Here is a 72089-nt window from a genome sequence, read left to right on the forward strand (position 1 = left end):
GAATGTCCGGGGCCAAGGGCACACTCAGTTTGAGTTTGTGAAGCAACAGAAAAAGATGGAGTCAGACTACATGGGATGGAAGGTATTGCAATCTAGATATACTGATAGAGGTGAGGAAGATTCCTTAGGGCTAGGAAAGCCAAACAGAGGGACATGCCACCTATGCCGATAACCAGGGCTGAAGTTGTATCTGGTACCTGTGAGAAAGATGACAACCCATTGGGCCTTATCCTTCGTATCTGCTTGTAAATATTGAAAAGACTGCCATTCACACAGTGAAATTTTGCTTTTATGAACCACATGTCGCCTGGATTCTTTGCTGCCTTGGTTTCAGAAGAAAGATTCCTGGATTGAAAAGAGGCCTGCAGGTCAGAAGTAAGTGGGAAGCTCCACATACACAGTAGCACACCAGGACTGAGAAACACCTTGTCTGTAGGATGCCAGAGTGAGTGGGGACTAAAGCTCGCCCACGACTACCTCGTTTGGGCATCTTACACACATACATCAAACCAATACTGCGGCCTATTGCCGCTCCTGTAATTTAGAATTTAGCTAGCATTCCTTGGTCGTTTACTTTGTCCAAAGTGGGAATTATGTTTAAAAAATGCAAAGGATAAGTAAAAAACCCAAACATTTAACTTTGTAATTTCATCCTAGGAACAGTCATCTTGGGTGTGGAAGTTTGACTATTGCCAGGTCACAGATCTTTTTCAGCATGCAGGCTCTGCAGTAGGCACTATGGCTCTCCATCAGCATGTGAAGTGACCTCACCTGCTCACAGGGGCAAAGTAAGTTGGCCAATAATATGTCCAATGCTCAAGCTTTAAACCTTTCTCTTGTGATTGTCTTTCTAGTAGCCAGGCTGCATCCTTAAGTTGTAACTGGTTATTGGCATAATCATCTACTGCTTTGCATACTCTGACTAATACTCCTCCATCTTCATTCCAGCATCAGATATCCACGCCTGATTGTGTGGCCAAATAACAAAAATGCATACCCAGTCATCCGCTCTTATGCCTTTCAAGGATAAATAGTGTGTATGCTGGCTCACTTGAAGATACCCAGTCAACATAATAATAATAATCTTAATAATAATCTTTATTTATATAGCGCCAACATATTCCGCAGCGCTTTACAGTTTAACAGTTTCAAAACACAAGTCATAAGTAGCAACGTTAACAATACAGTAATTAAAGTAAAATAAGACGACCCTGCTCGTGAGAGCTTACAATCTACAATGAGGTGGGGGAGATACAAAGTACAGGTGTGTATTTACAATGGTGTATTTATATTGATGGTCCAGCCATCTTGAGAAGATGGGGAACAGAGATAGTGAATGGGCTACACACTCACACTTGCACATAAAATGACTGATTAGTGAACGTGATAGGCTGCTCTGAATAGATGTGTTTTGAGAGAGCGCCTAAAACTGTGCAAAGTGTGGATAGTCCTAATTTCCTGTGGTGGTAGAGCCACATTATTTTTCACCAAAAGAGGTACCCAGTGTGTCCTCACATAAGCAGGAGAATAAGGTTGATATCTAAGTTGTCATTAAGCTCAAAAGTGCATTACACCATCGACACATGGAGCAGCAATTATGAACAAGGATAGTACGCCTGTCATGACCCAGTCGCTGAATGTTTTAAGTGACAACAATGTACCACTACGAGGAAAGGTCAAAAATTAATAAACTACTCCTTCTACCCAAAAATAGTTTCAACAAATAGTAATTGCTAAAATAATAATAACAATCCAATGCTTTTTCATGAGCCTTACTGTCTGGGTCTGGTTGCTTCCCATTGTTTCTTCATTGGCCATTCAGTCTTGGCCCAGGTGCTTCCCCTTTGCCTATTTCACGCTTTGACATAATGTGTCAATAATACAATCTTATATAGACCCAGTGAGCATATTTAATTCCCATAAATGTGCATTCTGATATTGAAACTCCCCAATTCATGAACTAGGGGGTCATGTACTGTGAATTTATCCATACATCTCTCCAGCCTGGCAATGACACATATCTACAGATTTACCTTTAAAGCTTTTATGAACTATTCATGAAAATCGGAGCCTTATTTTATGAGCGATGTAATTTATGGGATATTCATGATGGATCTAATTAACTGAATGTTCAAGTTGAGGGATTCATAAACATTTATGACTTATTCATTAAATGTCATGACTACAGTATTTTAGGACTAGTAAGGGAGGCATTTTCTAAATGTACTTTGATCAGTAACACAATGTTCCTTGACTTCTATGCAACTCCAAATTTCTGCTGCTAGGATGATCAGTTTTAATCTCTGTATGCATGGTGCTGCTCATTTTTTTTCTATGTAGAGTATTGTTAGAAGTAAAAAGGACGGAGGAATTACGGCAGATTTAAACATACACTAAAACAACAAGTATAACAAATATGATCATACAATATGACACAGCTTTACCTTAAGCTTTGCTGACATGCTCTGTAGAGATAAGACTCTGAGACAGACAAAGCTCTCAAAGATAAATTTGAAGCAGTTTCTATACATTTTTTTTTTTACCTAAACCAGGAATGAAAGCTAAGCAGCAGAAAGCACAAAGAAAGAAGTTGTGGCCTTATGTTTCACGCATGGATGCTCAGTGACTCTGCTCCACTTAAGCAGTTTTAATGTAGCACAGACAAGTGGCTCTGGTGCAACAAGGCAATCTAATTGTAACAATGGTAGCAGATGTGGAGGAACTGGAACAATGGTGGCTAGCAGAGCTGGTACAATGATGCAGCAGAGTTGACTCCGTAATGAAGACCATTTTAAAGGAGAAAACCAGGCGAGCTGAGGCTGGGTTCTCATTGTGTTATGGTAGTCCGTTAGACGGACTGCGTTACACCGCAGCATGCACTAGCGATGTGCCGTCATTCAGTGACAGAGCCTCGGGCGCAGGCTGCTGTGTTTGAGACTCTGTCACCGCTAGCACAGATGAAGCATCTGCACTAGCGGTATAGCATAACGCACATCGTGTTATGCTATAGCGTTAACGCAGCCCATCAACGCTATGTGTTGAAAGGGCTGCTTTAACGCAGTGTGACCCTAGCCTAAGACCATCCCCGTTGTTAGGCATCGGATTTATGTCGCTGCACAGTGAGAATCCCGAGCCTTACTTCCAGCGGTCTCCCATTCCTCTCCAGCCACAGAGGAGGTTGCTCAGCAAACTCATCGGTCCAGGCGCTCTGCCCAGACCAGCTCCGTGGGTTTGCTTGCTGCTGCCACCTCTGGCGCAGCTATGACAATACATGCTGCTCTGCAGCGAGATTCTCCAGGGACTATGTCCCCATGTCGGGCCACTGAGCATGCCTGTGGAGTGATCTCCCATTGGAGATCGAAGGTCACGTGCTCAGGTCCTGCTCCTGTTCGGATGGGCCCATCCGAGAAGCCAGGAAGGTCCCGGGCGCTCGCGGCTATAAAAGGTTCGCATGGCCGCTCGGCCATGCGCTAGGATAAGACTGTATTTACAGACTATGTGGAGTGAGTGATGTATGCACGCATGAATGTCTCTGGCGAATGACTCAATAATAAACCCCTACCCTTGGTACGCATGTGTTGTGCAGCCTAGCCTGCTAGTGCCCAGGCTTAGGCGTAGGTAGGACAGAGGTTGAGTCAGGCATCAGTCCTCACCAGGGACTCGGCATGCCTCAGTGCACTTGCTCCATAGCCAGCGTCTATAGCGGAGTTCACGGCAGCGACGCCGCGCGTTCAGTGGACCTAGAAGGACTCTAACCCCGTGTCCTTGGGGTAGAGTTCTGTGACCGTGTGGGCTCTTTTGGCCGGGCTCTGTGAGCTTAACAGGCTCCAGCATTTACGTTCAGCGGTTGTGCGGCTCTGTGCATTAACAGAGTTCGCCCCTGTTTACATTGGGTGACGTAACCCACGTGTGACTGGTTTCACACCGCTTAATTCTTCCGCCATTACTTAGCAGCAGTGTACCACCTCTGCACGGTGGACCCCGGGCTGCGAACGCACCTACTACTATTTTATAATTTGGTGCGTTCAGCCAGCCCTAACACCCGTCCCCGTAGGTGACTTCACACAGGTGTGCATGGTCACTGACTGAAGCCTCTGACCCCTGATGAAGACTCATTTGAGTATCCCAGAATGCGAAGAGGTCTCTCAAACAAAGCATCATCAAACAGGAAGTTGGTAAAAAATAAAGCCGTTTGATAAAGTAGTGAGGAAACTATAGGGACATTTTAATTAAAGTATTGTAGAAAAGAGATTAGATTATGACATTAAATATATTTTAATTACATTTGTGTCTGTGGAGATGTTTCAGATTTGTCATATTTTTTTATCTGCGCAGATTTATCACAAAACTTGAAGGGTTTCCTGATGCCAGCAAAGTGAATGAGAATGCTCAAGTCTCATGCACACATTGTTTATTTTTGTCTTGCAAATTTTGGTCAGACTTAAATCTGCAGCATGTCAATTCTTTCAGTATTTTTGCTTCAGATTTTGCTCATAAGAGTTGGGAAAAATCTGCACCAAAAACTCGAGTAAAAAGCACATATTGAAACAGGCAAAAAATTGCCTTCTTTATGTATCGTTTTTCCTACCAAGAGATGCAAACATTTCTACTACAAATACTTAAGGTGTGCACATACAGTACCTTTATGGTTAAAACAAATATTTGTTCCGGACCACCCCTTTAAATATTAATTTTCTACCATCAGAATAGTACAACAATCAAAATTGGTAAGGATCCCCTAGCAAAATGAAATAAATGCACAGGAAAAGTTTGCTGTTATTGCATTGCCATAGCACACAAACAAACAACCAAACAAATAAATACATACATTGGTTAAGCACTTCACCCATCTGTGCTTTAATGTTTTTAATTAGAGCTGGATCCTACAGTACATGCCCTTTCAATATGTAGGACTAGATCCAGAACAAGTAAGCTTGTTTGTATAGGTTCACATCTATAGAGATTGCCTTGTGGTTGACAGATGGGTTCATACAATTTGCTCAATATGTGCACAAAGAATCTTACATTTATTAGTTTACATACAGTAGCTGTAAAGTAGTTTTTAACCCCTTTCCGACATTGGGTGTAATAGTACGCCAATGTCGAACTCCCTCCCTTTGATGGGGGCTCCAGCGCTTTTCCGTGTCTCTAACAGCCACGGGTGGAATAGTAATCCACCCGCAGCTGTTAACTCGTTAAAATGCTGCTGTCAAACTCTGACAGTGACATTTAACTTGGGCTTCCGGCAAGCACGCTGGAAATCCGCCCATATATGACCCCTGCCACGTGATTGCGGGACATCGATAGGTTAGAATGACAACCAAAGATCGCCAGCAGACTTCTATGGTTGAAACTGCCGGATTGCTATGAGTGCCACTCGGTGGTCGGCGCTCATAGCAAGTGAGCAATTCTGCTACATACAGGCGATCTGATCATCGCCTGTATATAGCAGAGTCGATCAGACAGGTGCAGCTTTTAGTCTCCCATGGAGACTATTGAAGCATGCCTAAAGTAAAAAAAAGTTTTAAAGAATAAAAAAATACATAAAAGTTCAAATCACCTCACTTTCACCCCATTCAAAATAAAACGATAAAAAAATCAAACATGCACATATTTGGTATAGCCACATTCAGAATCGCCAAATCTCTCAATATAAAAATAAATTAACAACATAATGCAAAAAAAGTCAAAAAGCCAAAATTACTTTTTTTTGGTCACCGCAACAATGCATTAACAGGCGATCAAAAGATTGTATCTGCACCAAAATGGTATCATTAAAAATGAAAGCTCGGCAAGCAAAAAATAAGCCCTCACCCAACCCCAGATCATGAAAAATGGAGACGCTACAGGTATCGGAAAATAGCGCAATATTTTTTAACAAAATTTCTAATTTTTTTTCACCACTTAAATAAAAAAAAAAACTGTACATGTTTGTTGTCTATAAACTCGTAAAGACCTGGAGAATCATAATGGCAGGTCAGTTTTAGCATTTAGTGAACATGGTAAAAAACCAACAACTGTGATTGCACTTTTTTTTGCAATTTCACCGCAATTCAATTTTTTTTCCCCGTTTTTGAATACACGACATGGTAAAACCAATAATGTTCAAAAGAGCAAATCATCCCGCAAAACACAAGCCCTCACATGGCCATTTTGACAAAAAAATAAAAAAAAAGTTATGGCTCTGGGAAGAAAGGGAGCCAAAAATGAAAATGCAAAACCAAAAATACCTCTGATCATTAAGGGGTTAATTCATATAAAAACAACAGAAAATAAGGCAGCAATGTATTTACCTGCCTAGGCCTCCAGCCAAATGCACCTGGAGGCCTAGGCAGGTAACTACATTGCTGCCTTTTTTTCTGCTGTTTTTTGTATTTTTGGAGGATTTGAGTCCTCTTTTAGTTGCTGTCTATTGATATGGATTAGCGTTAGGGACTCGCAAGTGTGGGGATCCTTGACGTTGGATTGCAAGCTTGTATACTTTGGCCAAAATATCGACTAATACCTCACATATTTTATATGTGCTTTTTTTTTGCACTTTAATATCAGGGTGCAGCTAGACCCATTGTCTTGTAAACTGTGGTGCCTGTTCAGATGGGTTGTATCTTGATAGCGCTGGGCAGCCCGCCTGATCTAATAGAAGGGCATCACTAATAGGCTGGTAACCTGGATGCTGTGCATCTCCACTGTGTGAACAGTGCTACATACCAGTCCTCATTGTGCAATCATATACTAAGCAGCCACCCCCTCCATGGATTGGTAGGTAGTGAGTGGCTGTCTCATTAGTAGTTTGCACCTGTGTTACTGCCATCTTAACCACATGGGCCTGCTGCACCCTGAAGTGCATTTGGCTGGAGGCCTAGGCAGCTAAATACATTGCTGCCTTTTTTTCTGCTGTTTTTTGTATTTTTGGAGGATTTGAGTCCTCTTTTAAGGGCCTGTCACACTAAGCGATATCGCTAGCAATATTGCTATAACGTCACTGGTTTTTGTGACGTTATAGCGATATTGCTAGCGATATCGCTATGTCTGATACTTAACTTCGACCGCTCCCCCGCTGGTTATCGCTGATCGCGCGAGAGCGTCCTGGACCATGTCTCGTCGTCAGCTTCCTGTGAAGAGACGAGTGTGGAGCCGGGCGGGAGGACGCAGGATCGCCTCGTCTGACAGGTAAGTAGCGACCTCCGACCCCTGTGATGTCGCTGGTGAGATCTGCCTGTGTGGCAGCTCACTAGCGACCACTTAGCGATGTACCAGCGATCCTGACCGCGTCATATCGCTGGTCGGGATCGCTGGTGCATCGCTAAGTGTGACAGTACCTTTAGTTGCTGTCTATTGGTTAATTCATATATTCAATGTTTACAATTATCTTAGTTTGTAGCTTTATTTTTTTGCTAGCATGCTATTGCAATGTAATACAAACAACCTGCATGTGTACATTTCATTAATTTTGCTCGGAGGTGCTTATCAATTCCTTTTGTTGTAGCTTACATTTGCAGGCAGTGACAGCTTTTAGATTGGTATAACGCTTATCCCAAGTTAAAGTTTTCTTTGGATCCTACCTGCCTTTTAAGGTTGTAGGCATTGGCTGAAGAGAGGTAAGTCTGTTAGTTAAGGTTCGCATCTGAAGAGGTCTCCTTGTTGCTGGCAGATGGGCTTACACAGTTTGATCAAAATATATAGTCTATATTGCAATTATGCAATTCAAAATACGTTAATTCATTCTTTACATATACCACAGTGTTCTCAGAGTGTGCTCGTAACTGTTAGTACCCAAACAATCATTAGAATAGTTCATGAATATTTTGCCAGTTTGGGGTCCAATAGAAGGGAATGAAATTCAGCTGGAGTACCACACACCGCTACATTCAAGGCTGCACTTTGTTGCCCTTACAAGGAGAGATGTGAAGGGGGTAGGTAGGACCCCACCTTTCCCGAGAGTAAAATATTAATTGGTGGTGGGAGATCATTAAGCCAATTTATGAAGCATAAAGTCATAATTGTAATAACCTTCAATGCATCACAGAGAGGAAATCACAATACAAATCGTATGGCTTGTTTCTTTGCTTTTCCACACGCAATCCTCTCTGTAGTGATCTGTTTTAATCCTTGATATATTTAAGCTATATCCAGGCAATCCCTATATTCGCAATGAAATCGGTTAGGTACGATTAATCCACTCACCCATGAGAGAGCTTGATCAGTGATTATAACCTAGGGCTATTACATGTTTTTCAAATGGCAGAGGAGTAATTGCACAATTGCAACTGCCTGTGTACCTATCATCAGATAATCCACTCCAGTGATGGTGACAAATTACTTCTAAATACTGGTATAAAAGAGCCAACGGGAGAAGTGTTAAAAACGGCCGTAGATTGGATTTATGTTATCTTGAGATGTGCTTGTGATTTAGTGAGCGATAATGGGGCTTCAGATGAAAATTGTGTTGTACATAGTCACATTGTGCACCAAAGCACTGCATTTTCTTGATTAGGTGTATACAAAACTCAGAATATGGAATTGGGTATTCTTCTATACAAAGGGGGACTGTATCGTAAGGAATGAGGAGGTACTTCTAATCTTACGGGTAGCTTCTGTTATTGCCAGGCAAGTTACTCCCACGCTCCAGGGTTTTGGCTGCTATTCTTCATTAGTTTATTTAATAAGTGTTTGAAATATTCAAAAGAGTGATTTTGTAAATAAAATTTATCTATATCAATGAAAGATTTTATCACGTTTTTTAACCTCTTTATCTGCGATGGTGGTTTCCACGTTAATGACCAGTTCAATTTTTACAATTCTGACCACAGGTAGTAACTCTGGAATGCTTCTGGATCCTACTAATTCTGAGAATATTTTTTCATGACATATTGTACTTTATGATAGTGGTAAAATTTCTTTGGCATGATTTGTATTTATTTGTGAAAAAAAACGGAAATTTGGCGAAAATGTTGAAAATTTCACAATTTTCAAACTTTGAATTTTCATGCTTTTAAATCATAGAGACATGTCACACAAAATAGTTAATAAGTAACATTTTCCACATGTCTCCTTTACATCAGCACAATTTTGAACCCCAAATTTTTTTTGTTAGGAAGTTATAAGGGTTAAAAATTGACCAGTGATTTTTATTTTTCCAACAAAATTTACAAAACTATTTTTTAGGGACCACCTCACATTTGAAGTTGTCACTTTGAGGGGTCTATATGATACCCAAAAGTGAAACCATTATAAAAACTGCACTCCTCAAGATGCTCAAAACCACTTTCAAGAAGTTTATTAACCCTTCAGGTGCTTCACAGGAATTTTTGGAAGCACTTCAGATCCAATTGTTTTATTTTGACAAGGGTAACAAAAAAAATGGACCCCAACATTTTTTGTGCATGCTGATACCCAATATGAGGGAGAAAACCACTATTTGGGTGCAGGGCATAGCCCAGAAGGGAAGGATCATCTTTTGACTTTTTGAATGTAAAATTTCCTGGACTCATTAGCAGGCATCATGTCCTATTTGGAGATCTCTTGATGTGCCTACAGCGGTGGAAACACCAACAAATGACCCCATTTTGGAAACTAGACCTATCAAGGAATGTATTTAGATGGTGGTGAGCGCCTTGAACCCCGAGGTGCTTCACAGAAGTTTATAATGTTGAGCCATGAAAATAATAATCACATTTTAACTCACAAAAATATTATTTTAACCCAAAATTTTGCATTTTCATAAGGGTAACAGGAGAAATTTCAGCACATAATTTGTAGTGCAATTTCTCCTGAGTACACTGATACCCCATATGAGGGAGAAAACTGAAGGGAAGGAGCATAATTTGACTTTTTGAATGTAAAATTTACTGGAATCAATAGTGCGTGTCATGTCCCTTTTGGAGAGCTCTGACATGCCTAAACAGTAGAAACTCCCTACCAGTGACCCCATTTTGGAAACCAGACCCCTCAAGGAATGTATTTGCATGTTTGGTGAGCACCTTGATTTCCCCCCCCCCCCCCCAGGTGCTTCACAGAAGTTTATAACTTTGAGCCGTGAAAATAAGAAAAAATCACATTTTCCCCACAAAAATGTTATTTTGGCCCCAAATTTTGCATTTTCATAAGGTGAACAGGAGAAATTGCACCATATAATTTATAGTGCAAGTTCTCCTGAGTATGCCGATACCCCATATATGGGGGAATACTACTTTTGAGGCACAGTGCAAAGCTTTTATTTTTAGAGAGGTTGTGGAATGGACCTCTCTCTCCAGTCTGGGTCTTACAAGAGGCTCATGGCCACAGTTTTCACTTAAACCTGGAGTAAAAATTTGAGTGTGTCAGTTTGTGGATTACTAGCAGCAGAGTAGTAAACCCTATGCAGTCTGAACACAGGCCAGAAAAGGTAACGGGACTGATGCACCCACAAGTCACACTGCAGTGCAGTCGCCCACAGCGGTTTGCCTTTTACTTTGTGAGTTGTGAAAATATAGACTTTTAAGTTGGACTAACCTGGGTAAGAGTCTCTTTACAGCACTACATGAACACCGCTGCACTACAACACATGTAATGAATAAAAAAGTTAATGAGAGTGCTCCATTAAAACAGTCGTCCAGCACTCTGAAGAGCCCTTATAGCCATTATTATAGCTTGCGCTAGCATTTTTCTAATACTCTCTGATTACCCTCAGTGGTGCATTTGTTTAAATCAGCTATAGGTGACGTGACTGCACTGTTTGGATCCTTCGGCACCTTCACTGAGGCCACATGCGAATATCCCTTGACTCTCTTTGGCATTCAACAATGAGGTCTGCCTTCCAGGCTTTCCTTTTTTTTCCAATTGGAAATGCATTGGAAAACCATTCTGTGCCTGCTGAGTTGGAGAAAAGGAGAACCTAACCCAGACTGCAGACATGAGTGCTGACATTGCGTTCCAATTTCGCAGAGACATATGGGGCATCTGAATGAGATGTTAGCGGATATACTGAAGGTTTCATATAGTGCAGTCATGAGACCTATGGACAATTTGGACAAACAAAACACTGGAGAAAATCCAAGAATATTAGCAAAACACGTGTTATGGCTATATTAACCCCTTCACCCCCAAGGGTGGTTTGAACGTTCATGACCGGGCCAATTTTTACAATTCAGACCACTGTACCTTTATGAGGTCATAACTCTGGAACGCTTCCATGGATCCCGGTGATTCTGACATTGTTTTCTCGTGACATATTGTACTTCATGTTAGTGGTAAAATTTCATTCAAATAACTTGCGTTTATTTGTGAGAAAAACGGAAATTTGGCGAAAATTTTGAAAATTTCGCAATTTTCCAACTTTGAATTTTTATGCCCTTAAATCACAGAGATACGGCACACAAAAAACTTGATAACTAACATTTCCCACATGTTTACTTTACATCAGCACAATTTTGGAACCAAAATTTTTTTTTGTTAGGAAGTTATAAGGGTTAAAAGTTGACCAGCGATTTCTCATTTTTACAACACCATTTTATTTTTAGGACCACATCACATTTGAAGCCACTTTGAGGGGTCTATATGATAGAAAATACCCAAAAGTGACACCATTCTAAAAACTGCACCCCTTAAGGTGCTCAAAACCACATTCAAGAAGTTTATTAACCCTTTAGGTGCGTCACAGGAATTTTTTTGAATATTTAAAAAAAAATGAACATCTAACTTTTTTTCATAAAAAAAATACTTCAGGTTCAATTTTTTTATTTTACCAAGGGTAACAGGAGAAATTGAACTGCAAAAGTTATTGTGCAATTTGTCCTGAGTACGCAGATACCTGATATGTGGGGGGGAACGACTGTTTCGGCGCATGGCAGAGCTCAGAATGGAAGGAGCGCCGTTTAACTTTTTCAATGCAAAATTGGCTGGAATTCAGATTGGACACCATGTCACGTTTGGAGAGTCCCTGATGTACCTAAACAGTGGAAACCCCCTACAAGTGACCCCATTTTGGAAACTAGACCCCCCAAGGAACTTATCTAGATATGTGGTGAGAACTTTGAACCCACAAGGGCTTTACAGAAGTTTATAACGTACAGCGGTACAATTAAAAAATCATATTTTTTCCACAAAAATGATCTTTTCACCCCAATTTTTATTTTCCCGAGGGTAACAGGACCCTAAAAGTTATTGTGCAATTTGTCCTGAGTACGCTGATACCCCACATGTGGGGGTAAACCACTATTTGGGCGCATGGCAGAGCTCGGAAGGGAAGCAGCGCCATTTGACGTTTTGGGCTGGAATTGAGATCGGACACCATGTCACGTTTGGAAAACTCCTGATGTACCAAAACAGTGGAACCCCCAACAAATGACACCATTTTGGAAACTAGACCCCCTAAGGAACTTATCTAGATGTGTGGTGAGCACTTTGACCCCCCCAGTGCTTCACAGAAGTTTATAACACCCGGGCGTGAAAATAAAAAATTCGTATTTTTTCCACAAACATGATCTTTTAGTCACCATTTTTTTATTTTCCCAAGGGTACCAGGAGAAATTGGACCCCAAAAGTTGTTGTCCAATTTGTCCTGAGTATGCTGATACCCCATATGTGGGAGAAAACTACTGTATGGGCACACGTCGGGACTCGGAAGGGAAGTAGTGACGTTTTGGAATGCAGACTTTGATGGAATGGTCTGCGGGTGTCATGTTGCCTTTGGAGAGCCCCTAATGTACCTAAACAGTGGAAACCCCCCACAAATGACCCCATTTTGAAAACTAGACCCACTAAGGAACATATCTATATGTGAGGTGAGCACTTTGAACCCCCAAGGGCTTCACAGAAGTTTATAATGCCAGGGCATGAAAATAAAAAAATGATCAATTAGTCCCCAATTTTTTCATTTTCCCAAGGGTAACAGGAGAAATTGGACCCCAAAAGTTGTTGTCCAATTTGTCCTGAGTACGCTGACACCCCATATGTGGGAGAAAACTACTGTATGTACACACGTCGGGGCTCGGAAGGGAAGCAGTGACGTTTTGGAATGCAGACTTTGATGGAATGGTCTGCGGGTGTCATGTGCGTTTGGAGAGCCCCTGATGTACCTAAACTATTGAAACTCCCCACAAGTGACCCCATTTTGGACACTAGACCCCCCACGGAACTTATCTAGATGTGTGGTGAGCACTTTGAACCCCCAAGTGCTTCACAGAAGTTTATAACACTCGGACGTGAAAATAAAAAAATCATTTTTTTCCACAAAAATGATATTTTTGCCCCCAATTTTTTATTTTCCTAAGGGTAACAGGAGAAATTGGACCCCAAAAATTGTTTTGCAATTTGTCCTGAGTAGGCTGATACCCTACATGTGGGGGTAAAACACTGTTTGGGCGCATAGCAGAGCTTGGAAGGGAAGGAGCACCATTTGACTTTTTCAACTCAGAATTGGCTGGAATTGAGATCAGACGCCATGTTGCATTTGGAGAGCCCCTGATGTGCCCAAACAGTGGAAACCCCCAATTCTAACTCCAACCCGAACCCCAACACGGCCCTAGCCCTAGCCCTAGCCCTAGCCCTAACCCTAACCCTAATGGAAAAATGGAAATAAATACATTTTTTTTATTTTATTATTTTTCCCTAACTAAGGGGGTGATAACGGGGGGTTTGATTTACTATTTATGGCGGTTTTTATGTTTGGCGGCTGTCGCACGCTAAAAGACGCTTTTTATTGTAAAAATAGTTTTTGCATCACCACATATTGAGAGCTATAATTTTTCCGTATTTTGACCCACCGAGTCATGTGAGGTCTTATTTTTTTGCGGGACGAGTTGACGTTTTTATTGGTACAATTTTCGGGCACGTGAAATTTTTTGATCGCTTTTTATTCCGATTTTTGGGACGCAGAATGAACAAAAACCAGCGTTTCATGAATTTCTTTTGGGGGGGTGCGTTTACACCGTTCCGCGTGCGGTAAAATTGATAAAGCGGTTTTATTCTTCGGGTCAGTACGGTTACAGCGATACCTCATTTAGGTCGTTTTTTTATGTTTTTGTCGGTTTTATGCAATGAAAACTATTTTATATAAAAAATAATTATTTTTGCATCGCTTTATTCAGCGAGCTATAACTTTTTTATTTTTTCGCTGATGATGCTGTGTGGCAGCTCGTTTTTTGCGGGACAAGATGACGTTTTCAGCGGTACCATGGCTATTTATATGCGTCTTTTTGATCGCGCGTTATTACACTTTTTGTTTGTCGGTATGATAATAAATCATTATTTTTTGCTTCGTTTTTTATTTTTTAAGGGGTTCGCTAAAGGGGTTAACTAATGGGACAGTTTTATAGGGCGGGTCGTTACGGACACGGCGATACCTAATATGTGTACTTTTATTGATTTTTTTTTTTTTTTTTTTTTTTATTATTTCCAAAAAATGGATTTATTGGGGGAATATTTTTTTTTTTTTTCTAATTTATTTGGCGATTTTTTTTTTTTTTTTTTTTTTTTTTTTTTTTTAAATTATTTTTACACTTTTTTATTTTTTTTTTTACTTTATTAAATAGTCCCACGTGGGACATCACTGTCCTGTGACAGATCGCTGATCTGTCACATCACAGATCACTGTGACAGATCAGCGATCTGACACAGGCAGTGCAGAAGGCTTCCTCATGCCTGCGCTTTGCAGGCACTGAGGAAGCCAGCTTCCGCAGGCCCCCGAAGGCCCCCGTCGCCATCTTGGATTCGGGGGCCTGGAGGAAGGGAGTCCCCCGCAGCAGCGCTGCACATTGCGCTGCTGTGGGGGGCTCAGGGAAGCACGGAGGGAGCCCCATCCCTGCCGATGCTTCCCTTTAACCCCCGGTACACCGCGATCGTGTTTGATCGCGGTGTGCAAGGGGTTAACATGTCGGGGGCGGTCCGTGACCGCCCCTGACACATTGTGCCGGGTGTCAGCTGTGATAATCAGCTGACACCCGGCCGCGATCAGCGGCGCTCACCACGTGGGCGCCGCTCATCGCGCCGACGTACTATCCCGTCCCCGGTCATACGGGCCCGGGTACCGTGGACGGGATAGTACGTCGGATGGCAGAAAGGGGTTAAAGATAAAAAGGCTCATCATAATTTTGTCCAAGTCCTTTATCCAAACTCTTAAAGCTAAACCTACCTGATTAATAACTGATAATCCCCAATGATTACTGCACATCCTGTGAGATATACCCACCAGACAGTAGTAAGAGCAGCTTTACTATAATAGTTTTTATTAATGGGGTTTTCTGGTTTTGTTAGAAAATTGAGCTAAAGCTGTTTATGCTTTAACCCCTTAATGACAGCCAATACGTCTTTTTACTGACCTGAGATTTAAGAGAATAACATCCTCATATAGGTGACAATCCAGCAGCTGTCCACTATAGCTGACAACTTGCTGTATCACAAACGATCAGTGTTGTCACCGTCCATATCTGTTTAACCCATTATATGCTGCTGTCAAAAGTGACTACATCAAATAAATGGTTAATAGATTGTGGGGGTTTCTGCTTTAATCTAATTCACACCCTGAGACTATAATTGTGTGGTCCTGATGTTTGCCATAGCAGTTCACGGCCAAATAGCGGCCTTAGGGTACCGTTACACTTAGCGATGCACCAGCGATCCCGACCACGATATGACCCGGTCAGGATCGCTGGTGCATCGCTAAGTGGTCGCTAGTGAACTGCCAAACAGGCAGATCTCACCAGCGACATAGTAGCGGTCGGGGGTTGCTACTTACCTGTCAGACGAGGCAATGAAGACGTCCTCCCGCCCGCATCCAAGCGTCGCTCGTCGCCACAGCAGGAAGCCCAGCAGGAAGTGGCCGGCGAGAAACGGCCCAGGACATTCTCGCACGATCAGCGCTAATCAGCGGGGGAGCCGGTCGGAGGTACAGTAAGTATCACACATAGCGATATCGCTAGCAATATCGCTGCTGTGTCACAAAACCAGTGACATTATAGCGATATTGCTAGCGATATCGCTTAGTGTAACGGGCCCTTTAGAGTCTCCGGGCTATAGCGGCCAGTTCAGAAGTTAGTGACATTTAGGTGGTAAACAAACACTTTTTTATTCCGGCTCTTACCACTTTGCATTAATTCCTGAAAATCACCTGAAGGGATAATAAACTATCTGACAGAAGTTTTCAATATGTCAGGGGGTGCTGTTTTTAAAATGGTATCACGTTTGGGGTTTTCCGATATATAGGACCCCCAAAGTCACTTCAAACATGGATAGGTCTCTCAAGAAAATACATTTTGTAAATTTCCTTGAAAAAATGAAAAATTACTGCTACATTTTTAAATGTGCTAATTGGCTAACAAAATAAACTAGCATTTTACAAATGGTGCTGCTATAAGTCAGACATGTGGGAAATGTTATTTATTAATATTTTTGTGGTATGACCATCTGGATTAAAGGGATAATCATTCAAAGTTTGAAAATTGAAATTTTTTGTACATTTTTGTCAAGTTTCTGATATTTTTTATAAATAAACACAAAACATATCAACCTAAATTTACCATTATCATAAATTATAATGTGCCATGAAAAAAAACAATCTCAAAATCAATGAGATTTGTTGAAGCATTCCAGAGTTATCACCATATAATGTAACATTGGTCAGAATTTAAAAAATTGGCCCCGTCACTAAGGGGTTAATATAAAAAGGGCAAATAAGTCTCTAAAGCAATATGCCACTGCTCTGAACCAATTTTTGTAGACAAGGCTGCAACAGTGATATCCCCCCTACAACACGTGACTTCTGCCGCACGTCATTCGGCTCAGTGATATGATTAAAACCAGTTAGCCCACAAACACCAAAGGAAAACAGCGTAAAGGTGGCGATGTAGAAACCAAGGCTTCAGTGGGTATTCATTTTTTAAACCGTAATCAACCTTTGTTGTTTTTTTGTAATGAAACAAGGCAATCCCAGCCTGTAACTGGATAAATTAGGATTGATGGTATGCTGACAAGAGACAAAGGGTAGAGTTTGGGGGATGTTTTCTGATAGATGAACCTACAACATAGTGTAGCTGAACAATATCCCACAACGTGCTAAAAAAAATGGAGCACCACTGTGGCAACGGATGTGCAGTGCAAAAATCAAAAGTTTGTTCTTACCAATCATTGTTCTATGGGAATATTCAGCTTGTTTTTAACGATCAGGCAATCCCAAGGTCTTTATTTGAGCATTCACATTGGTGGAGTACTAGATATTCTCTAATTGAATGCCGAAAATCTAAACCATTGATTTAGCGGTTTCATAGCCTGACTATTTTCCAAGCAGATAATACCATAATGACCTATACTCAGTGCATTGCAGTACACCTATTAGCTAAGATCATTTGAATATATTGTGAGTTCTTGTTGGTGTTTCCATAACTACTAGCAATATCATAGTACGGAGCCTCTGCACCCTGTATTCTCTGTATAACACAATGTCATATTTCAGCACTAAATAATCAAAAGGAAATGTAATAACCTTAACCATAATATTAGAGAAGATCATTATGTTGAGACGGTGCAAAATAATAACTGGAACATAACAATTTAAAATGTAATACATTATGGAGAACTATAGTGGCATGTAAATGTTTGGTGCACCCCTGGTCAAATTTAATGCTATTGTGAACAGTTAAGCAAGTTGAAGATGAAATGATCTCTAAAGGTACTGTCACACTTAGCGATGCACCAGCAATCCCGACCAGTGATATGACGCGGTCAGGATCGCTGGTGCATCGCTAAGTGGTCGCTAGTGAGCTGCCACACAGGCAGATCTCACCAGCGACATCGCAGGGGTCGGGGGTCGCTACCTACCTGTCAGACGAGGTGATCCTGGCGTCCTCCCGCCCATGTCCACACGTTGCTCGTCGTCACAGCAGGAAGCTGACGACGAGAAACGGTCCAGGACGTTCTCGCGCGATCAGCGATAACCAGCGGGGGAGCGGTCGGAGGTAAGTATCAGCCATGGTGATATGGCTAGCAATATCGCTATAACGTCACAAAAACCAGTGACGTTATAGAGATATTGCTAGCGATATCACTTAGTGTGACAGGCCCTTAAAAGGCCTAAAGTTACAGATGACACATTTCCTTTGTATTTTAGACAATATATATAATATATATATATATATATATATATATATACTGTATATATATATATATTGTGAGTTTAAATTTACAGTTCCCATCACCACATACATAACCAGCAGCTTTTGTTTTGGTCAAAAGATTTTTTTAATCCGTCACTATGATAAGGTAGACTCTTTTGACAGGGCTCTACTTTACTGTAACTTACTTTATAAACATTTGTTGCAATATCCAATACAATTTAGGTATATTTTTGTTTATTTTTTAAAATGACCAATAATATCACAAACAAGGAACAAATACCACCACACCATGACAAGACCACATATTATCACCATATAGTGATCAAATAATACCACATACAAGTAACAAAAACCAACACACCATGACAAGACCACATATTACCACCACATGGATGGGGAAGGGGAGATGATTATTTGGCTAGAGGGTGCTGGGGTTTGGGGATAGCAAAGGAAAGTGAGGATTAGTGGAGCAAACACTGTAAGGCCTCTTTCACACATCAGGTTTTCGCCGTCAGGCGCGATCCGGCGCTTTTGACAGAAACCGGATCCGGCAAAATGCAATGCCGGATCCGGTTTCCCCCCCATTGACTTGCATTTGCGCCGGATCATGCCGGATGGCCATGCGTTTCATCCGGTTTTCGCCAGATCCGGCAATGTGTCGCGATCCGGCGTCTGGAAAAAATGGCTACTGTAACGTTTTTTGTCTCCGGCGAAAAAGCCGGACACGCCGGATCCGGCGCGTCCGGCTTTTTCACACAATGAAAGCCTATGAGCGCCGCAATGCGCCTGATCCGGCGAAAGCCGGATCCGGTGGCCGGATCCGTTTTTTTTGGTCTGAGCATGCTCAGTAGCTCTGCCCACAAGACATAAAAGCAAGACAGTGGGACCCACAGCCACACCCAACATGCCACCCAAGAAAGCAACCAAGCGCAGCAGGAGAAGGCAGGAGACCACTGCAGCACCATCAGCACCACCACCACCCCAAATGGAGCAGCAAATGGAACATGCTGAGGAGGGGAGGCCAGCAGCAGATGAGAGACGGTAATTATCAAATCCCCCATTCCTCCAAACTAGGGCTATTGAATATCAAGATATTCATTGGCCCTTTGTTTCTCTTTATTCAACAGCCGCCCAATAGATGCAGCAGCAATGGCAGCAGCTGGAACACCACCCACAGGCATGGAGTGTGGCCACCAGGAAGACAGCACATCATCTTCTGGGAGCCCTCCCTCGCATCGTCAGCGTTTGACGGTAAGTTTTTATTTCCAAAATCCATCATCTCTGTAATATATGTCTATTCATTGCCTTTTATTTCAAAACAGGATTCACAAGATGAAGAGGAGCTCCCAGAAGAAGGAAGGGGTGGACAGACACCTGGCGTGGGCTCACAATTGGTAAGTTTTTTGCATCAAACGCAGAAACACAACATCACACTACACACAACACATAGAAAACAATGTTCTGCAGACCACACACAGCAAACAAATGCCTACATCCAAAGACATAACATTTTTTGTTTTCTTCTCTAGTCTTCCCAATCTGGTGCTCAGCCAAGAGGTCCTCGCAGTGCCTCCCAGGGTCGTCGGCGACAGCAACGCGGCGGTCACCAGCGTGTAAGTATAAATATTTTTGCTTTGTTTTTTTGCACTTTTTATTTCATTTCTTTTGTGGAGGCTAATTATGTTATGTTTGTCTTTTTCTTTAACAGCCTTCACAGCGTGCTCCCGACTCTGACGGTGAGGATGGAGGACTCGATGTGGACCACCTCATCGATCTCGTCAGACAAAGGGAGCCGCTCTGGAATATGGCTGACCGCCGCCACGCTGACCTGATTGTTACCCGACGACTCTGGGAGGAAATCTGTTCGCTCCTTGTGGGCCGCTGGGAGGACCTCAATGTTCGGGCCCAGATTAAAGAGCGTAAGTATATACAGTACCGGTTGCTTGATGTAAACCAGTGTTTCCCGAACTCCAGTCCTCGTGGTCCCCACGGATCATGTGTTCAGGATTTCTATTTACTATGGAAATCCTGAAAACATGACCCCTGGGGATCATGAGGACTGGAGTTTGTGAAACACTGATGTTGTATACTAACCACTCCTTTCTCGTTTCAGGGAACAGAATTGTGAATCGGTGGCGGTCTGTGAGGGATTGTTTTAAGAAGGAGTTCAATAAAGAGATGCGGGCCCCGAGTGGATCTGGAGGACGCAGGAGCAAGTACAAGTACGCACAAGCCCTGTCGTTCCTCCGGGAAACAATGGTCACTAGAAGGTAAATATTACACACCACATGTGAAAAAAAATGTTAGATGTAACTTTTTTTTTTCAGCCAGGGCCATACCATGTCAGTATTTTAATTGTTTTTTTTTCTCTTTATTCCACAGCACGGTGAGCAGCACTCGGGAGCCTGCACGATTGGACCCTTCTGAGGCGATCCCTGAGGAGACCGGCACCGAGGGACACTTCGACCGCCCCGGTACATCTGCACCTTCCCAGCCATCCCACACATTCGACCCATCTGTCCCATCCATCAGCACAGGAGCATCGTGGCCGCCTACATTACATGAAGCTGCTGGTGAGGAGATCGCTTTCCCTTTACTCCACCCTTCTGCCCCTGCCACCTCTAGTACACCTGCGGGTACTGGGCGGCAGCGGCAGAGGGGTCAGGAAAAGAGTTATGCGCCAGAGTTCTTGCATCTGAATGCATCTTTCCAGAACTGTCTAAAAGTCTTGTCAGAGCAAATCTCCGCAGGCTTTCAGCAGATCAACTCCAGCATTCTGGAGGTGAAGACACTTCTGCAAACCATGCATTCAGAAGCAAGATCTTCGCCAAACCACACCTTTTTCAGGTCTGTTGTGGAGCGCATGGCAACACTATCTCCTACCCAGCAGATGCATGTAATGCATTCGTGCCACGGTGCTCTACAGCAGGTTACCTCCCAACCTCCACCTCCCACCACTGTAGTTCCTCCATCTGCACCCCCTCCAGCCACTTTCCATCCTCCCCCTCCTATTACATACCAGCAACCTTCCCAGTACCAGCAACCTTCCCAGTACCAGCAACCTTCCCAGTACCAAACTCCTTCCCCATACAACTTTCCATCAACATCATCTGCTCCTACAGTCCCTGCCCAACCCTCCACTCCACCGCCCACCACCTCTTCTGCCTCCCACATGTCCACCCATTCTGTAGCTTTTTCCACACCATCACCTCTAACTGTTCCTTCCCCACCACGATCCCAGTCCTCTCTCCACACTCCCATTGTCGAAGTGTCCCGCAGCCCCTCCAGCAGTATTTCCACCCCACACTACACCGAGTTATAATGTTTTTTTGTAATAAAAATGCCCATTTGCTTGGTTTCAAACCTTTATTAAAAAAGTTTTTTTTAACTTTAAAAACAGTTTACACAAAAAAATATTTTAAATAAAAGTTAAATTATTGTTTACACTGGTTGTCTGTCATTTCTTTCTGCGGCGAAATATGTTTAAAAAAAAGGTTAAATACAGGGTATTTAAAAGGTAAAAAGGTATTCAAAACCAGGTATATAACTGTGGGTAAATTTTAGCTTTTTGCCACAGTTGTGTTCCTGGTTGTGTTTGAAGCAAAGTATTTCACCTGAAAAGTTGTGATTATTGTTGGTGATTTCCTAACAATGTACACAACTTTTGTTAAAAGGTGAAATACTTTGCATAAAACACAACCAGGTACACACCTGTGGCCTAAAGCTAAAAATAGTAAGACCATGACAAGATAGCCAACTTTGGTTGGCAAAGGTATATACTGTTGGTCCAGAAGGTACACAAGTTTGGTTAGGGCACAAATCTTTCACACTCTGTCATCCTGCCAGTGTACTCTGCCTTGAGGTGACATAAAGTATAGTGCAAAATTGTCCCTCATTACTGAAACCGTCACAGAACTTCTAGTGGCAATATTTCCAATGACAACATCCATCTTCGCCAGTAACTTGCTCTTCTCTCCAACCTGCACTTTCTCCTCTACAACCTGTCAAAGAAGGGCTGTAGGAACATGCTATATATAGTTTTCCAGTAGCCAATCCCGTTCGGAAGGCCACAAGGGTCAATTTTAAAAACCAGATCCGGCGTAATCCGTCGAAAAACGGATGAACCGGATGAGACGGATCCGGTTTTGTCTGTCAAGAACAAGACGGATCCGGCAGAAAACCGGATCCGGCACATCAGGTTTTACAAAACATTTGCCGGATCCGGCATTCCGGCACGACGCCGGATCGCGCCTGACGCCGAAAACCTGATGTGTGAAAGTAGCCTAAGGGCATATGTAAACATGGTGAAGGAGTAAGATGGTTTAAAAGAAAAGCTAAGTCCAAGTAATTAGAAGTGCTTACTAGGCAGACATACCCAAAAGAGACAGATACATAGTGTGGGGTCCTGACTCCTGCCGTGACTAACTGCTGTTGAAATAGCTGCAGCTTCTGTATACTTAGCTGCAGGACGCGTGCACCCCTTGGAATTCTACTAAATTTATAGGACTGAGTAGAGGATCAGGTGAAAGCGATTGTGGGAACTGGTTTGGGATAAATTAGCAGTTGGCTAGCACACCAGGGGTGGATAGATAATCAAAGACGCTGGGCCTGGCTACGTCTATATGCTGTAATACCTTTCACCAGACAACATCTAGAGTGACCCCAGCATGGATATACAGCAGTATTAAGTACAATGCAACAAATGAATTATACCAAAGATTTAGCAGGCACATAATACAGTATATACACATACAGTATGTATGTGTGTATATATATATATATATGGATGAGCGAGTATACTCGTTAGGATTCGGTACTCGGCAAGTAATGCGGTACTCGCGGTACTCGATTCCTGGCGAGTATTTCACTACTCGCCTCGCAATATTCGGCACAGTCCCCGCACAGCCCAGCACAGTCCTCGCATAGTCCCTGCAAAGCCTGGCACAATCCCGCACAGCCTGGCACAGTCCCAGCACAGCCCAGCACAGTCCTTGCACAGTCCCCGCATAGCCCAGCACAGTCCCGCACAATCCCCATACAGCCCAGCACAGTCCCGTAGAGTCCTACACAGTCCCCGCACAGTACCCGCACAGTCCTTGCCCAGCACAGTCCCGCACAGCCTGGCACAGTCCCCGCACAGCCCATTACTCGCATTTCCTATAGACTTACATTGGACTCGCTACTGTTACGAGTACCCGAGTATTAGGAGGTACTCGTAATGAGTACAGCGAGTCCGAGTATTTCACTACTTGCTCATCCCTATATATGTGTGTGTGTGTGTGTGTGTGTGTGTGTGTGTGTGTGTGTGTGTGTGTGTGTGTGTGTGTGTGTGTGTGTGTATATATATATATATATATATATATATATATATAAAATACACAGTGCCTTGTGAAAGTATTCGGCCCCCTGGAACTTTTCAACCTTCTCCCACATATCATGCTTCAAGCATAAAGATACCAAATGTAAATTTTTGGCTAAGAATCACCAGCAAGTGGAACACAATTGTAAAGTTGAACGAAATTTATTGGTTGTTTTAAATTTTTGTATATAAATATATATACATATAGCTCTGGCAAAATTAAGAGACCACTTGTCAGTTTTATAAAAATCAGCTTCTCTACATGTCTGACAGCCATTCTATTCCAGTGTCAGTTGAATTCCAACCAGAGTACACCTCATTCTACTTAATGTGTTTCTGATTAGGTGATCACCTGAGCCAAATCTTATTTAACGAAGGAAAGTATAAAAAACCCTGCTGTGGTGTTCACAATCCTCTTGCAATAGGACAAGCTGGATGGCAAAACAAGTGCTAGTAATATCCCAAAAGTAATAGGAATGAAAAAATAATTTTTAACCATGCCAAAGGAGTTGAAAAGAAAAGCCTTGAGTGAGGAAAAGAAGGGCTCAATTCTGGCTTTACTAGCAGAGGGATACAGTGAGCATCATGTTGCCTGCATCCTTAAAATTTCTAATACGGCAGTCCATTACAACAAGGTCATGCAGCGGACATTGGGGACAACAAAGCTACAGACCGGCAGAGGGTGAAAACGACTCTCCACTGTCCGGGATGACCATCATCTTATTTGAATGTCACTCAGCAATCACGGGATGACATCAAGTGAGCTACAAAAGGAATGGCAAATGGCAGCTGGGGTGAAGTGAACGGCAAGAACAGTTCGTAACAGGCTCATAGAGGCAGGGCTCAAGTCATGTAAAGGTAGAAAAAGGCTTTCATCAATGAGAAGCAAAGGAGAGCGAGGCTGAAGTTTGCTAAAGACCATAAGGATTGGACCATAGAGGACTGGAGTAAGGTAATCTTCTCTGATGAGTGTAATTTTCAGCTTTGCTGTTAGGGTTGTGGATTGCACTGAATATAAGAAAGTGCGATCGCAACCCGGGGTCCACCGTGCAGAGATGGTAAGCTGCTGCTCGGTAATGGCAGAGCACTAATTGAACACCTGCGGGTTGACCACTGACCCGGTGTGTACAGGAGCGAACTCTGTTACCTCACAGATCCGCTGGAACAAACACCAGAGTCTGTTAACTTCACAGGACTCGGCAGGGGGAGTGCTAGTGTAGAGACACAGGACTCTGCCACAAGGACACAGGGTTAGAGTCCCTCTAGCCCCACTAGCGTTCAGCACCGCAACTGTGATGCCTGGACAAAGTGACTAGGGATAACCGCTCCAACAGCATGCAGCGCTGCCCTGGCGGACGCCATTAACCGGCCTAAGCTAGAGCTGGAAAGCGCACCATCTGCGCACGATGCCGCACTGATGGACGCTGCTGTATAAGCAGTACAGTGGTGCCTTATGCAGATTGGCACACACTGGCGCTAATATGTGAGAGGAGCTGGGAGCACTGCGGCGCTAGGCAGTGCCACTACTCGTCGCTGACTCTACACCCTAACCCTATAAACAAGCACAACCAGAGGGAGGGAGTCTTAATGAGTCAGTCAGTGGTTCACAAGCATCCTTCTTCACACACACAACTAGCCATCTGTCTATATTAGCTCATGGCCGAGCTACCATGCAAGTCTTTTATAGTGGCGACCTACCTTCCACCTGGTCCAATCGGAAGAGGTAGAGGACCTGAGCATGTGACCCCTGAACTAAAATGGGAGGTTGAGCTACAGTCATGCTCAGTGGAGCGAAAAAAGGGAATTAGCCCCAGGAGCTGCTCGCCGTTGGCTAGTGCAGGCTGCTATAGCTGAACCAGGGATGGCAGCAGCAACCAACCCAACAGCACTAGCCTGAGCAAGATGCCGGGAACGATGTCTTTGCTGAGCAGGCTCCTCTGGAGCCGGGACTTAATGGGAGACCGCAGAAGGTAAGGCTCGGGATTCCTCCTGTCCAGAGGGAGAAACCTGATGCCTAACATTTGCCCAACACCTGGTCGTCTAATGGTTAGACAATCTGGAGAGGCATACATGCCACATTGTCTTGCACCCACTGTGAAATTTGGTGGAGGATCGGTGATGATCTGGGGATGCTTCGGCAAGGCTGGAATTGGGCAAGTTAATCTTTGCGAAGGACGTATGACTCAAGCTGCATACAAGGTTATCCTGGAAAAACAGTTGATTCCTTCTGCTCAGGCAATGTTCTCCCAACTCTGAGGACTGGTTTTTCCAGCAGGACAATGCGCCATGCCACACAGCTAGGTCAATCAGTGTGGATGAAGGACCACCACATCAAATCCCTGTCATGGCCAGCCCAATCTCTAGACCTGAACCCCATTGAAAACCTCTGGAATGTAATCGAGAGGAAGATGGATAGTCACAAACCATCAAACAAAGAAGAACTGCTTAAATTTTTGTAGCAGGAGTGGCATAAAGTTACCCAAAAGCAGTGTGAAAGACTGGTGGAAAGCATGCCAAGACGCATGAAAGCTGTGATTAAAATTCATGGTTCTTCCACAAAATATTGATTTTTGAACTCCTCTTGAGTTAAATCATTAGTATTGCTGTTACTAAATGATTATGAACTTGTTTTCTTAGCATTATTTGAGGTCTGCAAACACTGCATTTTTTTGTTATTTTGACCATTTCTCATTTCCAATTTAGTGCATGGAAATTCGTAGACATGTTGTTAGTAGTTTATAGAATAAAAGAGCAATTTATATTTTACTCAAATATACCTATAAAGGGAAAAATCAGACAAACTGAAAATTTTGCAGTGGTCTCTTAATTTTTGCCAGCGCTGTATATACAGTATATATTGCAGGGTGATAGGCAGCAGATGAGACAGCAAGCAGAGGTGTAGAGTTGTACCATTAAAATATATTGCAGGGTGATAAGCAGCAGATGAGTCAGCAAGCAAAGGTGTAGAGTTGTACCATTAAAATATATTGCAAGATGATAGGCAGCAGATGAGAAATCAAGCAGAGGTATAGAGATGTACCATTAAAATATATTGCAGGGTGATAGGCAGCAAATGAGACAGCAAGCAGAGATGTAGAGTTGTACCATTAAAATGTATTGCAGGGTGATAGGCAGCAGCTGAGACAGCAAGCAGAGGTATAGAGTTGTACCTGTGTGAAGAGAGGAGATGGATGTTAATTTCCAGCCGTTGAAATAACTGCAGCTTCTGCATACTTAGCTGCGGTTATACTTTGCTGCAGGACACATGCATCCACCCCACACAGTATGGGAGACACACTTCCTAATAATGGGAACACTGTTTTCAGGAGGCCCTGCTGTACAGCTATTCAAAGGGGTATTGAGGTGCGTCTAAATTTTGGCAAGGCCTTGCCCTCACTGCATAGGCAAACAGTATGGTATACCCACTTCCTAATAATAGGAACATTGTTTTCAGGAGGCCTTGCAGTTACTGTTTTGGCAAACAGTATGGGAGAACAAATTTCTGATAATGTGAACATTGTTTTCAGGAGGCCCTCTTGTACATCTCTTCAAAGGGGTATTGAGGTGCGTCTAAATTTGTCAGGTCTTGCACTCACTGCATAGGCAAACAGTATGGGATACCCACTTCCTAATAATGGAAACATTGTTTTCAGGAGGCCCTGCTGTACGTCTCTTCAAAGGGGTATTGGGGTGCATCTAAACTTTGGCCAGGCCTTGCATTCACTGCTTTGTCAAACAGTATGGGAGAACCACTTCCTAATAATGGGTATAATGCAGCCCCCCTCATAGTGAAAAATGCAGGCCCCCATAGAGTATAATGCAGCCACCCTCATAGGATATCATGTATCCCCTCATAGGATATAATGCAGCCCCCTCATAGAGTATAATACAGCCCCCCTCATAGGGTATAATGCAGCCCTCCTCACAGGGTATAATGCAGTCCCCTTCATAGGGTATAATGCAGCCACCCACAGAATATAACACAGCCCCCTTGAAATATAATGCAACCCCCTCATAAGGTATAATGCAGCCCCCCTTATAATGTAATGTAACTTCCCTCATAGGGTATAATGCAGTCCCCCTCATATAGTATAATGTAGTCCCCTCAGAGAATAATGACACCCCCTCATAGGGTATAATGCAGCCCCCACAGAATATATTGCAGCCCCCGCAGAGTATAATGCAACCCCCTCTTTAGATATAATGCAGCCCCCATAGAATATAATGTAACCCACTCAGTTTAATGCAGCCCCTAATAGGGTATAATGCAGCCACCCTCATAGGGTATAAAGCACCACCTCATACAGCATAATACAGCCCCCTCATAGGGTATAATGCAGCCCCCTCGTAGGGTATAATGCAGCCCCCACAGAATATAATGTAGCTCCCCTCATAGGATGTAATGCAGTACCCCTCATAGAGTATAATGCAGCCCCACACAGAATATAATGCAGCACTCCTCACAGGGTATAATGCAGCCCCCTCATAGGGTATAATGCAGACGCCCTCATAGAGTATAATGCAGCCGCCCTCATAGAGTATAATGCAGCCCCCTCATAGGGTATAATGCAGCTCCCCACAGAATATAATGTAGCTCCCCTCATAGAGTATAATGCAGCCCCCCTCGTAGAGTATAATGCATCCCCCTCATAGGGTATAATGCAGCCTCCCACAGAATATAATGTAGCACTCATCACAGGGTATAATGCAGCCTCCATCATAGGGTATAATGCAGCACTCCTCACAGGGTATAATGCAGCCCCCCTCATAGGGTATAATGCAGCCCCCCACAGAATATAATGCAGCACTCTTCACAGGGTATAATGCAGCCCCCTCATAGGGTATAATGCTGCCTCCCTCATAGGGTATAATGCAGCCCCCCACAGAATACAATGCAGTCCTCCTCATAGGGTAAAATGCCCCCTCTCATAAGATATAATGCAGCCCCCATAGGGTATAATGTAGCCCCCTCATAGGGTATAATGCAGCCCCCAAATAATATAATGCAGCCGCTTCATAGGGTATAATGCAGCCCCCTCATTGGGCATGATACAACCCCCTCATATGGTATAATGCAGCAACCCCTCATAGGGTATAATGCAGCCCCCCACATAATATAATGCAGCCCTCCTCATAGGGTATAATGTAGCCCCCCCACATAATATAATGCAGACCTCCTCATAGGGTATAATGCAGCCCTCTCACAGAATCTAATGTAGACTCTCATAGAGTATAATGCAGCCCCAAATGGAATACAATGTAGCCCCCCCCATAGAGTATAATACAGCCCTGCAGTCCTACAGTCTTATGGCCACCAGGACTCGCTCACTGATATATATAACAAACACAATACTCACCTTTCCTCTTCGTTCCCATGCTGATTATGGCTCTGCTCCGGTATCAGCAGCTGCACTGCGGCGCGCACTGGGAAGGCAGTGCTGGCCCCGAGCCCCCTTATTGGTCTCATAGTGGCCACGTGGGCTGGGGGCCCTGGAGGAGCAGGGGCCCTGGTCTGCTGGCCTTGATAGCGGGCAGTGTTAGCAGCAGAATGCGGCTATCACTGCCCGCTATTGAAGTGAAATGAATATTTACTCCTCTCAACACCTATGGGGGCGTGGGGAAGGGTGAATATTCATTTCTCTTTAGCAGTGGGGACAGGCTTTAGCCGCAGGAGCAGGCTCCTGCCTGCCTCCTGTCACCCGCTGCTGCTCCACTGGCACCAGGCGGGCCTCCCTGACTCACGAGCCCCATAGCAACTGCATGATGTGTCACTATTAGCAATACACCACTGGCTAGGGGCTCTTGGGCAGCTGTCGGCCCTGTATGCCAGCAGGTGTCAGTGCCTGGGCCCACCAGAGAATCCTCCAGTTCTCCGGTGGGCCAGTCTGACCCTGGTCAGGAGAGAATCCAAGAAGTAGCTCATATGTGGAGAACGAAACAGACTTCTCTGCCAAGATATAAAAATATAAGGCTCATATATTCGTCTGTATTATTGGTTTATGCGAAGCTTGTTGAAATGGCCATTACTAATTTAATGTGCATTGTATTTTCAAGAAAATTTGATTACATCAATAATAGAGGCGAATATAAGAAATGTATTATATCGTCAGTGAAGTTAGCTTCTTTCTACACTTAAGAACCATATAAGGTTGTTTTTTAAAGGGGTTGTCCAGCCTAAATTGATAAGTCTGCAGTTACAAAGAGTGACTGCAGACTTATGAGTCCCCCCAGCACAAGCACTGTGCGCTCTGAGTAATCGCCAGTTTCTGAGCCGGGAACGGCGGTGATGAATACATCATACATACTCCTAGGCAGAACTTGCCTAGTGAGGCTGCAGCCCATCAAATGAGGAGGCCATCCTGTGGGCATAGCTGTCTAGTGGGCACAACCTTTGCTCAATACAAGTGTATGGAGTAAGGCCATGCCCACTAGACGGGCTCTGGTCTGGAGTATATATAATGCATACATCACCGCCGTTCTCAGCTCAGAAACTGGCGAATCTTTACAGCGCACAGTGTGTGTACTGGGGGAACTTATAAGTCTGCATTCAACTCCTTTAAAGGGAATCTGTGACAAGATTTTTTCTACCTCCTCTTCCAATGATGTATCACTTAGTTTACTAGGTGCAGCAGTTATGCAATTTACTGTCAATATACAATATACATAGAAAGCTGTGGTTAGATGGTGTGGTTGTACGAGGTTAACTTTTTGAGCACTGCAACATGCTGCATAAAAAACTTTGATTGTATTTATTGACAGTAAATAGCTGATCAATGTTGAGGGCAGGATTGGGCAAGGAAGCACACAAGCTGTAGTCCAAGCAGTGACTCTCATGCTGATAAAACACTCATTGTATTGAAACATTGCTGAAATCAGTGTCTGAGCTCATACCCCACGCTGCCCTTAGATGTAATGTAAACCTATAAAGAACTGAGTTCACAAGCACTTATATTAGGAAATACATTTTTTATTAGATCAATAACTTGATTAAAATTAAAAATACGGGATATTGAAAACAGAACCACAATGGCCAAAAGATGACATGGCAGAAATGATAAATGCTAGCAATATAGTACAATATGTGATATGCTGTATAAATAATTTATAAATGCACAATTATGTAATTGCAAAATCTGATATACTCATAATATAATACGTGGTACAGAAGGTGAACAAGTGTTAATGGAACATGTATCATATATTACTTGTATAGGGTATAAGACAGAAAGTGCTTAAGAAGAGTAATGATCCTCAGGCAAAAATAAAGTACCTAGTGCCATATAACATGAACATAATTCTAAATGCTAAACGTAATTAATTATACAAGGTGCAAAAATTGACCACTCTGATTAAATAGCAAAACCTACTGACAGATTCCCTTTAAATGTAATAAAATCATAGAAAGTTAGAGTTGGAAGGGACCTCAAGAGTCATCGTGTCCAACCCCCTGCTCAATTCACTAAACCATCCCAGACAGGTGTCTGTCCAACCTCTGAAGGCTTCCATTGAAGAAGAACTCACCACCTTTGGTGGCAGCCTGTTCTACTCATTGATCACCCTCACTGTCAAAAAGTTTTTTCTAATATCTAATCTGTATCTTCTCCCTTTCAGTTTCCTTCCATTACTTCTCATGTTTCTATGTGCAAATGTGTAGACATTTATTAAGTTTCCTCTTAGCCTTCTTTTTTGCCAGCTAAACATTCCCAGATCCTTTAACCGTTCCTTGTAGGACATACTTTGCAGTTAACTCACCATCCTGGTAGCTCTTGTCTGAACTTGCCCTACTCTTTGAATTTTTTTTTAAATGTTGTGCCCAGAACTGGACACAGTATTCCAGATGCAGCTTGACCAAGGAGAAGTAGAGGGGGATAATTACTTCACTTCTAGACTCTATGCTTCTCTTGTTTTCCTTTTTTGCTGCTGCATCACACTGTTGACTCGTGTGCAGTCTGTGGTCTATTAGTATACCCAAGTCTTTTTCATATGTGCTATTGTTTAGTTCTATTCCTTCCATTCCTCCTTGCCTTCTGAGCTTTGCACTGTGCCTGAAAAATATTTCCTGATTACATATAGAGTGTTGGCGCACTCAGGGAAAAATGGACCTCAGTTTGTTGTTAAAAAAAATTCCTATTAGCCCTTAGAAAATGTAAAAACTTGGGGCTAAAACAACATTTTTGTGGTAAAAATGTAATTTATTATTTCCTCAATGCTCAACGATATAAAATTCTGTCAGTCACATGTGGTGTTGATATGATCACTGCACCCCTAGGTGAATTCTTTAGAGAGTGTACATGAGTTTACATAAAGGGGGTTCCTGTTGTTCTGGCACCTCAGGGGCTCTGCCAATGTGACATGACATCCTCAAATCATTCCAGCAAAATCTGAACTCCAATATTACGCCTCTTCCTTTTTGAGCTTTGCATTGTGCCTCAAAAATAGTATTCCCCCACATATGGAATATTGGCGTACGCAGGAGAAATAGCACAGCAAATTGTATGCTGCAATTTCTACTGTTACCCTTATGCAAATGCTACATTCTGGACTAAAATAACATTTTTCTGGGTAAAATGTGATCTTTTTCTTTTCACGGCTCAACGTTATAAACTTCTGTGAAGCACTTGGGGGTTCAAGGTGCTCACCACACATTTAAATACATTCCTTGAGGGGACTAGTTTTCACCATGGGGTCACTTGTGGGGGATTTCCACTGTTTAGGCACATCAGGAACTTTCCAATTGGGTCATGACATCCACTAATGATTCCAGGAAATTTTACATTCAAACAGTGAAATGATGCTCCTTCCCTTCCGAGTTCTGCAATGCGCACAAACAGTAGTTTTTCCCTCATACTGGGTATTTTCGTACTCAGGAGAAATTGCACTTCAAATTGTATGGTGCAATTTCTCCTGTTTCCCTTATGACAATGCAATATTTTGGGCTAATTACAGTGAGGGAAAAAAAAAGTATTTAGTCAGCCACCAATTGTGCAAGTTTTCCCACTTAAAAAGATGAGAGAGACCTGTAATTGACATTATAGGTAGACCACAACTATGAGAGTCAAAATGAGAAAACAAATGAGAGAGACCTGTAATTGACATTATAGGTAGACCACAACTATGAGAGTCAAAATGAGAAAACAAATCCAGAAAATCACCTTGACTGATTTGGCAAGATTTATTTTGCAATTATGGTGGAAAATAAGTATTTGGTCATTAACAAAAGTTCTCAATATTTTGTTATACAGTATATCCTTTGTTGGCAATGACAGAAGTGAAATGTTTTCTGTAATTCTTTCCAAGGTTGGCACATACTGTTGGTGGTATGTTGGCCCATTCCTCCATTCAGATCTCCTGATCAACGTTATAAACTTCTGTGAAGTATCTGAGGGTTCAATGTGCTCACCACACATCTAGATCAGTTCTCTGAGGGGTCTAGATTCCAAAATTGTGTCAGTTGTTGGGGGATTTTCACTGTTTAGGTACATCAGAGGCTCTCCAAATGCAGCATGGCGTCTGCCAATTGTTCCAGCAATTTTGCATTCAAAAAGTCAAATGGCACTCCTTCCCTTCCAAACTCTGCCATGCTTCCAAACAGTGGTTTTCTCCCTCATATCGGCATGCTCAGGAGAAATTACTCAACAAATTTTGGGGTCCATTTTTTCCTGTTACCCTTGTCAAAATAAAAAAAAACCTTGGATCTGAAGTAATTTTTTGTTAAAAAAAAGTTACCGTAAATTTTAATATTTTTTTTTCACATTTCAAATATTCCTGTGACGCACGTGAAGACTTAATAAACTTCTTGAATGTGGTTTTGTGCACCTTCAGGGGTGCAGTTTTTAAAATGGTTTTGTAAATTTTGTTGGAAAATGAGAAATCGCTGGTCAACTTTTAACCCTTATAACTTCCTATCAAAAACAAATTGGTTCCAAAATTGTGCTAATGTAAAGTAGACATGTGGGAAATGTTACTTATTAACTATTTTGTGTGACATAACTCTGTGATTTAAGGGAATGAAAATTCAAAGCTGGAAAATTGCTTAATTTTCATCAAATTTCCATTTTTTTTCACAAATAAATGTAAGTCATACCAAAATTTTTTTTTACCACTATCATGATGTACAATATGTCACATAAAAACAGTCTCAGAATCACCAGGATCGGTTTTAGCATTCCAGAGTTTTTGACTCATAAAATGACAGTGGTCAGAATTGTAAAAACTGGCCCGGTCATTAACATACAAACTACCATCAGGGGTAAAGTGGTTCAAATCTCCCATGGTCACTATGTCGTACTTTTTTGAGAGCAGAGACATCTGAAAAAGATGGAAAAATATGTCATTGTGACACTTTAGAGCTAATGTATAGGGTAAAGGGTTAAATGCTACAAGTATTTGCCTGCTATAGGATTTGTATCTATTTGTAAAGCCAAGGACATACATTATGCAATTAGATTCCTCTTCTCCATAATTCTAAAGACAGTAATGTTGTATTATGAAGAATAATAGCGTAGTGAGTGGCAAGGGCAGTGTGCTGAAACTGCCAAGCCGACAATTTCTAATTCTATTCAAATTATTTTATTTTAACCAATATAAAGCCTTATTATTCCTGGTGTGAAAAGGGAAAATTTATGGGGGGAAAACAGATCATGTTAGAAAGCAGGTGGTAAAGCAGAAGAAAAGATTCATGGGGTATTGAAAAGCTGAACACAATATTTCGGTCTTGAAATGGCAGGACTGTGTACGTTCCTCAATAAAAAAGACTATTTCAAAGAAGATAGAAAATATTTTTTGCTAGTTATTTTCTGACTTCTATTTTCTGCACTGCTTGCCAAAACCTGCTATCTAATGCACTTTGATTTTTTTGTAAAAAATAACTGCAGATCTCCCTCGAATCTTCCTGTACTATGTAATAGAGCATTTCCCTATCTAATACTGAAACATGTGGGTCTGCATTGTTTTAGATCCAATCCCACAATTCATCTGTCCTGTTGCAGATGGTCCTTGATTTTCTGCCAGGTCAACCCTCACTCCATTGCACCAAAACCATTGTAACAAAGAACAATGGTTGTATATTCTATTACTGTTGGAATAAACTATCGACTAGGTATTTTTTTGTTTTTTTTAAATAGTTCTGATTTTTTAACAGTTGATATAATGCCCTTATTAAATCATCTATTTTGGAAAATCTTGCCCTGACTCCCAGGGCGGTAAATTGGGGTTGTCAAACTAAAATTCTCTTTATCTATACACAGATAAGTGAATATGGATACTTCAGATCTAAACATTACATCATTATGGAATTCAGACAAATCAGTTGAATACACGATGATTGGAATACCCATAAGAATTCTGGGAAGTCTTATTTCACTAATGTGAAACAAAAGAAGATGATGGAAATGAGAAAGTCACATTAAGTAATGGCAATATTCAGCAGGAACTGTCACATCCAATTTACCATAGGCTTCTATTTTGATTTGACAAAACAATGATGATGGAAAGTAAGAACTGATCTAGAAACTGAATCATGATTTTCAGTATTTTACTCTTGTTTAAAGAAGACTTACCAGAGGAAAATAAAAGCTCTTTTATTGTGTATTGGAAACATGTTCTTATGCAAAAAAAGCACAGTTATTAATGGTCCTGAATTTGTTGCTATTGTCCCAAATTGTCTGAAACAATCCCTACAAATTTGGACATTTCCCAGCCTGAAAAGGGGAATGGTTTATATAAACCCTATGGAAACATCAGAATTGCTAAACAAGTTTTGAGCAACCCTGGGACAGGACTTAAATATCCATTTTTTGCGGACTGAGATCTTCAAGTATGTGATTTGCAATACACTAAAGTTACAAGTGAAAAGTCTGAGGATGCACTGATACTAGTTTCTGGTGAGAACGCTACGGCCCCAATTCATTACACAGTTTTGCCAAATTTCTGGGTTAAAACTGCTTGAAATATAACAAAGTTTAATGACTTTTGATGTTTTACCAGTACAAGCCAGCTCTGCCATTGAATAATCAGCAAAGAACCAAGAGGAGGGAAGCATGGTTGAGAGCAGCTGATAACACTGTGTTACCAAGATTTTGTCCCTCTGACAATTTTGAGTGTTCCTGATAAATTTTTTCATGCTGATTTCAGAAATGACTTCAGATTTTTCCTATCACGTAAGGTTTTTGAGAAATGATACGAAACAGTATAATATTCTGTTCTAATTTTAAAAACTCATATATGAACTTTTTCTGAAAGAGTATATTCTGAATTTTCCACTGAAATAGCATAAATTGCTGATCTACACATATGCAAGCACTTATTATGCGAATTCCACGCAGGCGCAGTGAATCATTCGGCTGACTGTGTACGGAGCATACCACATCTTCTGGGCAGGGGAGGAATCAAAAGACAATACTGACATACTTAGAGCATGGCTGAATGGATCACAACTAGAGTTGAGCGATACCGTCCGATACTTCAAAGTATCGGATCGGAATGGATCGGCCGATCTTTAAAAAAAAGTATCGGTATCGCCGATTCCGATACCGGAAGTCCCATTCAAGTCTATGGGACTTCCGGTATCGGAATAAGAAAAACCCTGTTTTTGCCTTGTACAGCCTCTCTGGGGTCTGTACGGGCCTTTCGGGGGGCTGTGCCGGCCTGCCGGTGGTCTGTGCAGGCTCCGGTGGGCTGTGCCGGCCTGCCGGGGGGCTGTGCCGGCCTGCCGGTGGTCTGTGCAGGCTCCGGGGGGCTGTGCAGGCTCCGGGGGGCTGTGCCGGCCTGCCGGTGGTCTGTGCAGGCTCGGGGGGCTGTGCCGGCCTGCCGGTGGTCTGTGCAGGCTTCGGGGGTCTGTGCAGGCATCGTCCGATGGGACTACAAGTCCCATCGGGCGATGCCTGCTACCACGACAGTGATTGACACATTAGCCAATGATGGGACAGTAGTAGTCCCATCATCCGGCTAATGTGTTAAATGTTAAAAAAAAAAAAAAAAAAAAAAAAAAATACTACATACATACTACATGCATGCTACATACATACTACATGCTACATACATACTACATGCTACATACATACTACATATATACTACATGCATGCTACATACATACTACATGCTACATACATACTACATGCTACATACATACTACATATATACTACATACATACTACATACATGCTACATACATGCTACATACATACTGCATGCTACATACATACTACATACATACTACATGCATGCTACATGCATGCTACATACATACTGCATGCTACATACATACTACATACATACTACATGCATACTACATACATACTACCTGCATGCTACAAGCATGCTACATACATGCTACATGCATGCTACATACATACTACATGCTACATACATACCACATACATACTACATACATACTACATGCATGCTACATACATACTACATACATGCTACATACATACTACATACATACTACATGCATGCTACATACATACTACATGCATGCTACATGCATGCTACATACATACTACATGCTACATACATACCACATACATACTATATACATACTACATGCTACATACATACTACATATATACTACATGCATGCTACATACATACTACATGCTACATACATACCACATACATACTACATACATGCTACATGCTACATACATACTACATATATACTACATGCATGCTACATACATACTACATACATACTACATGCTACATACATACCACATATATACTACATACATACAATACATTCATACAATACATACATAGACATACAGTACATATAACATAGAGTAACATACTTACCAATACTTGTCACATTGTTCCCCGAAGCCATTGTCTTTTCCGGAATAAATATTAACATAACAAACCACAAAAATACTCACCCACGATCCGAAGCAGTCCACGAGTGTGTCCCATGACGATCTTGGGTAGAGAACTGCAGCATCAGATGATGCTGCCGTTCTCTATGGGCTGCAGGAATCCAATGACGGAAGGTAGGTATCTTTCCGCACTGTATTCCTCCGCCACTTAAAAAAAAAAAGTCCCTAGTCTCACTTTATGCCATTGCTGTGTGGGAATTTCCACTTTGGTCCCGTTAGCGATGAACACGGTGAAAGATTTCACTAAGACATTGCGCTGATGGAGAAAAGGTACCAGGGAAAGTGGAGTACATTAATGCTGGCTGACTATTGCTGGAAACTTATTTGAGAAGCATCTGACCCTGATTATAAATGAAAGTCGTCTGCAAAATTGCTTTTGCTACTGACATCGATGCAAATGTATATAGTGTCTCAGACGTCATAATGTAGACTATAAACTGTTATTTCTTAACCCCTTACTGCCATCTGACGGAATAGTACGAAAGCTGGCAGTATCCTCCTCTTTGAGGAGGGCTACGGCGATGAGTCTACCTCAAAGCCGCAACTTGTCAGCTGTTTTTAACAGCTGATATGTGCCCGCAATAGGCGCGAGCGGAATCGCGATCCACCCGCTCCTATTAAGTAGTTAAATGCCTCTGTAAAACTGTGACAGGGGGCATTTAAATGCATTTCCAGACAGGCAGTCAAAAGAATATATCTAAACAAAATTGGTATAATTAAAAACATCAGCTCAGCACGCAAAAAAAAAGCCGACCCAACCTGAGATCACGAAAAATGGAGACACTATGGGTCTCGGAAAACCTTACGTGATACAGACTTTTGGAGCACATATTCGTGTTCAGAATGTCAAAATCTATAAGATACAATAAAATTTTATCAGGGGACAAGAACTTCCCTGAAATTTGTTGTGCAGTGTACCTTAATCATAGTTTACACCATTAAAGCTGCAACAATATACTCCGGTCCCCGCCACAGAAGCTTACATCTATGTCAAATTCATTAGGTGGCACACGATTCTTAACCCTTTCAATTTTTCAGCTTCCTGACCAGGCCAAATTTGTCAAATCTAACTTGTGTCACGTTATGCAGTGATAACTACTTATGATTGTTTTTTCATGACACATTGTGCTTCACGTTATTGGTACATTGTGATTTAATTATGAAAATATCTGAAATTTGATGGAATTTTTTTTTAAAATTGCAATTTTAGGACTTTCAATTTTTATGACCTTAAAACAGTCATACCACACAAAATAGTTAATAAATAACGTTGACCATATGTGAAACTTATGTAATCACTAGGGATGAGTGAGCACTAGAATTGAGCGAAACGGGTAGGTCAAATTCAAAAGACGCTGACTTTAGCTAAAGTCGGGTTTTGCCGATCGAAACCCGACCATAGCGTGAGGTCGGCCATGAGGTCGCCGAGCGCCAAAGTCGCGTTTCAAATAATGCTTCCAGCGCCTTTTCTCAGCCAATGAAGGTGGACACACACTGTGGGCAACGCAATGACATGGGCAGCGGCCACCACCATCTTAGAGAAGGGTATTGAAGTGATTGGCTGACTTTGTGTGGCATCACAGTGGGTATAAAAGGCCGTGACCGCCAACCGCCATCATACTTCTGCCGATCTTAGAATAGGAAGAGGTGCTGCTGCTGATTCTGAATAGGGAGAGCGTTAGGCAGGGAAGAAGAAAAAAAAATTGCTTCTGCTGACAGCGCTTTTCACTGTACAGTTAGTGTGCAGTGAAAGGGGAGGATTTTTGTTGTGTGCAGCAGCGCTGGTGGTGATTAGGCCGCCTTTTAAGGCTACCTGATAGCTGCATTGCTGTGTGCACACTGCTGTTCAAGCTGCTTTTTTCAAAGCACTCCAACTTTTATTATTTTGTTCTGGTGAGCTACCGAGCGTTCATTTTTTCACACACCGTATAGCGGTGTACGCTCCTCACACTACCGTGTACTGGCTAGTATCACGGACAAATACAAGCTGTGTGTGACTCTGGAAAAACAAGCCGAGGAGATTTTCCATTTTTCCACACCTACACCTTATAGAGCTGTCCGCTTTTCAAACAGTTTTGTATATCTGCTGTTTGATACGGTCAAAACTAGACAGAGACAGCGTGTGTCAGTCCATATACATATAGACGGAGATTGACAATTTTCCATACAGACACCGTATAGCGGTGTACGCTCCTCACACACTACCATGTACCGCCAGGTATCATGGACAAATACAAGCTGTGTGTGACTCTGGAAAAACAAGCCGAGGAGATTTTCCATTTTTCCAGACCTACACCTTAGAGAGCTGTCCACTTTTCAAACAGTTTCGTATATCTGCTGTTTGATTATGGTCAAAACTAGACAGAGACAGCGTGTGTCACTCCGTATACATATAGACGGAGATTAACAATTTTCCATACAGACACCGTATAGCGGTGTACGCTCCTCACACACTACCGTGTACCGGCTGGCATCACGGGCAAATAGAAGCTATCTGTGTGTGACTCTGGAAAAACAAGCCAGGAAGATTTTCCATTTTTCCAGACCTACACCTTAGAGAGCTGTCTGCTTTTCAAACAGTTTCGTATATCTGCTGTTTGATCACGGCCAAAACTAGACAGAGACGGAGATTGACAATTTTCCATACAGACACCGTATAGAGCTGTCCGATTCTCAAACAGTACTGTATATCTGCCGTTCGCATTACAGTCACATCTATACTGAGTCAGCGTGTGTGTGACACTCCGTAAATATATATGCGGAGATTATTAGTTACACAAAAAATGCATACAGCTGTACACTTCTGATACAGTTCCGTATATCTGCTTGTTGGATTACGGTCAAATACATACTGGGAGAGCATCTGTGACTAACAAAACATATACGTAGATTGAATTTTTAAATACACCTTACACAGCTGGACGCTCCTCATACAGTACCATCTCTCTGCTGGTATTTTTGGTACATTTTCCCAAACATGAGGAAGTATGGTGGAAGAGTCCGCGGACGTGGGCAGGGGGGCGCAGCTGGTACTGATGGTGGTGGTGCTGGTTCTGGCAAAAGCACAATAGCAGCTAAGGCAGGAGGTGTTGAGCCTGCGTCATCGTATGGCCCAAGAAGGCCTGTAAGGTTCCCTTTTCTTGGAGTAGGAAAACCGCTTTTAAAACTGGAGCATCAGGAACAGGTTTTGGCGTACATTGCTGAAACAGCCACCAGCTCTATTGCCTCCTCTTCTTGCAGGGTTCTGGTCTGGAAAAACTCGTTTCCTTGTGTCCTTCACCCCCACCAAAAGTTAAGGATGCGGCAGCCAACACTTCAGATTACTCTATGGAGCTCTTTTCACATACCATGCCTGGGTTATCCAGTCAAATCCTGAATTCCCCAGTCCAAGATGAATCTGACATGGAGTGCACTGATGCACAGCCACTGCTAGATGATTCTGCTGGTACATTGACCCAGAGCACTACATTGCCCTCGCAGTTTACTGAGCCAATCTGACCCTGATGAAACTCAGGTGCCCCTTCCCGCATACTATACCACCTTACACGATGACACAGAGGAAGGTAAAGAGGAAGGTGCAGATGACTTTGAAGAGGAGGTGATGGATGACCCAGCTCCTGACCCAGATTGGTATCCATTGGGGGAGGAGGGTGGCGCTGGCAATAGTTCAGATAAGTAGAAGGATCCGCAGCAGGCATTGACATCACAGCAGCGGTTATCTGGCAGGATTGTAGCTGTCCAAAAACTTGGACTAAAAACTAAACGAGTTGCAGGACAGCTTGGCCAGACGGTCAACTTAGCACAGCGTGCAAGGCCAGAAAATGTATACTATAGTAGGAAGAGTGCAGTGTGGCACTTCTTTGTCCAAAATCCTACTGATGAGGCAAAGGTTACCTGTAAGAAGTGCGGAAGGACCTTTAGCCGAGGTAAACAACTCAGAAATTTGAATACCAGTTGCATGCTTAGACATTTAATCAACATGCACTTGCAAGCGTGGACGGACTAGAAAACCTCAGGTACCACATGTGCACCTGCTGCGACTGAAGGTAGCCAGCAACGCTCAATCGCTTCCCCCACTGTAAGACCACCGCCACCGTTAAGCACACCACCAGCACTAAATGTGGAGGTATCGTCGCAAGGCCAAAGCACTCAGGGAATCACAATGGTCTTGCAACACAACACTGAATCTAGGCCATCACCACCAATACCATCACCAACCCCCTCTCACTCCGTCTGGTCCACCGCTACTTCCCCCATATGCAGCTCTCCAGTCCAGCTCACCCTACCAGACACTGAGTAGGAGAAGAAAGTATTCATCCTCTCATCCGCATACACTGTGCTTGAACGCCTATATTGCCAAACTAATCTCATTAGAGATGATGCCCTACCGTTTGGTTGAAAGCGAAGCTTTCCGCGAGCTCATGGCCTACGCTGTCGGCACTTCTTTTCTCGAAAAGCCATCCCTGCCCTACACCGGCATGTGAAATACCGCATTGTCCATGCACTCAAACAGTCAATGAGTTGAAAGGTGCACGTCACAACAGATGCATGGACCAGTAGGCATGGCCAGGGCCATTACGTATCCATCACTGCGCACTGGGTTAATGTGGTGGATGCAGGCTCCACAGGGGACAGTGGCGGTGGAACAGTGCTGCCTAGCCCACGATATAGGAAACAGTTGGCTGCAGGCTTTCGACCCTCCTCCTCCATAAGCGAAAGATCGTCCACAGAGCGGAGTCGCACGAGCACTCCATCCGCAGCTGGCAGTGTTGCACACGAGGTGTCCCACTATGGAACAGCTAGTGGTAAGCGTCAGCAGGCTGTGTTAAAGATGATGCCATTGGGCAACAACAGACACACCGCGGAGGTACTGGCCGACTACTTGCAGCGACAAACTGAGTCATGGCTGGGCAGTCTACATCTTGAGCCAGGCAAGGTAGTCAGTGATAACGGCCATAATTTTGTGGCAGCCATAGCCCATGCAAAACTCACACACGTACCTTGCCTGGCTCACACTTTGAACCTGGTGGTGCAGTGCTTCCTTAATAATTGTCTGGAGTTAACATCACTGCTCCATAAGGTGCGAAGACTGTGCTTGCACACCCGTCGCTCGGCCGTACACTCCAGTCGTATGCAGAAGCTGCAGCGATTGCTCCACCTCCCCAAGCACTGCTTAATCATAGACGTTGCAACAAGGTGGAACTCCACCCTGCACATGGTTGAGAGGCTGTGCGAACAGAGGCAGGCTGTAATGCATTTGTGGGGGGATACACGGGCAGGCAGTTTGAGGGAAGACATGGAATTGTCGGGTGTGCAGTGGTCAAAGCTGAAAGACCTCTGTAAAGTCCTTCAGTGTTTTGAGGAATGCACAGGGCAGGTAAGCGCAGACGACGCCATCATAAGCATGAGCATCCCACTTACCGTAGTTTTCGGACTATAAGACGCACCGGACCATAAGACGCACCCCAATTTTCAGAAGGAAAATAGGTAAAAAAATAATAATGTGTCAAATGGGAGTCCGTCTTACAGTCCGAATTCAGCTTACCTGGGAAGGGATCCGGCACAGGTGGAGAAGTAGTCACAGGGGTCATTCAGTGGTCCAGGCTCGTGCGGTGGCGGCGGCTCTGTGCTGGGGCAGCTGCGCTGGGGCCGGTGTGCTGTGCTGGGGCAGCTGTGCTGGGGTAGGGGCAGCTGTGCTGGGGCAGGGGCAGCTGTGCTGGGGCAGGTGGGCTGGGGCAGGGGCAGCTGTGCTGGGGCAGGGGCAGCTGTGCTGGGGCAGGTGGGCTGGGGCAGCTGTGCTGGGGCAGCTGTGCTGGGGCAGGGGCAGCTGTGCTGGGGCAGGTGGGCTGGGGCAGGGGCAGCTGTGCTGGGGCAGGGGCAGCTGTGCTGGGGCAGCTGTGCTGGGGCAGGGGCAGCTGCGCTGGGGCAGCTGGGGCAGGGGCAGCTGTGCTGGGGCAGGTGGGCTCTGCAGTGGTGGCAGCGGGCGGAGCTCTGCGGTGCGGTGGTGGCAGCGGGCTGTGCTCCGGTGCAGGGGCGGCGGCTCCGCCGGCGTTTCTTCGCAGCCCAGAGGCCCCCGCACACCCCTTGCTGGACGCAGCCATGTTGCGGTGGCCTCCGGGAGCATGGACGCCGGCAAGATGGCCACCGGTACGGGGACGGCGCATGCGCAGCTTCAGATCTCGAGATTTGAATCTCGTCCCCCGAGATCTCGGGACGAGATCTGAAGCTGCGCATTCGCCGTCCCCGGACCGGCGGCCATCTTGCCGGCATCCATGCTACCGGAGGCCACCGCAACATGGCGGCGCCCAGCAAGGGGTGTGCGGGGGCCTCCGGGCTGCGAAGAAACGCCGGCGGAGCCGCCGCCCCTGCAGCGGAGCACAGCCTGCTGCCACCACCGCACCGCAGAGCGCCACCCGCTGTTACCACCGCACCGCAGAGCCTCGCCCGCTGCCACCACCGCACCAGGTACCGTGCATTGCGACCATAAGACACACCCCCCACTTTCCTCCAAAATTTTTGGGGAAAAAAGTGCATCTTATGGTCTGAAAAATACGGTATGCGTCTGCTCATGCAAAGTTTGACGCACATTAAGGATCTGGCGTCTGCAGCAGAGGAGGAGGAACAGGAGGAGGAGGAGGAGGGAAGCCTTGCTGACAGTCAGCCATTGTATTGTCAGGGAACTGTCCTGGACGAGATGGAGGAAGAGGAGGAGGAGGATGAGGGGGATGATTATTTTGGGCAGGAGGATGCTTCTCAGGGGGCAAGAGAAAATGTTGGCGTTCCAAGGTCAGGTACAGTGTTTGTGCGTGACTGCAGGGATGTGGATTTGCCAGAAAGTGCTCCTCCACCCAGCAGTGGCAGTGCATTATTGACACCTGGAACATTGGCCCACATGTGCGATTTTGCCTTGCGGATTCTAAAAAGGGATCCCCGCATTGCCAAAATGATGAAGGATGACGACTACTGGCTGGCCAGCATCCTCAATCCACGCTACAAAGGCAAATTACACAACATCATGCCGCAGGAGAACCTAGAGATAATATTGGCTAACAAACAGGCAACTCTGGTAAACCGTTTGTTTGAGGCTTTCCCGGCACACAGCAGCGGTTCTGGTTCTCCCACGAGCCGTAGTGGGCACAATGGAAGAGGAGGTGTTCATGGTGCACACAGCTGAAGTGACGTTGGAGACAGGGGTTTAATGACCATGTTGTGGAATGATTTCTCAAGTACCGCTCACACGACTGCTAATACTGCATTGATTAAAAGTGACAGGAGACAGCAGTTGTCAACTATGGTTACAAACTACTTCTCCCCCCATATCGATGTTCTCCCTCACAGGTCATTCCCCTTTGACTATTAGGCCTCTAATCTGGACACCTGGCCTGAATTGGCACACTATGCCTTACAGGAGCTCGCTTGCCCTGCTGCCAGTGTGTTATCTGAAAGAGCATTCAGTGCTGCTGGATCAATCCTGACAGAAAAAAGGACCCGTGTGTCGACCCAATATATTGATGATCTAACCTTCATTAAAATGAACCACGCATGGGTTTCAAAGGATTTTGTCCCACCTTCCCCTGATGACACATAGTTTGCCAGAAAACTGCCTCGCTTTTGTCCTCCTCTTCCTCGGACTTGCCAATTCTGCCATTTGCAGCAGCTGAATGTCCAGCCTACACATCAACATATGCCATTTTTTAAACCTCCCTAACTGGGCTGCCCCCCCAAGGGCTGAGGTCAACACCTGATGCACCTGGGCAAGTGCCGTTGCTCTTAACAGGTGGATGGGCCCACTGATGGCTGATGGCACTGGCACAGGGCCCCTCATAGTACAATACAGTGTCTCTGACGTGGGGGGCCCACTCACCATCAGACACACCAGCGTATTAAGAGGGGCCCTGTGCCTGTACCGTCGCCCACGAGTGTGCCCCCCCTGCTTGGTCAAGGCCACAGCACTTGCAAGTTGCAATACTTACCTCTCCCTGCTCCACCGCTGTGTAGTCTGGGCAGTTAAATCCTTCACAGGGACGGCCACTAGAAATTTGGTGCATTGATCGATGATGGTTAACAGTGGCGGGCTGGGCCGGGTGGCAGGGATGCATTTGCCCCCCGGGCCGGTCCCCAGACAGCTGTTCAGGGCCGCCGGAGGCCTGGCACTATACTTTTTATTGCGGCCACCAAAACTTCATTTGTGGCCGGGCTGGCAGCCTCCTTCCTGATCGCGCATGAATGATGTATCCAGATGTATTTGCATCTTTGAGACGCGAATACATTTGAATGCATTATACCTGGCACAGAGCAGAGCCGTTGTTGCTGCTCCGCGGCCTAGCATGCAGCAGAGTGATGAGGTCATCATGCTGCGACCTCCTCACACTGCTGCTGGCGACGCAGAGCAGGGCAGAAGAGGTGGGGACAAGGCGGCCGGTGGGAAAAATGGTGAGCAGCAGCGCTCCAATGAGGTGCAGGAGCTGAGCTGCTGAATCATAGAATCATAGAATCGTAGAGTTGGAAGGGACCTCCTGGGCCATCTGGTCCAACCCCCTGCTCAAAGCAGGATTCGCTAAATCATCCCAGTTAGATGTCTGTCCAGCCTCTGTTTGAAGACTTCCATTGAAGGAGAACTCACCACTTCTCGTGGCAGCCTGTTCCACTCATTGATCACTCTAACTGTCAAAAAGTTTTTTCTAATATCTAATCTGTGTCTCCTCCCATTCAGCTTCATCCCATTGCTTCTAGATTGGAGAGCTGTCATTTGCTGTGCATGCATAAGGTATGGGGCATGAATCCATGGTGTTTGTCAACAAGGGCAGCCGCACAGCATTGTGTGTGTAAGTGAGTGTGTGTATGAGTACGTTTAAGTGACTGTGTGTGTGTATATGAGTATGTGTAAGTGAGTTTGTGTATGACTGTGTGTATGAGTGTATGAGTATGTGTAAGTGAATGTGTGTGTGTATGAGTATGTGTGTATGAGTGTGTGTAAGTGAGTGTGTGTGTGTGTATGTGTAACTGAGTGTGTATGTGTGTGTATGAGTATGTGTGAGTGTGTGTATGACTGTGTGTGTGTGTGTATGAGTATGTGTAAGTGAGTGTGTGTGTATGAGTATGTGTAAGTGAGTGTGTGTGTATGAGTATGTGTGAGTGTGTGTGAGTGTGTGTATGAGTATGTGCAAGTGAGTGTGTGTGTATGAGTATGTGTAAGTGTGTGTGTATGTGTGAGTGTGTATGTGTGTGTATGAGTATGTGTAAGTGACTGTGTGTATGAGTATGTGTGTGTGTATGAGTATGTGTAAGTGAGTGTGTGTGTGTATGAGTATGTGTAAGTGTGTGTGTGTATGAGTATGTGTAAGTGTGTGTGTGTATGAGTATGTGTAAGTGTGTGTGTGTGTGTATGAGTATGTGTAAGTGAGTGCGTATGTGTGTGTATGAGTATGTGTGAGTGTGTGTATGTGTGTGTGTGTATGAGTATGTGTAAGTGAGTGTGTGTATGTGTGTGTGTGTGTTCAGACCGGCAGTGTGGAGGGAGGACATTATAGAGACTAGGGGCAGTATGTGGGGGACATTATGGAGACAAACAATATGGAGAGGGACGGTGTAGGTGGGATATTATGGGATGGAGAGGTATGTTTTGGAGAGGGGTGGTGTATGGGGTATATTATAGGGAGAGTCAGCGAAGGGGATATTATGGAGTGGGGTGGTGTAGGCAGGATATTATGGAGAGGGACATTTATCATGGGGAGGGGCGGCATGTGTGGGGGTATATTTTGGTGAGGGGTGGTGTAGGGGGTATATTATGGAGAGGGGTGGTGTGGGGGGTATATTATGGAGAGGGGTGGTGTGGGGGGTATATTATGGGGAGGGGTGCAGTGTGTGGGAAGTATCTTTTGGGGCGGTGCGGTGTAGGGTGTATATTATAAGGAGGTGCGGTGTAGGGGGTATATTATGGGGAAGTGTGGTGTAGGGGGTATATTATGGTGAGGGGTGGTGTAGGGGGTATATTATGGGGAGGTGCGGTGTAGGGGGTATATTATGGTGAGGGGTGGGAAGGGGGTATATTATGGGGAGGTGTGGTGTAGGGGGTATATTATGGAGAAGGGTGGTGTGGGAGGGATATTATGGAGAGAAACAGTCTAGGGGGATTTTTTGTGCAGGAAGCACATTGAAGGGCAATTATTTAGTCAGGGGCACAACATGGTAGATATTTATACTTTGTTGGCAGTATAATGATTTTACAACAGCACAAAATACTCCTGGCCATGTTGAGAGCCACGCACGTTTATAAAAGCTCGGCGTCCATGCCGCCGCATGCGGCTCTCATCGTGGCCAGGAGTATTTTGCGCCGTTGTAAAATCATAAGCGCACAGCAAAAGGGCTAAGCCTCCTGATGTACCCTAATATGATACGCGTTGAGGCAACATTGCTGAGGTGTGACAGAGCTTAATATCACGGCTTAACATCTCAGGCACATTGTGGACATATTAATCCCATTATGAGTACGGGGATGAGGCAAAATTGCCGGGATGTGGTAGAGCCTTAAGTTTATGGCTCAGTATACTGGCAGACTATATTAATGTTACTCCCATGTGAATAAGGGGATAGCATGTGCATGTGAGAGGTGACATCTACGGACTGAGTGAGTGAGATAAATCATTCGGTCACTGGCTGGCATCTGTTTCAATTGGGCAAAGGAGCCTTTGTGTAGTCAACGGATGACACTGTATTAGGGAGATTCCGTTAATCTATTGGGGACAATGTGCAATAGCATTAGCACTTTAGTCTACGGATATTGGAGTGTAAAATTGGCTATTAATGATTGAGAATGATGCAATGGTATATCCATATATGCAATAATTGTTAAACACTTCCCTCAAAAAAGGATGCCTAGTGAGATTTTCCCTCGTTAAAGGGTGTCTTGGAGTCCATGAATACAATGCTGTATAATTATATTAGTGTCCTTTATGATCCCCTCTTGTGGTAGGAGTTGATTGGACAGACTGCACACAAGCACGGTGGATGATTTGATATATTATTTATTCACAATTTATTAAAAGATAAGTTTTATTATTTTTCCACCACAGTCAGTGATTTTTGCAATTTTGGTAATTGGCTGGATTTGTATCTGGTGTAAGGGTGACAATTCAGTGATATCTCTAATACTGACTACATCTCATAAGTAGTGAGGTTCCTGTATGGTCCGCTGTCTGATGATAAAGGTAGCAACAACTCCCAGTATCTTCTTACCATAGTTAAGGACATACTTGGAGCTACATGTTCATGTCATACAAGTGTATCATGGGGCTGATCTAACACTGAAATTGACCACTGTAATAAGCGTGGTGCTGCATTCATCTCCTGACTGTGGTTCTAATGTTACATTCATCTACTGACGGTGGTTCTGTCGCTGCATTCATCTACTGATGGTATTCATTACCCTGCATTCATCTACTGATGGTGGTTCTGTCCCTGCATTCATCTACTGATGGTGGCTGTGTCCCTGCATTCATCTAGTGATGGTGGTTCTGGCCCTGCAATCATCTACTGATGGTGGATCTGTTGCTGCATTCATCTACTGATGGTGGTACTGTCCCTGCATTCATCTACTGATGGTGGCTGTGTCCCTGCATTCATCTAGTGATGGTGGTTCTGGCCCTGCAATCATCTACTGATGGTGGATCTGTTGCTGCATTCATCTACTGATGGTGGTTCTGGCGCTGCATTCATCTACTGATGGTGGTTCTGGCCCTGCATTCATCTACTGATGGTGGTTCTGTTGCTGCATTCATCTACTGATGGTGGTTCTGACCCTGCATTCATCTACTGATGGTGGTTCTGTTGCTGCATTCATCTACTGATGGTGGTTCTGTTGCTGCATTCATCTACTGATGGTGGTTCTGACCCTGTATTCATCTACTGATGGTGGCTGTGTCCCTGCATTCATCTACTGACGGTGATTCTGGCCCTGCATTCATCTATTGATGGTGGTTCTGTTGCTGCATTCATCTACTGATGGTGGTTCTGCTGCTGCATTCATCTACTGATGGTGGTTCTGACCCTGCATTCATCTACTGATGGTGGCTGTGTCCCTGCATTCATCTACTGATGGTGGTTCTGGCCCTGCATTCATCTACTGATGGGGGTTCTGTTGCTGCATTCATCTACTGATGGTGGTTCTGACCCTGTATTCATCTACTGATGGTGGTTCTGTTGCTGCATTCATCTACTGATGGTGGTTCTGTTGCTGCATTCATCTACTGATGGTGGTTCTGACCCTGCATTCATCTACTGATGGTGGCTGTGTCCCTGCATTCATCTACTGATGGTGATTCTGGCCCTGCATTCATCTATTGATGGTGGTTCTGTTGCTGCATTCATCTACTGATGGTGGTTCTGTTGCTGCACTCATCTACTGATGGTGGTTCTGTTGCTGCATTCATCTACTGATGGTGGCTGTGTCCCTGCATTCTTCTATTGATGGTGGTTCTGGCCCTGCATTCATCTACTGATGGTGGTTCTGGCCCTGCATGTATCTACTGATGGTGGTTTTGGCCCTGCATGTATCTACTGATTTTGGTTCTGTTTCTGGATTCATCTACTGATGGTGGTTCTGTTGCTGCATTCATCTACTGATGGTGGTTCTGTTGCTGCATTCATCTACTGATGGTGGTTCTGTTGCTGCATTCATCTACTGATGGTGGTTCTGTTGCTGCATTCATCTTCTGATGGTGGTTCTGTTGCTGCATTCATCTACTGATGGTGGTTCTGTTGCTACATTTATCTACTGATGGTGGTTCTGTTGCTGCATTCATCTACTGATGGTGGTTCTGTTGCTGCATTCATCTACTGATGGTGGTTCTGTTGCTGCATTCATCTTCTGATGGTGGTTCTGTTGCTGCATTCATCTACTGATGGTGGTTCTGTTGCTACATTTATCTACTTGTCGGTGGTTCTGGTGCTGCATGTATCTACTGATGGGGGTTTTGGCCCTGCATTCATCTACTGATGGGGGTTCTGTTGCTGCATTTATCTACTTGTCGGTGGTTCTGGTGCTGCATGTATCTACTGATGGGGGTTTTGGCCCTGCATTCATCTACTTGTCGGTGGTTCTGGTGCTGCATGTATCTACTAACGGTTCTGTCACTTCATTCTACTTTTGGTTCTGATCATGCACACATGTAGCAAACCATAATGTGCTTCATGGCTATGTTAAAACTGAAACTTATATGTTTCCATATGTGATATCTGAGGTTCTGTAGGCAGGTCCAGGTGTGACCAGTATAGAGCATTGGAAAAAAAAATCCTAGGTAATGATGAGAAGCATTGCATACTTTGCTTTACTACATATCTGAAAATGTATATCCAGTTTAAAATTAATAATATATGAGCATAATATGTGATTTGTCTGATCAATAGAAACGCTCATCTGAGCTGATCCCAGTACTTTCTGGTTTTTCATTGAACAGCTCTCAGTCAATACAGTAGTAGGCATATAGCCTATGAAGCAGCCAGAGGTAAACATGTTAAAGGGGTTGTCCAGATTTAAGTTACAAGTCACTCTGTGACTGCAGACTCGTGAATCCTCACATTGCTCGCAGTGCTGTTGTGATTCGGCGGGCGCGTGACTGCCGGTATGTGATTTGCATACATGACAACTAGCCTTGCTCGGCCCCACTTATTACACCTGTATTGAGCAAGGCCAGAAGCAGTCTAGTTGTAATATGGCTGGGAATATACAGATCACATACTTGGTCACATAAGTGCCCGCTCCCACCGCCAGCACCAGAGAATCCTCACAGCGCACATGATGTGAGGATTCGCATATAGTGACTTTAGACTTGTAGCTTAAGATCGGTCAACCTTTTTAGCGATGGGCCGCTACTCATGGGCCACTGGTGTGTGCTTGCCCTCCAGGCTAAAATGTGCCAGCCAGCCCCTGATGGTTAAGATGTAGCTATGGCCTGTCCTGCTGGCCTCTACCTTCAGATCATCAATGGCTACCATTTGTAATTGATGTCAACTTACAAGTGGATGCAGTTGTGCTTTATGACCACCTTTCACAGTTGTGATAGTCACAGATGTGTGACATTCTTGCCACCATTTTTCAATGTCTCCTCTCATGCCAATCCAATAGAATCGCCTACAGCCTGTGGCTTCTGTCTTTTGCACTCCAAAATGACCAGACACATCATGACAGGCAGTTAGGACCATGTCTACATCTCTCCCTGTGATGACAATTTGATGGAGACGAGTAACGGTGATGTGATCCACGCTACTGCGATTAAAGCAATCCTTTCTTCACAAAGAACAGTTTTCGCTGTCTCCACAGACACAGTAATTGAGGGTCTGCATCGCCTCTGCAACATCTACCTGATAGGAATCTGGGTTCTATAATGCCTATGCAGGAATCCAGACCAACACATTTGTCTCCAGAGGCTGTCCTTTGTTCCAGCTTCTGAGCATGCTCACGGGACTAGCTCTCATTGGAGTTCAGGAGTCAGCTGCTCAGGTCCTGCTCCTGATTTGATTGGTTATGCTCAGGGCGCTCTGGAGATTTCCGGCAGGTCCCGTACGCTATAAAAAATGTGCATGGCCGCTAAGCCATGCGCTAGTATTTTCATACTGCTGCTGTATGTATGGTGATGGATGCTTGGACTGGTGACTGACTTATTATGAAACCCCTTTCCTCTGATATTACGATTGTGTGAGTGATTGGGCAGCTGCCAGTAGCAGTGCTAGCATCAGCGCGCTCCAGCTATACTTTTCCAGCAGCTAGCGTCCTGCATCATGCCAGCGAGTTTGCGGTGTCTCCTCTGGTGCTCCGTGCACACCGCGCTGTGGTTGCAGTCTGTCGGACGTTCGCAGTTGCGACGTTACGCATCTTTTGTTACGGTAGGTCTAGACGGAGTAGTCCTGCGGTTTAAGGCTACTCCTGTGACCTTAAATACCGTATCTGTGTTGCTGTCAGTCTGTGACATAGAACAGACTCAGCGTTATTGTATACTCTGTGCGTGCAGCTCTGTGTGTGAACAGAGCTTGCCTCAGTGCATATTGGGTGCAGTTATACCCAGTGCACAATACCGCCGTAGTGCTCTGCCTCTGTTAGCAGCGGTCTTTCCATCTGCTGCACGGTGGACTCCGGGCGGCAAACACAATTATTTATATTTTTTTTAAGCGTGTTCCGCCGCCGTAACACTACCAGGAGGTTTTCCCGCGATGAGTAATTCCCAAATTTCTGCTAACACTCAACTTTCCGTCTTTACTTGTATCCATGTAGTTTCCAGTAGCGGAGAGTCTGGATTGGCTTACTGAGATTGAAATACATACGAAGATTTAAAAGTACCACAACACTGTATACTGTTGTTCGCTTCGAATACCTTTCCCTTTTCTACTTTTTAAATTCTGGTGTAATACATTGTGAGCCTGTGAGTGTCTGTGTCTGACTCCGGAAGTATAGATGGAAATTTACAATTACCACTAGACTGGATACACCTGGTATGTGCTGATACAGTACCTTTGTTAAAAATTTGTTATTACGGTATCATCCATTGGGAGTGAGCATGTGTGGTTTATGCCTTCTACAGTATATACAGTATACGGTGAATCGGAGATACCAATTTTTACCCTATATTCGATACAGCTTGTATCTTGTTATACAGTACCTTTGTTCGACATTTAGTATTATGGTCAAATTCATACTGAGTGAGCGTCTTAGAGTGACCACGGGACTATGTATACGGAGATTTCAATTGTACCCTATAATATATATACTTGCTATCTTGTTATTCAGTACCTTTTTGACAACATTTTTTATTATGGTCAAACCCAGACTGAGTGAGCGTCTGACGGTGACTCCGGAAATATATACCGAGATTTCAAATTTGGCCAACACTGTATACAGCTGTACGCTTCTGATACAGTAAGCTTTTTTGCTATTTAGATTCTGGTGTAATCCATAATGAGCCTGTGAACGTCTGTCTGTTACTCCGGAAATATATTTGGAGATTTAAGATTACCCCAACACTGTATACAGCTGTACGCTTTTGTTACATTACACATTTACAGCTTTTCATATTATTGTGTAATCCATACTGGGCCTGAGAGTGTTTGTGTCTGCCTCGTGAAATATATACGGAGATTCCTAATGTTTACACTATACTATATATACCTTGTAACTGGTGATACTGTACCCTTTTTCAACTTCTTATTTTATTGTGTACTCCATACTGAGCCTGTGAGCGTCTGTGTATGACTCATGAAATATATACGGAGATTTACTATTAACCCTAGACTGTATAGAGCTGTACGCTTCTGATACAGTACCATATATCTGCTGGTATTTTTGGTCCATTTTCCAAAACATGAGGAAGTATGGTGGAAGAGGACAAAGACGTGGGTGTGGGGGGCCACCTGGTACTGATGGTGGTGGTGGTGGTGCATCTGCTGGTAGTGCCAAAAACACAATAGCAGCTAAGGCAGGAGGTGTTGAGCCTGCGTCATGGTGTAGCTCTGGAAGGCCTGTAAGGCTCCCTTTTCTGGGAGTAGGTAGACTGCTTTTAAAGCTGGAGCATCAGGAACTGTTTTTGGCTTACATTGCTGAAATAGCCTCCAGCTCTATCGCCTCCTCTTCTGAAGTTTAAAAAAATGCAAGCACTGAGTCGTCAGTGCAGGCTTCTGGTCAGGAGCAACCCCTTTCCTTGTGCCCTTCACCCACACCAAAAGTGAAGGATGCGGCAGCACATACTTCAGATTACTCCATGGAGCTCTTTTCACATACCATGCCTGGGTTAATTAAAAATGGGGCCCATCATATACTGGAGCATTCCAAATGGGGGACATCAGACAATGGAGCAGCATTTATGGGGCTCATTATACACTGGAGCATTAGAAGTGGAGCCCATTATATATTGAGCATTATTAGGGCCCATCATACACTGGAGCATCATCCATGAGGCCCATCATATACTGGAGCATTCCAGATGGGGGACATCAGACACTGGAGCAGCATTTACAGGGCCCATTATACACTGGAGCATTAGAAATGGAGCCCATTATATATGGAGCATTATTTGGGCCCATAAGACACTGGAGCATCATCCATGGGGCCCATCATATTCTGGAGCATTCTAAATGGGGCAGATCAGACACTAGAGCAGCATCTATGGGGCACATTATACACTGGAGCATTACAAATGGAGCCCATTATATATGGAGCATTATTTGGGCCCATAAGACACTGGAGCGTCATCCATGGGGACCATCATATACTGTAGCATTATGTGGAGCTCATCATATACTGTATGGAACTTTATAGGTGACCAATTAGTCTGTATGGAGAAATATATGGGGCTTATTATTCTGTATGGCGCACAATGTGGTGGCCATAATATTGTATGGAGTAATATACTGTCCTTTTTTTGAGCTATTGTACAATTTAAAATAGATCAGTCATGTCATGCAAGCAGTGAAGTATTTGTTATTGTATTATACCTATATTTCTGTGCCGTATCGGAGCATCATGAGTTGTGGTATGTGTAAAAAAGGCGCACTTACAGTCTTTGGCCCAGGGCACACGAAAACCTGGAGCCAGCCCTACCCCCCCACAACTTTAGCCAAATAACCCCCAGTTTTCAATGCGTAACTATTATTATGAAGTAAATTAAGGTTGACAAGCTTCAGTAATAAGAATGGATGTTTTTGGCATTGAAATGGGCACTGTAGGTGTGTTTACTGTCCTCCACTCCCTGCCGACTTTGCTTCACCATTGACTTGCATTGGGTTTCGTGTTTCAGTCGGCCTCCGACTTTTCGCTATAGTCGGCCGATTTCGTTCAACCCGACTTTTGCGAAAGTCGGGTTTCATGAAACCCGACTCGACCCTAAAAAAGGCAAAGTCGCTCATCTCTAGTGAGCACTAAAATGTTCGAGTGCTTGTTGCTCGAACCGAAATTCAAGCTTTTTTTTTTACAGCACTCTACGAAAAGGTCTGGGGCAACTGACGAAAAGCAGAAGAAAATGTCATCAATGTACCGTGTCCAAAGGGGGACACGGCACATTGAGAAACCCTCGTCTGACATGAAGAGGTCCCTCTCCCACAGCCCCAGGGACAGACCCGCATAGGAGGGCGCATAGGCCGCACCCATCACTACCTATGTCTAGATATTGAGGCACTTCACAATGTTGATGTATTTCCATGATTATTGATTTGGAGCAGCCATTGTCACCTGGCCTCTCTTTTCCTGCCAATGTCACTTTTTAGCCATGTTCTGCTTTTTTCACCTTTCAATAAAACCTATTCTGCACTTTACCATGCGATATTAGAATTTTTTCACTGCTTTTCGTCAGTTGTTACATTTAATATGCAGTGTGTTCTGCACTGTCCATTCATGTGCTGGAATCTTGGTTGTGATTACCAACACATCTAGATCATTATGATTTTGATAATCCACTCCAGCACATTTTGCTGTCTTTCGCTTTTACGAAAAGGTCTGGGGGCAGTGAAAATGTTCAAATGGATGGGAAAAATACTATTAGCCAGTAATGCAGTCCCTAGCTGCTTCAATGTGACCATGATATACCCTGAAAGCAAAACTAGAGAAGAGATGTCGGACCTGGCTTTCTGAAAGGCCATCAAGTATACCACATACCTTCTATGGAATTGAATGAGAGGGCAGCATAAGAAGCAAACCCCCAGCAGTATACCTATTTGACTGGCCTAGATACTCAGAAGTAGGACTGTAACTCCAAGCAGTATCCACTAAAGACTCTCACCCCAGCAGAGAAAAAAAGCCAGGGGTAGGTTTACATAGTAGCACCTGCAATGTGATAGGACAGGCTGCATAACAAATGAAAATCACCTCCTGTCCGAAAAGAATGGACAAAGGCAAAAGGTAATTAGCGCCCAAACAGCAACAGAACCCGCTGTGGCTCAGCAGAGAGAGACACTGACAGAAGAGCACAGGATTGCCAGATCATGGCATGATAATTGCAGATGCCATGTCACATTTGTAAAATCCCTGGGTTGGTACCGGGTGAGTCATAAAGGACGGACGTTTTTAAACTAATCATAAAATCGTTAAATATTTATTAAATGTATTCACAGATTTGGTTACGTATACTGACAAATATTTGACAAATTCAAGTGTGGAAAACAACATCTGCCATGTGGTGGCCATTATCAGTGATGCATTTCCAAAGGCGTTCTTGGAAGTTGGCATCAACACGTTCCAACACAACTCTGTCGATTTGGGCAACTTCCACTCAAATAGCTTCCTTCAGTTCTTGTAATGATCGAGGCTTAAGCTTGTATACACGTGATTTGAGGTGACCCCATAAGTAATAATCGCACATGGACAGGTCTGGGGACCTAGGAGGCCAATTAATATCGCCAAACCTGGAAATGATGCGACCAGGGAAGAGAGGGCGAAGAACGTTCATTGTTGCTCCGGCTGTGTGGGCCGTTGCCCCATCTTGTTGAAACCACACACTAGAGATGGGGATATGTTGCCGTCGTAACTCAGGAACAAAGAAGTTATTTATCATGGCGATATAACGTTGTGAGTTCACGGTAACAGTATTGCCATTATCGCCTTCGAAAAAGTACGGACCGATCACGCCATATTTGCCCATAGCGCACCACACCGTTACCTTAGGGCTTTGCAGCGGTCGTTCATGTAATTCTTTCGGATTTTCATAGGCCCAATAACGGCAGTTCTGCTGATTAACCATGCCATTGACATGGAAATGAGCTTCATCACTCATGAATAAAATAAGGTTGTCGTTTTGCTCAATAATTGCTTCCATCTCATGTGCGAACTTCAGTCGCGCTGCGTAATCCCCGCGCTCCAACTGTTGCACAATGGCCAATTTATAGGGGTGGAAATGCAGGTCTAAATGCAAAATACGCCTTACTGTACGATTACTGAGGGCAAGTTCTAAAGAATGTTTCCGAGCAGATCGACTCGGACTACGCAGCATGGCTTGCCTGACGCGTTCCACATTTTCAGGGGTACGTGCCGTTCGTGGAGCCCCCGGTGGTCGTTTGTTCATTAGTGTACCTCGTGTACGGAGTGCTTCAACCCAACGTAGGATAGTGTTACGAGCGGGAACAGCTTGATTTCTGTGAATATTGAAATGACGCCGAAACTCACGCTGAACGGCTGTGATACACTCATTATTCTTGACAAAACTGTCGTACGCAAAAACGCGATGTTCTATCGTCCACGGCACCATAGCTTAACCCCTTCCTGACATGAGACGTACTATCCCGTCCACGGTACCCGGGCCCGTATGACCGGGGACGGGATAGTACGTCTACCGCGATCAGCGGCGCCCACGTGGTGAGCGCCGCTGATCGCGGCCGGGTGTCAGCTGATTATCACAGCTGACACCCGGCACAATGTGTCAGGGGCGGTCACGGACCGCCCCCGACACATTAACCCCTTGCACACCGCGATCAAACGCGATCGCGGTGTACCGGGAGTTAAAGGGAAGCATCGGCAGGGAGGGGGCTCCCTCCGTGCTTCCCTGAGCCCCCCACGGCAGCGCAATGTGCAGCGCTGCTGCGGGGGACTCCTATCCTCCAGGCCCCCGAATCCAAGATGGCGACGGGGGCCTTCGGGGGCCTGGGGAAGCTGGCTTCCTCAGTGCCTGCAAAGCGCAGGCATGAGGAAGCCTTGTGCACTGCCTGTGACAGATTGCTGATCTGTCACAGTGATCTGTGATGTGACAGATCAGCGATCTGTCACAGGACAGTGATGTCCCACCTGGGACTATGTAATAAAGTAAAAAAAAAATTAAAAAAAAGTGTAAAAATAAATTAAAAAAAATCGCCAAATAAATTAGTAAAAAAAAAAAAAAATATTCCCCAATAAATTCATTTTTTTAAAATAATAAAAAAAAAAAACAATAAAAGTACACATATTAGGTATCGCCGCGTCCGTAACGACCTGCCCTATAAAACTGTCCCATTAGTTAACCCCTTTAGCGAACCCCTTAAAAAATAAAAATAAAAAACGAAGCAAAAAATAATGATTTATTATCATACCGCCAAACAAAAAGTGCAATAACGCGAGATCAAAAAGACGCATATAAATATCCATGGTACCGCTGAAAACGTCATCTTGTCCCGCAAAAAACAAGCCGCCACACAGCATCATCAGCAAAAAAATAAAAAAGTTATAACTCGCAGAATAAAGCGATGCAAAAATAATTATTTTTTATATAAAATAGTTTTCATTGCATAAAACCGACAAAAACATAAAAAAAGACCTAAATGAGGTATCGCTGTAACCGTACTGACCCGAAGAATAAAACCGCTTTATCAATTTTACCGCACGCGGAACGGTGTAAACGCACCCCCCCCAAAAGAAATTCATGAAACGCTGGTTTTTGTTCATTCTGCGTCCCAAAAATCGGAATAAAAAGCGATCAAAAAATTTCACGTGCCCGAAAATGGTACCAATAAAAACGTCAACTCGTCCCGCAAAAAATAAGACCTCACATGACTCGGTGGGTCAAAATACGGAAAAATTATAGCTCTCAATATGTGGTGATGCAAAAACTATTTTTACAATAAAAAGCGTCTTTTAGCGTGCGACAGCCGCCAAACATAAAAACCGCCATAAATAGTAAATCAAACCCCCCGTTATCACCCCCTTAGTTAGGGAAAAATAATAAAACTAAAAGAAAATGTATTTATTTCCATTTTTCCATTAGGGTTAGGGCTAGGGTTAGGGCTAGGGGTGTGTTGGGGTAGGGTTAGGTTAGGGTTAGGGCTAGGGCTAGGGCTAGGGCTAGGGCTAGGGCTAGGGCTAGGGTTAGGGCTAGGGTTAGGGGCGTGTTGGGGTTCGGGTTGGAGTTAGAATTGGGGGTTTCCACTGTTTGGGCACATCAGGGGCTCTCCAAATGCAACATGGCGTCTGATCTCAATTCCAGCCAATTCTGAGTTGAAAAAGTCAAATGGTGCTCCTTCCCTTCCAAGCTCTGCTATGCGCCCAAACAGTGTTTTACCCCCTCATGTAGGGTATCAGCCTACTCAGGACAAATTGCAAAACAATTTTTGGGGTCCAATTTCTCCTGTTACCCTTAGGAAAATAAAAAATTGGGGGCAAAAATATCATTTTTGTGGAAAAAAAATGATTTTTTTATTTTCACGTCCGAGTGTTATAAACTTCTGTGAAGCACTTGGGGGTTCAAAGTGCTCACCACACATCTAGATAAGTTCCGTGGGGGGTCTAGTGTCCAAAATGGGGTCACTTGTGGGGAGTTTCAATAGTTTAGGTACATCAGGGGCTCTCCAAACGCACATGACAACCGCAGACCATTCCATCAAAGTCTGCGTTCCAAAACGTCACTGCTTCCCTTCCGAGCCCCGACGTGTGTCCATACAGTAGTTTTCTCCCACATATGGGGTGTCAGCGTACTCAGGACAAATTGGACAACAACTTTTGGGGTCCAATTTCTCCTGGTACCCTTGGGAAAATAAAAAAAATGGTGACTAAAAGATCATGTTTGTGGAAAAAATACGAATTTTTTATTTTCACGCCCGGGCGTTGTAAACTTCTGTGAAGCACTGGGGGGGTCAAAGTGCTCACCACACATCTAGATAAGTTCCTTGGGGGGTCTAGTTTACAAAATGGTGTCATTTGTGGGGGGTTTCCACTGTTTAGGTACATTAGGGGCTCTCCAAAGGCAACATGACACCCGCAGACCATTCCATCAAAGTCTGCATTCCAAAACGTCACTACTTCCCTTCCGAGCCCTGACGTGTGCCCATACAGTAGTTTTCTCCCACATATGGGGTAGCAGCGTACTCAGGACAAATTGGAAAACAACTTTTGGGGTCCAATTTCTCCTGGTACCCTTGGGAAAATAAAAAAAATGGTGACTAAAAGATCATGTTTGTGGAAAAAATACGAATTTTTTATTTTCACGCCCGGGCGTTGTAAACTTCTGTGAAGCACTGGGGGGGTCAAAGTGCTCACCACACATCTAGATAAGTTCCTTGGGGGGTCTAGTTTACAAAATGGTGTCATTTGTGGGGGGTTTCCACTGTTTAGGTACATTAGGGGCTCTCCAAAGGCAACATGACACCCGCAGACCATTCCATCAAAGTCTGCATTCCAAAACGTCACTACTTCCCTTCCGAGCCCTGACGTGTTCCCATACAGTAGTTTTCTCCCACATATGGGGTAGCAGCGTACTCAGGACAAATTGGAAAACAACTTTTGGGGTCCAATTTCTCCTGGTACCCTTGGGAAAATAAAAAAATGGTGACTAAAAGATCATGTTTGTGGAAAAAATACGAATTTTTTATTTTCACGCCCGGGCGTTGTAAACTTCTGTGAAGCACTGGGGGGGTCAAAGTGCTCACCACACATCTAGATAAGTTCCTTGGGGGGTCTAGTTTACAAAATGGTGTCATTTGTGGGGGGTTTCCACTGTTTAGGTACATTAGGGGCTCTCCAAAGGCAATATCACACCCGCAGACCATTCCATCAAAGTCTGCATTCCAAAACGTCACTACTTCCCTTCCGAGCCCCGACGTGTGCCCATACAGTAGTTTTCTCCCACATATGGGGTATCAGCATACTCAGGACAAATTGGACAACAACTTTTGGGGTCCAATTTCTCCTGGTACCCTTGGGAAAATAAAAAAATGGTGACTAAAAGATCATGTTTGTGGAAAAAATACGAATTTTTTATTTTCACGCCCGGGCGTTGTAAACTTCTGTGAAGCACTGGGGGGGTCAAAGTGCTCACCACACATCTAGATAAGTTCCTTGGGGGGTCTAGTTTACAAAATGGTGTCATTTGTGGGGGGTTTCCACTGTTTAGGTACATTAGGGGCTCTCCAAAGGCAATATCACACCCGCAGACCATTCCATCAAAGTCTGCATTCCAAAACGTCACTACTTCCCTTCCGAGCCCCGACGTGTGCCCATACAGTAGTTTTCTCCCACATATGGGGTATCAGCATACTCAGGACAAATTGGACAACAACTTTTGGGGTCCAATTTCTCCTGGTACCCTTGGGAAAATAAAAAAATGGTGACTAAAAGATCATGTTTGTGGAAAAAATACGAATTTTTTATTTTCACGCCCGGGCGTTGTAAACTTCTGTGAAGCACTGGGGGGGTCAAAGTGCTCACCACACATCTAGATAAGTTCCTTAGGGGGTCTAGTTTCCAAAATGGTGTCATTTGTGGGGGGTTCCACTGTTTTGGTACATCAGGAGTTTTCCAAACGCGACATGGTGTCCGATCTCAATTCCAGCCAAAAACGTCAAATGGCGCTGCTTCCCTTCCGAGCTCTGCCATGCCCCCAAATAGTGGTTTACCCCCACATGTGGGGTATCAGCGTACTCAGGACAAATTGCACAATAACTTTTAGGGTCCTGTTACCCTTGGAAAAATAAGAATTGAGGGTGAAAAGATCATTTTTGTGGAAAAAATATGATTTTTTAATTGTATGGCTTTATGTTATAAACTTCTGTGAAGCCCATGGGGGTTCAAAGTTCTCACCACACATCTAGATAAGTTCCTTAGGGTGTCTAGTTTCCAAAATGGTGTCATTTGTGGGGGGTTTCCACTGTTTTGGTACATCAGGGGTTTTCCAAACGCGACATGGTGTCCGATCTCAATTCCAGCCAAAAACGTCAAATGGCGCTGCTTCCCTTCCGAGCTCTGCCATGCGCCCAAATAGTGGTTTACCCCCACATGTGGGGTATCAGCGTACTCAGGACAAATTGCACAATAACTTTTAGGGTCCTGTTACCCTTGGAAAAATAAGAATTGAGGGTGAAAAGATCATTTTTGTTTAAAAAATATGATTTTTTAATTGTATGGCTTTATGTTATAAACTTCTGTGAAGCCCATGGGGGTTCAAAGTTCTCACCACACATCTAGATAAGTTCCTTAGGGGGTCTAGTTTCCAAAATGGTGTCATTTGTGGGGGGTTTCCACTGTTTTGGTACATCAGGGGTTTTCCAAACGCGACATGGTGTCCGATCTCAATTCCAGCCAAAAACGTCAAATGGCGCTGCTTCCCTTCCGAGCTCTGCCATGCGCCCAAATAGTGGTTTACCCCCACATGTGGGGTATCAGCGTACTCAGGACAAATTGCACAATAACTTTTAGGGTCCTGTTACCCTTGGGAAAATAAAAATTGGGGTGAAAAGATCATTTTTGTGGAAAAAATATGATTTTTTAATTGTACCGCTGTACGTTATAAACTTCTGTAAAGCCCTTGTGGGTTCAAAGTTCTCACCACATATCTAGATAAGTTCCTTGGGGGGTCTAGTTTCCAAAATGGGGTCACTTGTAGGGGGTTTCCACTGTTTAGGTACATCAGGGACTCTCCAAACGTGACATGGCGTCCAATCTGAATTCCAGCCAATTTTGCATTGAAAAAGTCAAACGGCGCTCCTTCCATTCTGAGCTCTGCCATGCGCCGAAACAGTCGTTCCCCCCCACATATCAGGTATCTGCGTACTCAGGACAAATTGCACAATAACTTTTGCAGTTCAATTTCTCCTGTTACCCTTGGTAAAATAAAAAAAATTGAACCTGAAGTATTTTTTTTATGAAAAAAAGTTAGATGTTCATTTTTTTTTAAATATTCAAAAAAATTCCTGTGACGCACCTAAAGGGTTAATAAACTTCTTGAATGTGGTTTTGAGCACCTTAAGGGGTGCAGTTTTTAGAATGGTGTCACTTTTGTGTATTTTCTATCATATAGACCCCTCAAAGTGGCTTCAAATGTGATGTGGTCCTAAAAATAAAATGGTGTTGTAAAAATGAGAAATCGCTGGTCAACTTTTAACCCTTATAACTTCCTAACAAAAAAAAATTTTGGTTCCAAAATTGTGCTGATGTAAAGTAAACATGTGGGAAATGTTAGTTATCAAGTTTTTTGTGTGCCTTATCTCTGTGATTTAAGGGCATAAAAATTCAAAGTTGGAAAATTGCGAAATTTTCAAAATTTTCGCCAAATTTCCGTTTTTCTCACAAATAAACGCAAGTTATTTGAATGAAATTTTACCACTAACATGAAGTACAATATGTCACGAGAAAACAATGTCAGAATCACCGGGATCCATGGAAGCGTTCGAGAGTTATGACCTCATAAAGGTACAGTGGTCAGAATTGTAAAAATTGGCCCGGTCATGAACGTGCAAACCACCCTTGGGGGTGAAGGGGTTAAACTGAAACTAAAATAAAAACAATGCTTTCACCTCACAAACATAACCCCGCCTCCCGCACATCTCTACCTCCACCTGGTGGTGAGTTATAGCCACTTCAAATACATCCGTCCTTTATGACTCACCCGGTATAACTGTCGAAAAAAAATGTCATGTTGCATTTGTAAAGCTCCTTGTGGTGCCAGAACTGCACAAAAATCCCACAGGTGATATTTTTTACAAACTACACTCAGAAAAGATGTACTGGGCATTTAGAACTCAAAGATTCTTTATAAAAATAATGGTTTCACATATCAATGTAATAAAATTCCATTTCCACTGTTATTTTATCACAATTATTTTTTATTTTGATGAAGGTTGATAGATAAAATGGAGACCACAATTTGTTGTGCAATATCTCCTGAGCACATCAATATCCCATATGTCATCTGAATCTACTGTTCAAGTAATATGCAAAGCTCGGAGGGAAAAAAATGCAATAATATAGTGCAGATTTTGCTAGAATAATTTGCCGATGCCACGTCACATTTGTAGAGTCACCAGAGGCGTAACTAGGGTTTTGGTTCGGGGGGCGAAAATTCTGAATAGGCCCCTAACTAGGTAAATTTGATTTCAACTCGGTGACGCATCCTAATAGTGGAGGAGAACCTCAGCAGATGACCGTGCTGCTACTGAAAATAATCTCTATATAAAGACCAATATTGATATTACCGCCATATGGTCAGTGGTAAATACCAGTCCTACAAAACAAATGTGATTACTACTGCACAGTTATAGTTGGTGTCTTATCGCTGACGTACTTTCTGATGGAATCACTCACTTTTCACGTCTTTTCCATCTGGCCCAGACCGACATGACAACTCATCCAGCCATGACTGCTACAGATAATACAACAACGACACGTTTCAATTCTCATATTCCAGCCCCACCACCATCTATCTCCAACTTGCAAAAAACCCCTCAACCTGCTGATACCCCAATGCTGAGCCGCTTCTGCCGTATGTCCCCCTATTACTGCACCCGATACCCCAATGCTGAGCCACTGCTGCCATATGTGTTGCTATAACTGCACCCGATACCCCAATGCTGAGCCGCTGCTGCCGTATGTGTTGCTATTACTGCACCTGATACCCCAATGCTGAACCACTGGTGCCGTATGTGTCCCTATTACTGCCCCTGATACCCCAATACTGAGCCGCTGCTGCCGCATGTGTCCCTATTACTGCAGCTGATACCCCAATGCTGAGCCGCTGCTGCCACATGTGTCCCTATTACTGCACCTGATACCCCCTATACACACATGGCTCTGCTCCGCACACCTTGTACACACAACCTCCGCTCCGCACACCTCGTACACACGTGGCTCTGCTCCATACACCTCGTACACATACGGCTCCGCTCCGTACACCTTGCACACACGGCTCCGCTCCGTTCACCCCGTACACACACGGCTCTGCTCCGCACACCTTGTACACAAATGGCTCCGCTCACCCCATACACACGTGGCTCCGCTCCTCCATACACCTCATACATGCATATCTCTGTTTCGTACACCTTCTACACACACAGCTCTGCTACATCCACCCTGTAAACCCCTCCTGACCCCACACATAAACTTCTCCTCATCCAGCACCATGACAACCAGCACAGCAGAGTCCTGCAGCCACTGAAGCCCCTGATCATGTGACCCCTGACTCCGCCCCTCCTGTGACCTCATCACAGGTCCTGTGCGCACAGAATAGCCCAGGACGACATTGCCGGCTGTGAGGTGGGGAGCCCACTGCTGGCACCAGAGCCCCCCACCACCTTTTCAAGGGCCCATAGCGGCCGGGCAGCAGAGTAGGAAGATCGATTCTCCCTGCTCTGCTACAGAATGTAACTGTAAGGGTGCGCTGTGCACGCCAATACAGTTACAGTAGTGTAGCTCCAGTGGGCCCCCTCAGAGTGCGTGGCCTTGGCCACCGCCCCCTCTGCCCCCTGGTAGCTAAGCTACTGCGAGTCACTGAAGTGCCAGAACAGCATCTCACCCAAAAATGACCCTATTTTACAAAATACACTTCTCAATTAGTACAGAGAGTATATTGACACCACAAGTGCTAACACCGTTCACGGGTATTTAACCAATCTGATGCAGCTGTCAGTAGTAACAGCGGCATAGAGGAGCATCACGCAGGGAGCCCCCTTCCTGCGTGCTTCCATCAGTCTCGGTGGATATTCCTAACCCCAAGACGGCCGTGGGGTCCTTCAGAGTCCTGCAGGGAAGGTGGCTTGTGAGCGCCTGCTGGAAGCAGGCACTGGCATGCCTCCTTCACTGCCTGTCAGATCATGAGCTGATACTCTGCAGTGCAGTGTCAAATCAACGATCTGATGCAATACAGTAATGTCCCATCCTGGGACAATGTAAAAAAGTAAAAAAATAAATATTACAAATTATAAAAATTTTTAAAAATTCCCTAAATAAAGAAAAAAAATATTTTCCAATAAATTTATTTCTGTAAATAATACAAATAGTAGTACACATAGTTAGTATTGCTGTAACAACCCGCTCTATAAAATCGCCCACTAGTTAACCCCTTCAGTGAATATCGCAAAAAATAAATAAAAAACGAGGCAAAAAACAATGCTTTATCATCATATCACTGAACAAGAAGTGCAATAAAACGCGATCAAAGCGACAAATTTAAATAAGGGGTCTTACCAATTTTACCACGTTCAGAACGGTATTAAAAAACAAAATAAAAAGCAATTCCTGAATTGGTGGTTTTTGTTCATTCTGTCTCCCCAAAACCAGAATAGAAAGCGATTCAGGACTATTCAAACAGTTACAAAATAAAACCAAAGCCAGACAACTTGGACAACCATTTCATTCCAGACACAAAAGCATCTAACTGTGCCATCAATCTCTCAGATTATAAACCCAAGAAAGTGGATCTGGCTGTGCTTTCTAGAGGACTCTAACACTGAACTCTGCAGTGATATGGATCATTATTTCAGGAGACCGCAGCTGAGGGAATATTTCAATGATACAGAGGAACAGGACTGAAGGAAAAGGGATCCTAACAACCAAGAAGAGGTCAGATTGAACACCTCCACCTGGACACAACCCTCATTTGGATAAATATATAGACTCCTTCAGACATTTGATAAAATGCACCATCATAGACACTAACAGGAGGCAATACAGTATCTGAAAACCAACAAAGAAATCATCATTAAACCTGCTGACAAGGGAGGTGCAATAGTCATGATTAGAGATGAGTGACTTTACCTTTTTTAGGGTTGAGTTGGGTTTCATGAAATCCGACTTTTTCAAAAGTCGAGTCGAATGAAATCGGCCAACTATAGGGAAAAGTCGGGGTACGACTGAAACACGAAACCCAATGCAAGTCAATGGGGAAGCAAAGTCGTCAGGGAGTGGAGGACACTAAACACACCTACAGTGCCCATTTCAATGCCAACAACATCAATTCTTATTGCTTAAGCTTGTCAACCTTAATTTACTTAATAATAATAGTTACACATTGAAAACTGGGGGTTATTTGGCTAAAGTTGTGGGGGGGGTAGGGCTGGCTCCAGGTTTTCGTGTGCCAAAGAGTGTCAGTGGGCCCCTTTAACATATACCACAATTCATGATGCTCCGATACAGCAGAGAAATATTGGTATAGTACAATGAAAAATACTTCTTACATGACTGATATCTATTTTAAATTCTCCTATAGCTCAAAAAATGGACAGTATATTACTCCATACAGTATTATGGCCACCACATAGTGCGCCATACAGAATATTGAGCCCCATATAATTCTCCATACAGAATAATTGGTCTCATATAATGTTCCATACAGTATATGACGAGCTCTACATAATGCTACAGTATATGTTGGTCCCCATGGATGATGCTCCACTGTCTTATTGGCCCAAATAATGCTCCATATATAATGGGCCCCATTTGTAATGCTCCAGTGTATAATGTGCCCCATAAATGCTGCTCCAGTGTATGATGTCCCCCATTTGGAATGCTCCAGTATATGATGGGCCTCATGTATGATGGGCCCAAATAATGCTCGATATATAATCTGCCCCATTTGAATGTTCCAGTATATGATGGGCCCCATGGATGATGCTCCAGTGTCTTATAGGCCCAAATAATGCTCCATATCTAATGGGACCCATTTCTAATGTTCCAGTGTATAATGGGCCCCATAAATGCTGCTCCAGTGTCTGATGTCCCCCATTTGAAATGCTCCAGTATATGATGGGCCTCACGGATGATGCTCCAGGGTATGATGGGCCCAAATAATGCTTCATATATAATCTGCCCCATTTACAATGCTCCAGTATATGATGGGCCCCATGGATGATGCTCCAGTGTCTCATGGGCCCAAATAATGCTCCATATATAATGGGCCCTATTTCTAATGCTCCAGAGTATAATGGGGCCCCGTAAATGCTGCTCCAGTGTCTGATGTCCCCCATTTGGACTGCTCGAATATATGATGGGCCAAATGGATGATGCTCCAGTGTATGATGGGCTCCATATCTCATTCTCCAGTGTATAGTGCTCCCCAAAATTTGCTCCCAACGTTTAATTAAATTAAGTACCTCTCCTCGCTGGGCACTGCTCTACTCTGGACTCCTCAGCGTCAACATCTTCCAGCTCTCTGCACTTGGACTGTTTAGGCAGAGGGCATACAGATGTGATGTCTCTGACCTGAATGTCACTGTCAGGAAACGCAGAACATGTCACAGTGGTGGAGCAGGGAGAGGTAAGTATTACAAGTGCTGTGGCCATGAGCAAGTGGGGAGGGGCCACTCGTGGGCGACGGCACTGGCACAGGGCCCCTCATAGTATGACGGTGTGGCTGATGGCGAGTGGGCCCTCCCACCGGCAGAGACACTTTTGCGTACTATGAGGGGCCCTGTGCCAGTGCCGTCGCCCATTAGTATGCCCCCCCACCTGCCCATGGAATCGGCACTTTCATCTGCACCTTCCTCTGTGTCACTGTGTAAGGTGGAACAGTATGCGGGAAGGGGCACCTGAGTTTCATCAGAGTCAGATTCTGGCTCTGTAGAGTGCGAGGGGAATGTAGTGCTGTGAGTGAATGTACCAGCAGAATCATCTAGCAGTGGCTGTGCATCAGTGCACTCCATGTCTGATTCATGTTGGACTGGGGAATTCAGGATTTGACTTGATAACCCAGGCATGGTATGTGAAAAGAGCTCCATGGAGTAATCTCAAGTGTGGGCTGCTGCCTCCCTCACTTTCGGTGGGGTGAAGAACACAAGGAAAGGGGTTGTTCCTGGCCAGAAGCCTGCACTGATGACTCAGTGCTTGCATTTTTTGAAACTTCAGAAGAGGAGGCGATAAAGCTGGAGGCTGTTTCGGCAATGTAAGCCAAAACCTGTTCCTGATGCTCCTGCTTTAAAAGCGGTTTACCTACTCCCAGAAAAGGGAACCTTAAAGGCCTTCTTGTGCCAGATGATGACACAGGCTCAACACCTCCTGCCTTAGCTGCTATTGTGCTTTTGCCATAACCAGCAGATGCACCACCACCACCATCAGTACCAGCTGCGCCCCCACGCCCACGTACGCGGCCTCTTCCACCATATTTCCTCATGTTTGGGGAAAATGTACCAAAAATACCAGCAGAGATATGGTACTGTATGAGGAGCGTCCAACTTTGTAAGGTGTATGGAAAAATTTAAATCTCTGTATATATTTAGTTACTCACAGACGCTCTCCCAGTATGTATTTGACCGTAATCCAACCAGCAGATATACGGTACTGTATCGGAAGTGTACAGCTGTATGTTTTTGGTGAAACTGTCAATCTTCGTATATTTGTTTCCGGAGTCACACACAGATGCTCTGGCAGTATGTATTTGACCATAATGCAACCAGCAGATATACTGTATGAGAAGCGGACAGCTCTTGACATTGGAGTTGGCGATGTGCGGTTGTATTACCTCTTCCAACCCCTAACCCCCCGGGAAACTCCCCCACCCACTTAAACTCCCAATAATAACAAGACACCCAAATGGAATATAATGGCCACAGCAGCCTTTTATTTAAATAACATACAGTAATTTGTAAATATATCGCAACCTTGGGGAGGGTCCTTGAAGCTCCAAATCTGGTGACCAAAACGTAAATAATACTTTCTGTGGGCAAACACATACCATAAATTACTCCCAGCCGTTACCTCACTGGCTCGGGAGCACCAAAACCCCCATTGGGGTTACCCTGTCCACTTAATCCCTGGGGATCCGACCAACCACTGCCAGAAGTCCCCCAAACTCACCAGACCCAAACCACGGATAAACATTGAGGAATCCATATAACCACAGATCCCCCAAAACCAATTTAGCACCAACTTCAAGGACCCCCTCCCCCCACACACCACAACGAAGGCAATTGAAGACCTCGATTGCCTGAGACCCCCCCATTCCGAAAAGCCATGGCCCTCTCAATCCCATCCTGCAGCCCCAAAGCCCAAAGATACATTCCCACATCATTTAAATGAACGCCGTCAGCCCGCCAAAACTCCCCCCTCCCTCCTTCCAAATCAAAATGCCGAACCACCACCCCCCCGTTCCTAACCACGAACGCAGACACTGCCCGATTGACCTTTATCCGTGCCTTATTTAACTTGATCACCGACCTCGCATGCCGCCAAGTCTTCCTCGGCACCATCTCCGACCACACCACAGTTAGCCCTTTAAACGATAACCACAACCGCAGAAGATCGTGCTTAATGTCCTTGACCAATTCACGGAAAGGACGGACCCCCAAATCATTTCCCCCGGCGTGCAGAACTAGAATATCAGGATCCCTGTCAAGCCTAGCGCTATTATGGACTTCCTGCAAAACGCTGTTCCAACCCATCCCCCTGAAACCCAACCATCTTACCACCGCCAAACTGCGCCCAAAACCCAATTGCCGCCCCTCCCGCCGAACATCCGCACGCCGAGCTCCCCAATACACAAAGGAATGGCCCAGGATCCACACCAGCAAAGGAGTGCAACCTTCGAACCCAAACCACCAGCAGCCGCCTCTGTGGCCGCCCCGATCCGAAAAGAGTGAGAAGCGAACCGAGACCCATCAATACCCAACCTGTCCAGGCCTTTACGCAAAACCGCCACGAACTGGAACCTTGACAAGAAGGAACCATCAGCATGCCGCAGCAATGGCCCATCGCCCCTCTGCTGCTCTGACCTGTAAACCCGCAAGCATCGCACCGGGCACATCAGGGATCCAGGCACAGCGCCCAACACCACCCTTTTTCCCCTACCCTCCTGATCCGTTTTCGATCTCCGAATCCAAAACTCCAAGCCCTCGTCACCCACTAACACGTCCCTGTCCAACAAACCCCCACCTGAATACCGCCCTGGAGAGACCAACTCCCCCACCCTCAATGCCCCGAAAAAGGCAAGCGAAAAAGCCGCCCGAAAAAGAGAACACTCAAACCGTGACACACAAACCTCGTCCAACACAGCCCCCAACCGTTCAAGTATGCCAAATGACAGCGGATGCCGGCAATCCCCCCTACCGCCCCGACGTCGGAAACCCTTCATAGCCTGGCTGACCAAGAAACACTTAGTCAAATCAACCTGCCCCCGCAATTTAAATCCAAAAGCTAAACCATCCCTAATCTGCCCCACCCTAGAGACCGACCACCCCTCTTCCGCCCCAAACCCCAACCATGCTAGCAATGCCCCCAAATGATCCTCCCTCGAGTTGCCACACAAACGTGCCCCCAACCAATTTTCCCAAGCGTTCCAAACCGCCTCGTAGGTCGACCAAGTACCAGCAGACAAAGAAGCCCGAATCAAAGGTTCTGCAGCCCTGAGACCACCTTCCAAAGCCCGGCAGGACACTCGAGACCCGCTTCCTCCGCCTCTGGGGCCAAAGTCCGAAAGCGCTCCCACTGCAAACGAGACAAAGAATCAGCAATGGAATTCCTAACACCAGGCACATGAGAAGACGTTACATGAGCATTGAGCGATAAACAAGTCAACACCAGTTGCCGCAGAACTCGAATCACTGGAGGAGAAGACGCCGTCAGGCTGTTAATGGAGCACACCACTCCCATGTTATCACAATGAAAACAAACTTTTTTATTCCGAAACTCCTCCCTCCACAAGTTCACCGCCACCAATATGGGAAAAATCTCCAACAAAGCAATGTTCTTAACGAGGCCCAACTGGACCCACTCATCAGGCCACGCAGCTGCGCACCATTGGCCCTTAAAATACGCCCCAAAACCCACTCCACCTGACGCATCCGTAAACAGGTCCAACTCCCCGTTTGAAACTCCTTCATCAATGAGCAATGATCTTCCGTTATATTGCTCCAAAAACTTGTCCCACACCTCCAAATCTGCCTTATGATCACTGGTCAGTCGAACAAAATGATGTGGAGCCTTCACTCCCGCTGTCGCACTCGCCAGATGCCGCGAAAAGACCCTTCCCATCGGAATGACGCGACAAGCAAAATTCAATTTACCAAGTAGCGACTGCACCTCTCTCAACGCCAATTTCTTCACCCGCCTAGCTCGAGCCACCTCCACCCGCAACGCC

General features: G+C 44.4%; 1 long non-coding RNA gene across 1 annotated transcript; it reads left to right on the forward strand.

The window, feature by feature from the left end:
- Nucleotides 1–6812: 6812 nt before the first annotated feature.
- On the forward strand, nt 6813–35301 carry LOC141059006 (uncharacterized). Its single transcript, XR_012222366.1, has 3 exons — nt 6813–7170; nt 7487–7598; nt 34692–35301. It is a non-coding gene; the product is annotated as an uncharacterized lncRNA (long non-coding RNA).
- Nucleotides 35302–72089: the final 36788 nt, after the last annotated feature.

Source organism: Dendrobates tinctorius, unplaced genomic scaffold (genome assembly GCF_039654945.1).
Source record: "Dendrobates tinctorius isolate UK_male_01 unplaced genomic scaffold, ASM3965494v1 ptg000223l, whole genome shotgun sequence".
In the NCBI taxonomy this organism is placed as follows: domain Eukaryota; kingdom Metazoa; phylum Chordata; class Amphibia; order Anura; family Dendrobatidae; genus Dendrobates; species Dendrobates tinctorius.